A 72,089-nucleotide genomic window follows, 5' to 3' on the forward strand; every position below is an offset into this window, starting at 1 on the left:
ACTTGTCAGCACCACTTTTCACCCTCTCTTCATCCTTGTAGTACAGATATAGAGAGAAGAAAAGTGGGCAGTCGTAAGCATAAAATTGCTTAAAGTGAAAAGCCAAAAAGCAAGAAATCGAACTGCTAACTGGCTTGAACTGGCTACTTCACTTGAAAGTGCCTTCCCTTTACAGTCATAACATGTGTCTGGCAAGTTAAGAGTGCATTTTGGTCCCTCTACTCTTATTTCCCTTATTTTATCACCTTTTCTATTCATATCACTCTCTTTATTATTCTTTATTTTAGTCAACTTTAGCCTAGCAGTTAGACACCTCAATCCCAACCTACTTGTGTGGATTAGAACCCAAAGACTGCTTCGTTAAAGATTGAGATTTATTTAATCAACTATTGTACTATACTAGGCAATGACGTCGTTTAATACTAAACATTTTCAATAGGATGTTCTCTTATCCCACGCATAAGAAAAAAATAATGTTACGAGGGATTAATTGTTAAGGGGTTATATTGAAGAATAAAATAGTATAAGGATCAAATTAAGATAGAATGTATAGTGGAAGGATAAAAAAGACAGCATTAGCAAGGCGTGTGGCCATAACATGTCAAAGTCTAGTGGAGAAAGGCCAGTTTTGAGGCCAATAATATAGAAATCTCAAAAAAAACATCCTATCCATAAACCTAAATTTTGTCAAAGTTTTTTATGTGTTAATATAAAACTAAATTTTAAAAAATAAAAATATATTATTTTAATATATTTTTAAATAAAAATATTTTTAAAATAACAGTTAAAATAATAATAGATATCTGTTGGAATTTATGGAGGTTTATTATTATAAAAACTAAAAAAAAAAATATTTTAATATATTTTTAAATAAAATATATTTTTAAAAATAATTATTATTATAATATCAAACATGTATTTATATTGATATTGATCTTGTTCAATTTAAAATAATATTATTTCAAGATTTATTTTATAAAAAAAAGTTAAAGCATTATGAGCTTAATCGGACTGAGTTTAATATTTATAAGAAATTATTTTTAGTAAATTAGAGTAAGTCATAAAAATTTAGTCTAATGGTAGATGGAATAAACTGCACAAAAATTTATAATATGATTGATTTACTTCATGTAATTTAAATTAAAGAAAAAAACCACATATTTCCTCTGCCTCAAAATAAATGAAAACAAAAATCCAAACGAATTATTGAATTTCCAAGTGATTTTATTATTCCTATGTTCAAACTTGGAATGTAATAATTCCTCATCTAATTTTTTAATCGGGTGCAATAATTTATTATTTTATCTCTTAGTTTACAAAATAAAACAAAACATTTATTTCAAAGCGTAGATTTACAAATTAATTCAATTGTTTTCTACTGTGATCACTTTGATTCTGGGATTGAGAGTGATAAATTATCATCGAATTAATCTAAAAAGGGAATTACTTAGCGTGAGTATATTTTCTTATCAAGATTGATAGTTACGTGCATAAGGGGAACCCTCCCTTTCGTCGTAGCACAAATATCGTCCTTTCGTTCTTTTGCACCAATAAAGTCATCGAAAAATTATTCCAATACAAACACCACAGACGGCCACCCTCCCACCCTCCAAGAAGCCAACAATTTTGCTGAGAGGAATATGCAATAAATATCTCCGTCTAATTCAGTGGAAAATTATGTGCGCATTATTTGTACATTAAGCTATGTGCATGCATCAGAGTGGTTTGATTTGATTAACTACTTTACATAAATAAAATGAAGAGAGTTCTTTGGCATTTCTTAGAGAAAAAAAAATTACTTTGTTATGGGTCATAATTGTTTATGATATTTGTTTTTCTCTGATGCAAGTTTTGTGGATACGAAGCAGAGAAGATGTTGAAGTTACATCTAGACTGTAAAAATCAATTCCTTGGTTATTAAAACTCCAAAAAAAAAAAAGATCACAGGTTAAGTTCTATTAATTAAAATAATATTATTTTAATTTTTTTAAAAAAATTAACTTAGATTTTAACTGAATCAACTGAATTATGAACTAATTCATCAGGTCATTTAAATTATATTGGTTTAATTTCTACATAATTTTTTTTAAAAAAAAACCAACATGAACTAATCGAGAGTTTAATAGCTTGTTACTGATAAATTATGCCATTTTACATTTACTTATTTTTTGGGAGTAAGAACTCAATTTTGAAAGGGACGGTGAGTTTCAATTTTGCACTTTCTTTTCATCCATTGCACTTTATTTTTACATTTTATTGGAATTCAATATTGAAAGGGACGGTGAGTTTTAGTTTTAATTCTAGGTGGGCTCGATTGGATTCCTTTGTTAAAAAAAAAAATAACATGATCGATATCTTCAAAATCAACTTTAGTGATGTTCATATAACAATTTTTTTTTTTTTTGTACATTAGGATGTTTGGATAAGCTTTTGATTGCACTAAAAATATTACATCCATGTTCGGACTTATATATTTTTCAAGCAATTAATTATTTTATCGGAACAATTCGAGCATTAAAATATAAAAATATGGAGAATACTTAATATTTACCAACAAATTAAACTAAGCCTGTGAAAGTTCACTTTATACGAATATATATATATCTATGTTGACAAATTATTTGCCACTTGAGGTTGAAGATCATGTCGTTTAAAATGAAATTAACGCATTATAAGCTAATTATGTGGATTCCAACTCATAATTAGTTTCATGTTAAGAGCATGATTTCATGTTTTACTTAAAAAACATTGATTAGCACTTTGCAGCTTATTTTTTTTAAAATATTATAAGCTTTTTTTTAAAACAAAGAATGGTTGAGTGGAGTTGGAGTTGTGGAGGTAATGGAGAACCCTAATTCATCAATTATATGGTTACATGTAATGTAAAAAGTTTAAATTGATATAAATTGATATATATGCCACTTGAAGCTGAAGGCCTTTGCATTTAAAATTCGAGAATCAATTATATTGTGGATTAGTGAAAAAATTTAAAAGAAGGAGCATTCTTGTTTTAGTTTCTTTCATGTTAAAAGCATTAATTACATGTCGAAAAAACAAATCATGATTAATTTGCTATAGCATATTGTTGGGCGCGGAATCCGGTGACCGGTGATGAACTGATCTTTGCTCATCGGAGGAGCAAGCACACTGAGACACAATATTTTACGTGGTTCGGCAAAACCGCCTACATCCACGGGAGAGAGTCTATTTTATTAGAGTAGAGAAAGAATACAATAAATACATGGAGGAGGAGGATCACATCCACTCACTCAACTCACTCATTGCTGCAATGGCAGCAGGGCTGCTGCCCATGGCAGCAGCTCCTCTTTCTCTCTTCCTCTCTATACAATTCTCACACTCACTTTCACGTTTGCTCTCATGCCTCTTTTATAGGCAAATTATGGTCAAAGTTGAGGGGCCAATACTGCCTTGAATTATGGCATGAATTGTGGCACAATTCATGCTCCCACTTGTAGTGGGGTAGGTAGCTACCACAATAATAGCAACATACCTAACAATCACCCCCTTTGCCATTCATGTGGGCAATTGTCATCTTGCTTCTTCAGCACAAGCTTGCATCTTGCAGCTCTTCCAAGCTTACCATTCCGAGAGCGTCTGTGGCCAAGTTTACAGGTACTCGCCAAACCTTTCAATCACCAGAGTCACCAAAGCACACCCTTGCTTACACCAAAGGATCACTTCAACCAGATGGTCTCACACATCACATCTGAAGAGTGTTAACGCTTGTCTCTGGGACACAACATTCCCCTTCGAGCGTATCATCCATGCTCGGTCCGGAATGATTCATCAAGCCTCACACCAAGGCTTACAACACCCCCTCAAACGGATATTCCAAGTGCGACAGTCATTATTTGAGTATCTCAATATGATCACAAGCCCACCACTCTTCCAAGAGTCTACTCATCCAGGAGTTGCGCCTGCCCTCTGTTCCACCATAGGAACCACGCCTTACTTCTCCATGAGTCTCTCGCTCTTAGTCGTAAGAGTCCAGGTAGCTCTCCACCTTTAACCATGGGGGCAGCCCATTAAAGGTTGATCCATATCTATCTCCATACTCTGAGTATTACAATGCCATTACCGAGCTCACCACCTTGACAAGAGTCAACTCGTTCCCGGAACCTGCGCATGCCCTCTGCTCCTTCATAGCAGCCGCGTCTTAATGCTCCACAAGTTATCCACTTATTGTCCAAGGCAAATGTCTTCTAGCTCATTGATCTTTAGCATGGGGGCAATATCCATGAAAGTCAATCCTGCATTTGTCTTCATACTCATCATAGCCACTTCATTGGCTATCTTTCTGTCTACTTATATCTAGCCATCATATCGGCTCTGGGGCGTTCTGAACTGGGCTCATATCCTGGCCCTCACACCTTCTCATGAGGTGTCTCCGCTCGTCGTCATGCGGCTGTTTGAACTAGGCTCACATCGTGGCCCACACCTTCCATCTGAGGTGTCTACGCCCGTTGTCTTGGGCGACCTGATCTTGGGCTCATTTCATAGCCCTCACACCTTCTCTCTAAGGTGTCTCCGCCCGCTGTCATGGGGTGGTCTCATCCTCCTTCATTGGGGATGACTCCAGTGGCTCCAAGATTCTCTACCACCATATGGACTTGGGAGAGATTACTGCCACTAATTACATAGAAAGAGAAAGTTGAGGTATACTCCTCGCAATCCTCCACCTCGATTTCTATGTTTGGAGCTTCTGTGCCTTTCTGCTTGACAGCTCCAGCTACACCACTCTCTTTGGTGTCTTCGCCTTTTATCATAGGCATTTGCACCCCCTCAATTAGGTGCCTTTGCAACAGCTCTCTTTCCATCCTTGCATGCATTGAAAAGGTCTTCGCCTGTTGTCTTCATCAAGAGCATAAAAGACTTCCTGTTGTACAAACTTTAACAGTCTCTGCTCTGAGCTTCATCTGGGAACACTTCTTCTCCTTGCACCTGTTGTCTCATTATAGTACCTCATTGGATCCTACGGGTACTCCTGCACAATCTCCGTGTGCCCTCGTGCAATTTCTGTTCTCCAGATTTTTCTCCTTATTCCTTGCTTATGTTTGATAGCAGCTCATCCTGTCACAACACCTGGCCAAGTCAAAATAGGGTGCCAATCTTTATCCCCTTGCTGTATTTCTCTTCCATTATCAGGGTCTTCATCAATTCTCCCCTCGAGAAATCACAGTCACCGAATCTAACTTCTTTGGAGAAATCACCACTCCATCAGATCCTTGATCATACGGAACCCAACTGTTCCCCTTGTGTCGTCTTCCTGCTAGTCTTCAACCGTTTCATTACAAACTGCTATATATACGAAAATAGTACCGTATGGATAATCCTTCCACTAAGCAAGTTCCCAGGAAAGATTGGAGGGGTCACAACGGTCCCGCTTAAAACCCAATCTCCTAGACAGAACTTCTTAGGCTATATCTATCCATCGTACTGTCTCTCCGTATATACAACCATTTGCTAGCTTTGTTGCGGCTTTCCTTACAAGTGATATGGAATATACAGGTTTAATACATGATTTCTCAACATCTAGCGAGACTACTAGTGTTTAGATTCGTCAAGATTGGTCTTCATTAATTTCCACTCTACACCTCAAATCGTCCACATCTCGGGTGTCCTGAGTGTCCCAATTTTGCCTTCCATCAAGGCATTAAATTTTCCCACTTAATAGTTCAGCACACATAATTGGGCAAATGTGTGTACCTTCTTCTTCTTCATCTCCATCGACCACCATGATGACCTTCAGATGCCTCCTGATCGGGCAATCTCTCTTCAATAATTCATCACTGCCATTTTCGGTCTCGAATCTCAACGATCGGACCGTACCATTGCATCCGGAATGATCAAATTAGCTGGAAACATGTCTTGAATCGTCCAAATCGCACATCAGACGGCTAAGATTTGATCAAAACAATTCTGGCCTGATCAACGGCTCAGATTCAATCTCAGATCCGGTTGCACGTAGGATCAGCTACACTGGATCCTATACCTCGGCTCGCGGCTCGGCTCAGTTCCAATTCGGCTCGGCTCAACTCGGCTCGGCGTGGCTCGGCTCGCGGCTGATGACATGGCATGTGGGCCCCCCTATGCTGACATGGATGTTGACTAGTCAATTGCTTTTGCTGACTGTGTATGATGATGTCATCCTTGCATCATGCTGATGTCATGATATCGTCACTGTTCATGCATACTGTTCATAATGACACTGTTCATGTCTACTGTTCATATGGGTTGAGTTAGCTGGTCTTCGGGTCGGGTCAACTCATCCGGGTGAAGAAGACGCGTGGCACGCGTGGGCAGACACCTTGCCGGAGAGTGATGGAGAGTGCGGCCATGTCCGACGTCCGATTTTGACGCCGTTTTCACCAGTGGCTTCGTCTCGGCCTCCTCTATACAGTGGGATGGTCAAAACAACATTTTGACAACTTTCATTTTTGAGCAAAAAATCAAACACCACTTAAACCATATGCTCTGATACCAATTGTTGGGCGCGGAATCCGGTGACCGGTGATGAACTGATCTTTGCTCATCGGAGGAGCAAGCACACTGAGACACAATATCTTATGTGGTTCGGCAAAACCGCCTACATCCACGGGAGAGAGTCTATTTTATTAGAGTAGAGAAAGAATACAATAAATACATGGAGGAGGAGGATCACATCCACTCACTCAACTCACTCATTGCTGCAATGGCAGCAGCTCCTCTTTCTCTCTTCCTCTCTATACAATTCTCACACTCACTTTCACGTTTGCTCTCATGCCTCTTTTATAGGCAAATTATGGTCAAAGTTGAGGGGCCAATACTGCCTTGAATTATGGCATGAATTGTGGCACGATTCATGCTCCCACTTGTAGTGGGGTAGGTAGCTACCACAATAATGGCAACATACCTAACACATACTTGTTTTAACAAAAAAAAAAATAGAGTTAATCATGCATTGCATGCGTGAAAAAAAATATAACTATAGGTTCAAACCTATGTATCTCGTATCAATATGTTAAATAAAAAGTGTGGAATATATCTCATTTTGTCTATAACTAGATATGTTTCCGCATGTTGCTATTGCAGATTAAACAATTTTTTTAATGTAAAAAAAGTGATAGGTTAAAAAAAATCCAAATCCCAAGTCATTGATTAAATTGACAATTTAAATATTTATAAAAATAAAACAACAACAACAAATAAACTGATAAAAAAAAAAACATACTTGAGCCTATTTAAATTAACAAATAACCTAATGCTAATCTAATTGAAGGAAAATCCAAGAAACCAAAAAAAAAACAAAAAAAGGGCTTTAAAAAGAAAGATAAAAACCAAGCAAACCTAGATGAACCTTCTAAACCTAGTTTTATCTAAAAAGTTATAATTTTTTAAATCATGAACCCGAGTTCAATTAAAAAACTTAAATGTCATTCAATTTAATTTTGAAAGTTGCAATCGTTGAAAAAAACTATTAATAAAAAATCTTGAAAAAACAAAGAAGCAAGATTCTTAATCAAACAAACTTTGAAGGATGAAAATGAAAAACAAAATTAATAAAACAAAAATTGCAAAACAAAAAAAAAGCAATTAAAAGAATTATGACTAAATTTGACATAAAAATTAAATGAAATAAAATGTTTTGATAAAAATCAAATCAAATCAAATGTTTAGGGATGAAATTGTAAAAAAACAAATCCATTAAGAAAATAATTAAAAAAATAGCAATTAAAATAATTAAACCAGATTTGACATAAAAATTAAATGAAAATAAATACATAGGGGTGAAATTGTAAAAGAGTAAATCAATCAAGAAAATGATTAAAAAACAAATAGAAATTAAAATAATAAGGATCAAATTTGACAACAAAATTAAAAAACTCAAATGACCAGAAATAAAATAAAAAATAAAATCCAATTAGAAATAATCAATATAAATAAAATAATTACAAATAAGAGAAGAGGGACTGAATCAAAAGAAGAAATAAATTGAAGGACTGAAATGAATTTTTTTATTGCCAGCATGCAATCCGAGAAAGAAAAAAAGTAAAAGAAAAGAAAAGAAAGAAAAGTAATTTTAGTCAAATCACGTCGAACCACAATATACGCATCATTCAAAGAGAAAAAGAATGTCAAGATTAATCAAATGATGCTGCAAAATCACGGCTGCAATCACTCGAGTCAACCACAAGCACTGCTAGAAGTTGAAAATATTGAAAATGTCCTTTGGAATAAATAATATTAACAAATAAACCACGGTGAAATTACAACTAAATCCCTAAAGCCAAGGTTAAAAAATAAAAATTGTATGGACAATGGAGTAATTCAATTGTTCTATAAAAAAATAAAAATACAAAAACATCCTTGTGCAAAAAGCATTGAATTATTTTATTCAAGGGTTAAATAAGTAATTTTTATGTGCATTAAAAAATACAATTATCAAAATAACTCTGGGCAATTCTTAAATGATATTTATATCATGGTAAAAATACTACCTTACCCTTTGAAGTAAAGACGAAGGATAAAATAATCAAGGGATAATATAATAATTATATTATTGTAATGAATAATAATTTATGTCTCGAGAGTGTTTTGGATAATTATTAAATATTAAAGTATGTTTATTATATCTATATATATATAAAAAATAGAGATAGCGGGCAAATGAGATATGTTTCCATATACCTTTTTATTTTAAAACTACATAAAATTCATTATCAAATTATTTTTAGAAATTAATTTCTTTTTGTCCCGTTTCATCCCTACTGGCAGACTGTAAAAAAATTGTAACCAAAACTATAAAAAAAATGTTACATAAATGATAAATGGGTACATATATGTTTTTTCTCTTGAGATCAAGTTTGTTTAAAGAAAATTGATTACCAGAACCACATGGAAAGTCAATTGTAATTTTTATTATTTATAATATGATTTCTATGGAATTCTAGAAAATTTCCATACCATAAATGATATACATTGGGTTTGGTAAATATAGCTAGTTGATTAAAATTAAATTGGCCTTATATCATTTCTTTTTATAAAAGTATTATTATTATTATTATTATTATTACTATTACTAATTCATCACAAGGCTTTTAAGGAAACTTCATTAAGGCCTCATTTGTTTGCTGAAAACAGTTTTTTTTGGAAAGTAAATTCAGAGAAAGTGAATTATTTTATGATATTTAGTAGTTTAATGAAAAATAAGTTGAAAAAACACTTTCTAGTGTTTGATTATGTCATGGAAAATGAACTGAAAAATAACTTATTAATGTTTTATTTTTCTCAAGTTTATTAAAATAATGAGAAACAAATCTTACAAATTAAAAAGTTGAATGATAATGAAATTGAAAAAAAAAATATAATTTTATAAATTATCTCAAATAAAATAAAATATAATCAAAATAATAAAAATTAAATTTAAAAAATGAAAAAAATAAAAGATGAAGAAATTAAAATAATAATAATTAACATTTCATAAATTATTTCAAATAAAATAAGTAACAATAAAAATAATAAGGATTAAATTTGATAGATAAAAAATTTCAATAAAAAAAATGATAAGGGAAAGTAAATAACAATTATAAAAACGAGGATTAAAGTTAATATAAAAATTAAATTTTAATAGATGAAATTAAAAAATAAATATTCAAACAAAATATATATAGCTATTAAAAATTTGAGAACCAAATTTGATATAATCAGCAAATAATATGATATTTTTAAATTTTTCACAACTTCCAGAAAGTATTTTCCGCCCAAAATTTTCTTGAAAAACACTTTTCTAAAAACCAAGCTAAATTTTTTTTTGATTAAAAAGTGGTTTTCGTTAACCAACTTTACTAATGATAAATAAACAAAAAAAAAATTTAAAAATTAATTTTTAAAAATTAATTTAAAAAAATAAATATAGCCTAATCCTGGAAGTAAAAAGAGAGCTTGGCTTTAATGAGGATTCTCCCCAAAAATTCAGCTTGTCCTTTCCCAGCCCAACCCTAACCACCCAACATAGCTCAAACCCTAACCGCCACCACCAGGTCTACTAGCACATAAATTTACGACACAACCCTAACAAACCACCCAAAAAGAACTCCAACCCAAGGAGATTACTGTACTTTAAACACAAATACAAAATCAGAGGGGTTTCGTCAGAGTCTCAGAGACCATGTTTTTGCAAGAACCAGTGTATATGTAGCAAGTGCAGCTTTAAGGTGTTTGGTATTGTTTGCTGAGCTCCGGAAACCTGATTCGAATCGTGAAGCATCAAAGAAAGCCCTTGAACATAAGAAAGAAATCACTAAGCATTTGGGTCGTCCCTTTATCCAACAAACCCTTATGAGGTGTGTGGGGTGTCAAAGTTTCTATTTTTTGTAGAAAAGATTGGATTTTTTTGCATTTTTTGATTTGGGCTTCTTTTTTTGGGTTTTAGAGGATTATGTGAATCTTGGTTCTAGGGGTAATTAATGGAATTTAGGTTTGTTTTGGTTTATTGTTTTCTGGAGGATTCTGTGAATTTTGGTTATATGGTCAGATAATGAAACGAAGAATTTTGTGAATTTGGATTATAGGGTTAGTTAATGGCATATAGGCTTTGTTTTTATTATGTGCTATTGGTTTTATTATATGCTTGAATTGTCATTTATCTGCAAAAGTTTGAGTTTTGTTTGTGATAGTGGGGTTGAGGTTGATATTGCGATAAGGGATGTGGGTGGTTTATTGTAGGGAATAGGGATTGGGGGGGTCTGGGTGTTTTGATGTAGATAGGTGCTTTAATCGTTGTTTGGGATATGAGGGAGTGAATGCTTGTGCCAAATGGGAGGGATGGGATTAAGTTTCCAGTTTTGCTGTGATGAATGAAGTTGCTTTTTGGTAGTTGAAACTAAGTTCATTTCAGATTGAGTTATTTGTTGAACTTTTGAACTGATGGGTTGGAGCTTAGGCCTCTGGGTTGATGAAAAGTTCAAATTCTTGTGTGACAATGGAGATGGGGGCCATGAGATTAAGATTGCGACGAGGGATCTTGGTGGTTTAGTGGGTTATTGTAGGGATTAGGGGATTTGGGTGTTTTAGTGAAGATAGGTAATGTAATCAGTTTTTAGAACGGCAGGGAGTGACTCCTTGTGCTGAATTGGGTGTGTTTAAGTTTCCAGTTCTGCTGGGATGCATGAAGTTGTTTTGTGTTGGTAGAAACTAAGTTCAATTCTGATTGAGTTGTATATTGAGCTTTTGTACTGGAGCGCTGGAGTTTTGGCCTCTGGGTCGATGTTATAGCATGCTTGAATTGTCATTTATTTGCTAGAATTTTGAATTTTGTGTGATAATAGGATGAGGACCATAAGGGTAAGACTTCAATAAGGGATGTGTGTGGTTTGGTGGGTTATTGTAGGGAACATTGATTGGAGAATTAGGGTGTTTTGGTGAAGATAGGTGCTTCCATCAGTTTTGGGGATGTTGGGGAGTGATTGCTCATGCTGAATGGGATATGATTAAATTTCAAGTTTTGTTGGATGGATGGAGTTATTTTTGGTTGGTGGAAACTGGAGACCAAGTTCGTTTATGATATATTGGAACTTTTGTACTATTGTGTTGACCTTGGGTTGGTGCTATAGTACTGTTGTCATTGTTTATACAACCATAAACCGTTATAGTATTTCCTGGTGTCTTCAAACGTGCCATTTGTTTTCTAGGCTGTCTATACTTTGTTGGCTGCTACCATGCAACAAACAAAGTTTGTAACGTCAACTGAATACATGAAAATATCCATCAAATGGAGTACATTTGAGTCTCTTCTATATCATAAACTAATGGCACATGATTATTAGTTACATTTATATGAGTCCACCTTTTTTGAAAATGATACTATGTGAACGCCGATGGCTGCTATGTTCAGTAATAGCCTCCTGCGTGACTAACTTGACAGGTTCATAGTTGGAAGAAATTAAATTTGAAGACTTGGCCTTGAACCAATATGATTGCTATAACTGGGAAACATAGATATTAGTTCTTTCTATGCCTAATGAAATTTGGATGGAAAACCAAATTTTCAATTATGAAGCCTTCTGATGGCAATTGCTTTGTGGAAGATTTAAACTGCTTCGTAACAATCAAGCCTATCCTCTAAACACTATCCAATGTGGCCATGTTCTCATGTTGAAAATATAATTGATTGGAATAGAGGCTTTAAAATTTGTGGTCGGTTTAATGGTTTATCAATATGCTGTAATTGTATATTTTTATTTTTCAATTGGATGATTGGAATCTATCAAGCAAGCTTTGTATGAACTGGTGATTCTTCCTCTGCGGAAACCTGAGTTCTTCTCACATGAGAAACTTCTTGGTCCACAAAAGGGGGTATTGTTATATGGACCTCCAGGTACCGGGAAGACCATTCTTGCAAAAGCTATTATCAGAGAGTTTGGAGCTGTTTTTATAAATATGAGGATCTCTAATCTAATGAGCAAGTGGTTTGGCGATGCACAAAAGCTCGGTGAGTATAGATCGCATTTGAATTGCCTCATGTGCTTGAGCTTTGTCTTGCATTTAGCAAAACAATGATGATTTAAAATTATTGCCTTGTTATTCTAAAACTTGCTGTCACCCACCGACTATGTTGAGTGAAATTTAGTTTCACTTTGATAATGGAAGCAAGGTAGTACTTTGTGAACATTCTTAACTAAGATTGAACATTCCTAACTTGTCCTTTTTGAAGATCTTTATTAGCAGCAAGATTATTTTGAATGCTCTATTAGCTTTAATAAACAAGGCACTGTAGCTTGCTTATCTAATGGATCTTACTCCGATGAATGAGCTTGTGAAATTATCAAAATATTGGTATTTTTGTTGCTGTGTGGTATTTTTATATATCATCATTGTATACTGACGAAATCGAAGTCACTGACTGACCAAATCTCAAGTACAAGAGTGAGTAATACTCTTTGTGTGAGTACAAGAGTGACCAAATCTCAAAATAAACAGTTTTAAAAATTCGTGACAGCTTAATTTGAATGTTCAGAGATGTTTTTCCAAATTGTATTTAGCAATGAGGTTTATGCGAAGATTGCTTTGCCCACTAAAATATAATTTCCAAGAAATTCAAGCCACAAAATCCTCAATACATAGGAAGAAAACTTCTTGAAGATTTACACTCGTAGTTTACTCACAGCAGAGTTAAAGAGTCATCCTCACCTTCTTATGTCGACTTCAATCCAATCCAGTCAACACGTTCTGGCTATAGCTTTATTGAACCGTTGCTAGAAAACTGACAAACAATGGAGAATGGAGTTTGAAGGTTCTTGCACTCAAGATGCTGTGGGATCGGTCCTCCTAATAGGTCTCTTTCTTTCAGCATCAACAAGGGAGAAGCGATCTTCATTTGGTCTGTCCTTGGTCTCCAAGTCTTCGGAACTTGGATGTATAGATATTGTCCACTCTTCTTGTAGTGCTGAATATGGAACTGAAGGTTCACTTGCAAATATTTCCACACAAGAGTGAGCGTAGGAAACACGACAGTACTAATTTCCAAAATTGACATTTTTGCAGCAAGTCTTTGTGTTAACTGATACAGTTCATGCTCTAATTAGAACTTCCTTTGTAGCTCGTCTGATGGCAGCTGATCTCGGGGACATCTACCCCGCTATTATTCCTTGCTGGCTTATAAATTTAATACTAATTAGATTCCCCTTCGCATGTACTGATAGATTATTCTTGATATTATTAACAAGAATACGTGACTGTTTACTTGAAGGGTTAAGCAATTTATATGTTTCCCAGAAGAAGAAGAAGCATTTCATAGCTTAGAAAATAGCAAAGAATATGTGCTAATAGATACAGTTTGTGCTCTTCCTTTGCAGCTCGTCTGATGGGAAGTGTATGTTTCCGGGGACTTCTACCACTCGTCCTCGTCTTCTATGAAACTCCATGCCAACAAAAGGCAATAATGCAACCCTTGGTACAGATTTTGCTGGATATTTCCACGCAAGGAGAGCTCCCTTAACTAGTTGATGACTAAAAAAAGAGTATTGGACAGAGGGAAACAGGATCGTTCTCAGGTATCATTAGGAATTGTTTCAAGGAGGAAAAAGTATAAGGTTAGGTTTCTTAATGCCAGAGGCAGTTTGACAGAGATGGATAAGGAGGTTAGTGACAACTCTATGGACCCTACTCTTGCCAATGTCAATGGAAGGTTGGAAAATTTGGCAACTTGTACTGAACCCACAATAGTCTATAGCTCTGCACGAGAGGTGGCAGCTACACATCACCTTGGCAAGTTTTTAGGGATTCATAGAGATACAAATGATGGTTTGGTTGCTGAACATATTCGGAGTCAGATTGATACGAAATAGAAGGAATGGTTGGACTCCCTCTAAGTTCTTGCTCTGGTGCCCAGTTTATGAGTTTTGTTCTAATCTTAAGCAGATGCTACCATAGAATTATAGAGATTTAGGCAGTCTTTGTAGAAGGGGAGCTGCGCAAAAGTATGTTAGTTCCAATGATATTGAAGCTTTTTGTTTCTTGGAAACTAAAATTTCTAATTATACGAACACCTTAGTCAAAAGTATTTGGAGTGGGTCTAAATTGCTTTAGAACATTGTTTGTGCGTGTTGAGATGGTTTTATCACACTTTTTAATAGTTATTTCATGTCTTACAAGTTGCCAGAACTTACTATATTTTACTTGCAAATATTGTGTTAACAGAAATCTGTCAGTCAAGTGTTCTTTTAAATTTACAAGAGTTGCTTCAATCTGTTCATAACTCTATAACTTTCAAAATACTTCCAGAAACAGAGATTGAATTTAAGTGATTACGAATAAGGAAATGAAGACATAAAAAAGGGACCCAAAACATAAATGATTTTATAGTTAACACAAACTTGTTACATGCATGAATTCTTTTTCATAGAAGTAATGTACATTTAACCTTGAATTATGTAAACTACAAAAAAAAATAAAAATCCAATACTATGATTTTGCCACCCAATTGTTGATCCACTTGATATCTTGATTGTACTGCAAAATTAGACAGATAAGACTGATAAAATGAAATGGTAAAGAAAACATAGCCTAACATAAACTGTGAACATAAAATTTGAAAGCTCAAATGCTTGCAAAACTTACTTGAAAATATCAATTGCATTATTTAGTTTCTTCAAGCACCATATCTGCCAGCATTCTTCTTTGTTTTTTTGCTCTGGAGATTCCATTTATCTTCAACCATCCTAAAAAACCATGAAGGCTTTTTTGTTCTTAACACAAACGTATCCCATTGCAACTCCAAACACAAACCCGCATCCATACCCCATTGTCACAGCTTTCCATCCAAATCCTTCTCCAAACAATGTTGAATCATCTCCTTCATCAAAGCTTTGATGGCGGTAATGATGGTGCCTCGTCACCGTAACATTTTTTTAGTACTTGGGATCCACATAAACCCAAGTTTCCTTCAAATGAGCTTGCATCAAAGGTGTTGAATTGCTCTCCACTTGGTATGGCCCCTCGAGTTGGTTATGTGAAAGGTTTAGGATTGCCAAGAAATGTTAGACCCCCAGCTGCGTTGGAATTCCTCCGGTAAGCAAATTTGAAGATAGATCTAATGATTCCAAATTGGTCAAATTTTCGAGATGATGATTGAATATGACCTGTAAGGGAATTATGAGAAAGGTTGAGCTGTTGGAGTGCTTTAAGCTTTCCTATCACTTTTGAAATCCCTCCGGTGAAATTGTTATTTGACAAATCAAGTACTCTGATAGTACTTTCGAATCTTTGTAAACTCAATTTCTACACCTTTCCATGTCATCTCTATGAATAGACATAACTTATGGAATTGAAATATCTTCGTATGGTATTGCACTACCTCTTGATGCATTCATGTAAATCATGTTTTGATCTGAGACCATCATTGCTTCAAGCTTATTGAAATACCCAGTTGGCAATGGCCCATTAAAATTATTGTTAGAGATGTCAAAAATACATAATTTAGAGAAGGAATTGTATGCTGTCGAACCTTTCACAAAACCTTGGAGTTTATTGGATGTTTTAGGACAAGAATTTGCAGCTCTGGAAGCGTTTTCTAGAAAATAAGGGAAATATATCCTCAATCTTATTGTTGCCAAGATCAAGAACTTTCAACATTGTGCAGTTGATGATGGACGGTGGTATTTTCCCTTCCAATTCATTTCCATTGAGGTTGAGATATTCCAAGCTATTATCCTTTGAAAATGTTAAAGGGATAGAGCCTTGAAGATTGTTCATGCCGAGATGCAATACTGAGAGCATTCTGCTGAAGTTCCCCAAACATAATGGCATAGAACCACTCAAGCTGTTGTTGGACAAGTCCAGGACCTCAAGGTATCTCAGCTTGCAAATAGAAGAAGGAATCTCACCTGTCAATTTACTATTAGACGCAAGAATAAGGCCTCCCAAGTTCTCATGTTTGAAAATCGAACTTGGAATCGGACCATGCAAGTGGTTATTGCTCAAATCAAGGAATCTCAATGAATCATGTTGGAGTTCACTTATATTACCTATGAGATTATTGTTATGGAGATCAAGATAATGTAAAGAAGGAAGAAGAAACAAAAAGGATGGTATTGTGCCTACTAGTTGATTATTGGATAAATCTAAAGATGAAAGATTGACTAGGCTACCCAAAAAATCTGGAATTTGACCCCTAAATTTATTGGAATAGAGATTTGAGAGGTTTAAAGTGAAGAGCTGTGTGAGATTACCAAGTGATGATGAGATTTGACTGCTAAAACTGTTACTTGAGAGGTCTAAATTGATGAGCTGTACAAGGTTTCCAAGTGATGATGGGATCTCACAGTTTAAATTGTTAGATGAGAGGTCTAAAAAGGTGAGATGTGTGAGATTACCAAGTGATGATGGGATCTGACCGCTCAAATTGTTTCTTGAGAGATCTAAATCGATGAGCTGTACAAGGTTTTCAAGTGATGATGGGATCTCACAGTTCAAATTGTTTAGAGGAGAGGTCTAAAGAGGTGAGATGTGTGAGATTCTTTTTCCAAGTGATGATGTGATCTGACAGCTCAAATTGTTACTTGAGAGGTCTAAATCGGTGAACTGTACAAGGTTTTCAAGTGATGATGGGATCTCACAGTTCAAATTGTTAAATGAGAGGTATAAAGAGGTGAGATGTGTGAGATTACCAAGTGATGATGGGATCTGACCGCTCAAATTGTTACCTGAGAGGTCTAAATCGGTGAGCTGTACAAGGTTTTCAAGTGATGATGAGATCTCACAGTTCAAATTGTTAAATGAGAGGTCTAAAGAGGTGAGATGTGTGAGATTACCAAGTGATGATGGGATTTGACCGCTCAAATTGTTACTTGAGAGGTCTAAATCGGTGAGCTGTACAAGGTTTCCAAGTGATGATGAGATCTCACAGTTCAAATTGTTAAATGAGAGGTCTAAAGAGGTGAGATGTACAAGGTTTCCAAGTGATGATGGGATTTCACAGTTTAAATTATTATATGAGAGGTCTAAAGAGGTGAGATGTGTGAGATTACCAAGTGATGATGGGATCTGACCGCTCAAATTGTTACTTGAGAGGTCTAAAGAGGTGAGATGTGTGAGATTACCAAGTGATGATGGGATCTGACCGCTCAAATTGTTACTTGAGAGGTCTAAATCGGTGAGCTGTACAAGGTTTTCAAGTGATGATGGGATTTCACAGTTCAAATTGTTTAATGAGAGGTCTAAAGAGGTGAGATGTGTGAGATTACCAAGTGATGGTGGTTCTAGACTCATAATGTAATTGTCAGATAGATCAAGTGAAACCAATTTGGAGAGATGAAAGATTTCAGACGGAACTTGACCTGCAAAGCCTGAGAAATTTAGGTTAAGAAGTGTCAGGTTGGAGAACTGGCCAAATTGAGAAGAAATATGGGAGAAGTTGAAAATCATTGTCAGAGAGGTCGGAGCTTTTGAAAGATGATGTAGGGAGAAGAGGGTGCTATTGGGATGCAGGGTGCCATAAAGCATGCTGCAAGCAAGGTCCAGTCCAGTGACATGCCCTGTTTTCATGTCACAGGTGACGCCATCCCACAAGCAGCAGTCTGTACCCTCTTTCCACGACTCTGTCTTGGGATGCTGGCAACGCGCTGAAGCAGAGCTATTAATGGAAAAGGATTCTTTAAATTGGAGCAAAGAAAGGCTTTGGTGAGGAGCACAGAAATGAGAAGAAGAAATAGTTGAATGGAAATGGAAGAGAAACAGAAAGAAAGAGAGAGATGAAATAGGTGGAAACCCCATGTTTGGCTGGCCTTACAGGATTCAAAGTATATTTGGGAGAGATGAGGAATGAAGAAAGACATTCTTAGTAGTATTTATAGAGAAACAAAGTAATCTTAGATTGTATACTGACATAGGATGTGTAAAGACGAAATCAAATCTCAAGAAACAACAAGTGAGTGAGTGTTGGAAACGCGGCAAAGTATATTAAAACAAGATTCCTTGTTGACTTCAAATTGTGCAAACTGAATTGTTGTTTCTTGGCAAAGTAATAATTACGCAAAGCAATGACTTTGTTCAGAGATGTTTTTCCAAATTGTACTTAGCAATGAGATTTATGAGAGATTGCTTTGCCCACTAAAAATGTAATTTCCAAGAATTCAAAGCCACAAAATCGGAAGAAAACTTCTTTATAAGCCACAAGTGGGCTTGCAGAGTTATAGAATCATCCTCACCTATTATGAGCGTGATTTGGCAGTGTGGTAGCGGTTGCTTTTTCAAATAGCTTTTTCGTGCGAAATACATGCAAATGATGTTTTTTCATTTTTTAAAAATCATTTTTGACATCAGCACATCAAAAACGATCAAGTACAACCGTAACTCAATTTTAGTAAAAAAAAAAAAAAAAATTTGAAATTTGCTGCAAAACGCAGTCTACATTTTACAAACGCAGAAACAAACATTTCCTATGTCCACGTTCTGGCTAAATAGCTTGTTTGAATAAATTTGCTTCCTCTCATGGTAATTAATTTAATTTAATTAAAAAAAATTATTTTTAAAAAGTAAGATTCAATGAAGATCGAAATAAAAAAGTGTGAGTTAATCTTTGTCACATTCAAAACCATAGAAAAATTTCACAAAAAAAAATGAACAAAAAAATAATAAATATTAATGGATTTAAAATTAAAAAATTATAACTTTAAAAATTAATATTGATTTCCTAACTATGCTTAATTTAGTAATATGTTTGTTTTTTTAAAATATTTTCTTGCTTTTCATTCTTTCACTTATATATCTTGTTTTCAAATTTAAAGTGGCATAGTTAATTTTAATATTAGTATGCATGCTAGGTTTTTTTATTTTATATCAATTGCAAATTAAAATATATATTTTAATATGCATGTTATTCTATTATTATTTTTATTTTTTGTGTTGAAAGCAGAACTACTAATGGAAAATTTGAAGGAGAGAAAGACTTTTGGTATTTTAGTATCTGGAAATAATATTTTAGTTGATATGACTTACTATATTTAAAATATATATCTAATAATCCTTGTTGAATCTAAAATCTGATATGACTTATTATATTCGATGAAAACCAATCTATCTGAGTTTTTTAAAAAAAATATGTACTTCGATTTTATTTTATCCACGTCACTAGGTGTATCAAAAAATCCAGTGCACTGTAATCACACTGAAGCCAATATATGTCCATTAGAACCGTCTGATCAACTTTTAGGTCGAGCCAATTGTAGTTGGATTATCAATCCAGAAGTAATCAAGAGGGTTACAAGCTTCAGGTGCACCAACTTACCATACTAACATCCGCACTATAGCAAATCTCAAATCTCAAATATTCTCTCTCGTAAGAGGTAAAACCCATGGAAATGTGTAAGGTTCTATCAAATTGACTTCAAGTATTGCGCAAAACTAAATTGTTTATTGGCACCCTAATGAGTGCGCGCCTGTAATGTAAAGCGATGTTTTTTTTAATTAAAAAATATATTAATGTGATGATTTTTTAAATTTTTTTTTAATTTTTAATATTAATTTATTAAAATCATAAAAAATATTAAGAAAACTAATATTAATTTTTCTAAATAGATTAAATAGTGTTTTAGAGGTTGCTAATATTTCTTAAATTAATTAATCCTTTAGTTTTTTAAAATAAACTAAATAGTTATTTGACAAATCTTGATTATTAATATTTTTGTTTTTTTTTAAAACACTTTTTCTTGGTTATCATTCCTTGAATTGATATACTTTGATTTTTCCTTTTCTATTCTAAATAATAAATAATTTAAACTATGGGATTGTGTATACATAATTGAAAAAATAAATGATAAACAAAGTCATCTTCACCTTCTTATGTCCAATCCGTAAGCTGTACAACAAGATTAAGTAACAAATAAATTCATTCAGCTAATATTTTCACACGAGGAGAAGTTCCCTTAATTCACTAACACAAGTGCTAAATAATAAATAAGGTAGTTAACTGGTGAAATATTTATAGTAAGATAAAAAAAAAATTAAAAATCGTGACAGCCTTAATTTGAATGTTCAGAGATGTTTTTTCCAAATTGTTTTAAGCAATAAGATTTATGCGAAGATTGCTAATGGCTCACTAAAATATAATTTCCAAGAAATTCAAGCCACAAAATCGGAAGAAAACCTTGTTAATAATTTACGATCGTAGTTTACTCACAGCTTAAGCAAGGGGGCATGCAGAGTTAAAGAGTACTAATCCTCACCTTCTTATGTCCACTTCAATCTAGTCTCCAGTCAACACGTTCTGGCAATAGCTTTATTGAACAGTTACTATAAAACTGACAAACAATGGATCAGAATTAATGGAGTTTGAAGGTTCTTGCCCTCAAGAAACTGTGGGATTGGTCGTCCTAAAAGGTCTTTCTCTCTCAGCATCAACAAGGGAGAACTTGGATGTATAGATATTGTCCACTCTTCATGTGGTGCTGAAGGTTCACTTGCAAATATTTCCACACAAGGAGAGCTGTGAGCGTTGGAAACACGGCAGTACTAATTTCCAAAATTGACATTTTTGCAGCTAGTCTTTGTGCTAACAGATACAGTTCATGCTCTCATTAGAACTTTATTTGTAGCTCGTCTGATGATAGCTGTTCTCGGGGACATCTACCCTTCGCATGTACTGATAGATTATTATTGCTATTATTAACAAGAACAGGGGACTGTTTACTTGAAGGGTTAAACAATTTATATGTTTCTCAGAAAGTAGCAATGAACATGTGCTAATACATACAGTTTGTGCTCTTCCTTTGCAGCTCGTCTGATGGGAAGTGCACGTTGCTGGGGACTTCTACCACTCGTCCTCGTCTTCTATAAAATTCCATGCCAACAAAAGACAATAATGACTAAACAGAGGTGTTGGAAACACGGCAATATTAATTAATTTCCAAAATTAACATTTTTGTTGAGATCAAGTCTATGCGAGTGATGTGCAGCAAGTCTAAGAAAATCTGCTAAAAGAACAGCCATTCTTATGGATTTTAGACCCGCTCAAGATTCTTTAAGCAGGAAGGAATGTTTCTTTTCAAATAGTTAATAGAATTTTTATAGTGGTGGTTTTAGCATTGCGGGGGTTGTGGTGATGCATATATCCCTCAATAGTACATCTTAATATTAATAAAAAATTTAAACTTTCTTTTCACATACCTTTTGTTCCAAATTGGGTTAAAGAAATATTCAATTATGCGTATTAATTACCTTGCAAAACTGACATTTTTGTTGAGAGTAGATAAAATCCCCTACATGCAAGTCTATGTGCTTATAGGTACATTCTGTGCTCTTCCTTCGCAGCTCATCTGATTGGAACTGTACGTTCTTCGGGACTTCTACCCTTCTATGAAATCTGGTCTGTACAGGTTAATAATTAAGGATTTCCATAGAGCAGAGCTCGGAGAAGAAAGTCTCCATATCCATTTAAATAACAGAGCCCTGTTTTTTTTGACGTTAGGGAGCCTATGCCAAGACCTCCTTGCTTCTTATCACGCATTCCACACCATAAGAAACGTCTGATGGGTACGTTTGTTACGCTTTTTAATAGTTATTTATGACTTACAAGTCATCAGAATTACTTTATTTTGCTTGCAAATATTGCTGCTGTTGTGAGAATCAGTCGAGTGTTATTCTTTTAATTCATAAGAATTGTTTTAATTTGCTTGCACACTCGTAGATTTGTACATCAATCTGTTCATAACTCTATAAATCTTAAAATACTCCCAGAAAAGGAGATTGATTTAAGTGATCAAGAATAAAAAAAATGGACAAATAAAAAAAGAACCTAAAACATAAATGATTTCATAATTTCCAACAAGGGAGAATCAATCTTCTTTCAGATCAAGGAAGTCAAACCCATGAAACTCTTGAGCGATTGCCAAATCCAATTCTTTTTTACTTAGATGCATGCTAGATTCAAGAGTATATAGGTCTGACAAGATACTAAATCCAACTTTCTCAAGGAAAAATCAGCAAATCTTTATTTATTAATTACTAAAGACTCAATATATACAAAGTGGAATTCTATTCATGTCTAATCTTACATCAAGATGTTATAAGTTTAGTTAATACTCTATGTTATCCTTTATCTTTAATATAACATCGAGTATTCTATTATGATAATTCAAATTTATTGAAATAATATTACTTTGAGAATGTAATTTTCCAGAAAACATCGGAAGAAAACTTGTTAATAATTTACGATCGTAGTTTACTCACAGCTGAAGCAAGGGGGCATGCAGAGTTAAAGAGTCATCCTCACCTTCTTATGTCCACTTCAATCCAGTCTCCAGTCAACACGATTCTGGCAATAGCTTTATTGAACAGTTGCTAGAAAACTGACAAACAATGGAGAATTAATGGAGTTTGAAGGGAGAACCAATCTTCATTTGGTCTGTCCTTGACCTCCAAGTCTTCGGAACTGAAGGTTCACTTGCAAATATTTCCACACAAGAGTGAGCGTTGGAAACACGGCAGTACTAATTTCCAAAAATTGACATTTTGGCAGCAAGTCTTTGAGCTAACAGATACAATTCCTGCTCTAATTAGAACTTCCTTTGCAGCTTGTCCGATGGCAACTGTCTCAGGGACATCGATCTATCCCGCTATCATTCCTTGCTGGCTTATAAACTTTGTCACATGTTTGCGGCAGCGCGGTGATCGTCCACCTTCAAGGAAAAAAAATGAAATATGAATTATTCCTGGCAAATGTAGAGAGACAAGGAATTCTTGTCTCTTATCAGTAAAATATGGATTGGGAGTTGCCACCTAGTATTTTGGTCACTAGGAACCCTAACTGGTCTCAGAGATCGGGTATGGAGACTGCTCTGTTGCGTAAAAGGAAAGGTATTAGCTACTCCCAACTATGCCCTACCTAAGGTAAGCTGCATTGTTTTGTTTTGATAAAATCTAAGTCTTGTTGTGGTTTCTAATTGCCGGTCCGTTTACGGTTTAAGAAAAGTCATTCTCTGTAAAGGATGATCCTTATCTTATCGGATAAAAACCTAACTATTTCTAAGTCATCAAAAGAAAATGTCTTTTTTAATAAGATCGGGAATACGTTTTACATATAAAATTCATAATCCCTGATACTAAAATCAAACAAAATAAAATTTTTCTTGTTTTTGAAATTTTGGCCAATGTTTCTCTTAACTTTAATAAAAACTAGTTATTAAAGCCAAAATGTATGCTAAAACATTGTTTTTTGGTGTATGAAAAACACAATATGAGTTTTTAGCTTTTTGAGACACTTGGCCGTATGCAAAAAAATATTTTTTCTCTCTTTTTTCAAAATTTTTTGTATTTTTTGGAAGTTTTGAAAAATGAAAACCAGGTATTTTAATACCGGATTTTGAATTTTTATAACAAAAAATACTGCCCGATATTAATCAAAATGACATAAAAACTACACGGAAAAAATTATAAAATACAAACAAAATATTTTTGATATTTTTCTCTCTTGAAATGGGCCCGGTCAGGCCAAATACATGGGCTGGGCCAAACCTGGTCCAACTCTAAGCCCAACCCACATTAGTTGGTTACTGTGCATGAGCATAGTAACAACTTCTCCTGTGCACGTCTTGCATGGCGTGGGAAAAAAATAAAGGCAAATAAAAGGGTGGAGGGTTTACCTGGAGAAGCCTCAGTTTCGTCCAGCGGTGGCTGGGTTGGTGGCGCGGTGGTTCTAGCAGCGGGTCCTCCTTCTTCCCTTCTCTACGGTATGCTTTATTTCTTTTTCTTTCCTTTTTCTTCTCCTCTTCTCCCTCTTCTCTATTCTATTTTCTGCTTCTCTCTTCCTCCCCTCTCTCTCTCGTCGATCTGTTCTCCTAATTCGTGTCTTTCCTTCTCTCTCTTTCTCCCTCCCTCGGGTCCTCTTTTTTTGGTCCTCCTCCCCTGTTTTTATAACAAATACAAGGGGGACGTGGCTGGGGCGGCCACTGTGTTTGCCGCCCCTCCATTGCCCGTCCAACATATGGAAAGCTTTTGGGCAAGTAGGTTGTCCTTGGTCGACGTCTTTTTGAGAAAAAGCAGGAAGGGATGTCGGTTGAAAATGGGGAAGAAAAATCTTCTTCTTCCCCTGCATCGCGCGTCCTGGGGAAGAAGAAGACTCCACAGTGCCATCAAAACGGCACCGTTTCGGGCTTCTCTCTTCTTCCTTTTTTTTGGTGAACAGTATATGGAAACGCGCCGTTTTTTTTTCATTTAAATGGATTTTGGCGCCAAAAATGCGCTAGATTCAAAATTAGGCCTTCAATTTTTGCGCGCTGTTTTGCATTTTAATCCTTGGTTTTGGATTTCTTCAATTAAGTTCCCTTAATTGGCCATCCAAACTTCAATATTTATGCAATTAAGCCCCTTATTTGACCAAATTAACTTTTCAAAATTATAATTTGACCCCATAACTTTAATTTCTTCCAATTAAAGCCCAAATTTAACTCAAAAATCAACATTTTCTTGCAATTAAAACCTCTAATAAAAATATAATTGAGTCCATTAAACTTTTTGTTGAGATCTTTCTTTGTAGCTAGCTCCAGGTTAACTAAGTGTTATTTACTTTTCAACACATCAAAATGTTATTTGATTTTCAAAAACATATTATAGGAACATGAGAATATTGAAATTTTTTTTAATAAATAAATTTAAAAAAAACACAAAAATATTATTTTGATATATATATTTTCAAACAAAAAAAAGCATTTTCAAAAAACATGATAATCAGTTTGATTTCCTAAATGGAGTTAAATAGTGTTTTTAGGGTTTGCTAATTTTTATTAAATTTAACCAATCCTTTTAGTATTAAAAGTAATTAATAGTATATTTCACTGATTTTAATGCATTTAAATCTGCTTATTTTAGTAGTAGTGTACTTTTTTTTTAAAAAAAAAAAAACAATACTTCTCATTTCTTATCAATCTTTCAATTTATATACTGTTGAATTTTTCTTATTTCCCTTATTCTATTTTAAATAAAAAAATAACTTTTACATTATATATAAACAAATAATTAAAAAATATGTATTGCAATAAAAAAATAAAAGATTGGTAAACCTTTTACCAGGATGGTTTTAATGAGTATTTATAGCTAAACCTTATCATTTTGCTGGAGTGAATGACCATAAAGAGTCATTTTCTTTCTTAATATCAATAATAAAGGATAAATAATTCTTACTAATAACATAAGTGATAAATAAATATCTTTGCATGTTATTAATAAGTGATAAATATCTATTATAAAATATTAATGTGGTCGAGGAAAAAAATGTAAGCCTTTAGAATATTTTTTATACTCCTAGGAATAATGGAAGATGTTACTTGAAATTGATTAATTAATCCCATCTATTGAACAAGATTGATCATGATGTTGACATGAAAAAGTTTGATTTTCAAATCAAATTTATCAATGATTTGAAATTTATTTAAAAACATGAGATTTTGGCCAAATATTCTAGGAAGACTTCTTATATAATTGTTGGGACAAATATCACTTGCACAATATATTATTACCATTTTTATATCAAAAAGTCATAAAAATTCTAGAACAAAATAAAACTTTGATAACCCACATCATGGGGCCTTATAATGCTAACTTTTTTAGAACTTTTCTGTTTTTAGCTCGTCTAGTGGTAGCTGTAAAGCATCAAATTGATGTTTTTTTAATAACTGTGATTTTCAAATGTTTTTAATATGTCGATAGGCCATTTTTGTTTTTTGAAAACATATTATTTTTAATTGCATTTTTAATTTTTCTTTAAAAAATATTTTTGGCTCACTTGATTCCCTGTTGTCTAAGTTTTCAAAAAACTTCTGAATTGTTGCCGTTTTATTGTTGGCACCATTGACTTCGCCACCACTAACTCTTACGGTGGCAAAAAGTATTAATTTTAAAACTATGGAAATTTGCAAAATGTCAATAATCGAATAAAAAGTCCCTTAATTTTTTTCACTAATATTCAAAAGTGTTCATAAATTGATCGGTGCTGGACATATTTATTCAGTTAATGTTATAATTACTAAAAAAAATAATAAATTGTTAATTATGAAAATATTTATAATAACGAACAATAATGGTAAAAAAGATTTATGTGAAGATTGCTATTGCTCACTAAAATATAATTTCCAAGAAATTCAAGCCACAAAAGAGAGGAGGCAAAGAAAAACTTCTTAATAATTTACAATTTAGTCTACATTTCTAGTTGCACATCAGCTTAAAGGGCTATTATAAGAAACTAGGTAGGTTAGTCAATAAATAAATAAATAAAAATGGCTACCAATATTGATTTTATTTAATGAGAATGGCAAAACAGATATTTTATTAATGAGAGAATAAGAATAGGAACATACAATATTGATTTTTCTAAAACGGATAAATATCTTTTCAGGGGTTGTTTAATTTTTTTACTATAAAATTAATTAATCCTTTTACATTAAAAATCTTTGTGGGGGATAGAAAGTTGTTGGAAGGAAACGGGATAATTTTTTTACAAAGCTGAAATCAGTCCTCATGCATGTTAATGGTGAATTTTGCCTAGAAATGTTTTTGCATTGCGATTAGTTGTTCATTCTTAAATGCAAAACTAAGAGTCTTTCGCTAAAGTTTCCTAAATATGCTTATTTTTACAAGTTTCCTACATGTATATTGTGTAGAACCGCCTCAAAACTATTTATTTTACAAGTTTCCTAAATTATTTAGTGACAGAAGAGCACGGACAGCGGGAAAACAGAGCACAACGATGAACCAAGGAATGGAGTTTGAAGGTTCTTGCCCTCAAGATTGCTGATACATGGGATTTTGGTCGTCCTCAAAGGTCTTCTCTCTTTTCAGCACTATCAACAAGGAGAACCAATCTTCACTTGTTCTGTCCTTGACCCCCAAGTCTTCGGAACTTGGATGCATAATATTTCCACGTCATTCTTAAATGCAATACTAAGAGTCTTTCGCTGAAGTTTCCTAAATATGCAATATTTAGTGAATGTTTATGAATAAACATTTATACTGAACCAGTACAGCGAAAACAGAGCACAACGATGAAACCAAGGAGTGTTTATGAATATTTTAGTCGTACCCTCAAAGGCTCACTGTCCAAAGAAATTCTCATAAAATATAATTTAATTTTGCCACAAGGAAATTTCATTCAATTAAGCCTTCCATATCAATATATAGGATAGAAGAAAACTTGTTAATAATTTAGATCGTAGTTTACTCACAGCTGAAGCAAGTGGGGATGCCAGAGTTAAAGAGTCATCCACCTTTCTTATTGTCCACTTCAATCCAGTTTCCAGTTCTACACGTTCTGGCAATAGCTTTATTGAACAGAAATCTAGAGAAAACTGACAAACAATGGGATAATTAATGGAGTTTTGAAGCGGAGAGAACCAATCTTCATTTGGTCTGTCCTTGATCATCCAAGTCTTCGGAACTTGGATGTATAGATATTGTCCATCTTTGTAATGTGGTGCTGAATATATATGGAACTGAAGGTTTACTTGCAAATATATTTTCCTACACCACACAAGAGTGAGCGTAGGAAACACGGCCATTCACTAATTTCCAAAATCGACATTTTGGCAGCAAGGGTCTTTGGGGCTAACAGATACAAGTTCATGCTCTAATTAGAAACTCTTTGCAGCTTCGTTCTGATGGCAGCTGTTCTCGGGACCATTGATACCTACCCCTTCGCATGCACTGATAGATTATTATTGCTATTATTAACAAGAACTGGTGACTGTGTACTTGAAGGGTTAAGCAATTTATGTGTTTTCCCAGTGAGAAGAAGAAAGCATTCATAGCTTAGAAAATAGCAATGAATATATTATGTGCTAATAGATACAGTTTGTGCTCTTCCTTGCAGCTCGTCATATGGATCATACTTTTTTTTGTGTGCCAAACAAAAGACAACAAAAGCCAACCCTTGGTACAGATTTTGTGGATAAATCCACCTTCGTTTTGTTTTTTGTGTTAAATAATGCGAAGAAAAATCTGAAGGAGTGCAGTGCATAGCTGTTGTAGTGTACTAACCCGATCTTGCAGTAAAATTGGGAGTTGCGTGCAGTGTCAATTTTATATCTAAGGTCAGAAAAGCAATAGGTAATGGTCCAGAAAAAAGTCTTCGGACCTTTAGATATATAGATTGAAGTTATTCAATTGCGAAATAATATTTCCTTCGCAAGGATTGGTGACTAAACAGGAGCACTGAGTGTTGAAACACGGCAATTATTAATAATTTCAAAATTAACATTTTTGTTTTGAATGAAGTCTATGTGAGTGATGCGCCAGCCAAGTAATCTATGTGCTAATTAGAACTTTTTTTTGTAGCTCGACCTAAGCCTTGTAACTGTCGTGTTAACTTGGTATGTTTCTTGACACGTCCAATGTATTAAAACAGAATTGTAAAAAATGATGTTAGCAATACATAAGAAGTTTGATTTTTTGTCAAAAATAAATCTTAAAAAATAAATAAATAAATAACACAAAAATATTTATATTAATAATATAGTTTTAAAAAAAACACTTTAAAAAATAATTCTTCATCGTCCACCTACTAACATATTTTAAGGAATAAAAACAAAAACAATATTGATTTTTCTAAAATGATTAAATAGTGTTTTAGGAGTTTGCTATTTTTTCTTTAATTACTAATCCTTTTAGTATTAAAAGTAATTAAATAGTTATTTTGACCAATTTTAAAAATCATGCTTATTTCAGTTCCATATTTTTTTTAAAATACTTTCTTTTCCTTATCAATCTTTCAATTTTATATTGCTTTGATTTTTTTTCTTTTTCTTTTTTCCTTTTTCTATTTTAAATAAAAAAAATAAGTTTAACTATTAGATTATGTAAAACAAATAATTTAAAAAATATATATGCACATAAATGATGAAAATTATAAACCCTTTACTTTGATAGTTCAAGGAGATTTATAACCTTTGAACTTGTGTTATTTTTTGAAGGTGGAGCGGCCTGAAAAGTATTCTTTTTTAGTTAGTAATAATTAAAAAATAAAATATTTCTTACACCACAATATTTAAAATGAGAAATAAAATATTTATTGCAATAAATATTTAATAAAAAAATAAATATCCATTATAAAATATTAATGGTGACAAAAAATATAAACATATCTATTATTTTTACACGTTAGACTGAAGGAATTTCAGAGCAGCTCGTACCGACCGAAATTAAAGAAAATATTTAGTGAAAGTTTAGGAATAAACATTTACTGAACCATTTACCGGAAAACAGAGCAGCCTCCTAAAACTGACAAAATATTGGAGTTTCAAGGTTCTTGCCCTCAAGATTAACAAGTTAGTGTAGGCCTAAAAGATCTTTTCTTTCCAGCATCAACAAGGGAAAAAAACCAAATCTTCATCTGCCTCTTTCCTCCTTGACCTCCAAGTTCTTTCGCAACCCATACAATTATTTAATATGGAACTGCAGGTTGAATTATTCCAATGCAAATATTTCCATACCAATTAGGTCCCTTTGTTGACTATGCAAGAATTTTGGAAACACAGGCCAATTTTAATTTCCAAAAATTGACATCTTTCCAGCAAGTCTACGTGCGTGCACTTTGTCTCTAATTAATAACTTCCCTTGTGTCTCGTCTGATGACAACATGTTCTTGGGAGACTTCTACCCCTCTATGCCTGGTTTTTCTGGTTTCATTGCATCTTTGAAGTTTTCGGTTTTCTTACAATTACTTTATCTTCCATTAGATTTTCTCTACATTGTAAGAAAATATTTTTTAAGTGGATCATACGCCATTGTCAGTGTTTTCAAAATAATATTAATTGTGTATTATATTATAAAAATTTATAAATGATAATTAAATGCTTGGAGTCCATTGCTCTTCTACATGATGAACCAAGTACAATACATAAATGGATGAGAAGTGAAAAAAATCAGATTAATGAAAAGAATCCCTATGCAAAGCCATATTAAATATTACGTAATGTCATGTAACCTCCATCAAAATATAGAAAAATTTAAAGTTTGGTATTGACGTTTCAATCATAGTATGGGCTAAATCCACTCATTTGACATGTGTTGATCATAGTACAAATAAATAAAAAATAATTAAGTCATAAATACAATTAAAATTATAGAGATTAAATGTATGGTTTGCAAAACTACGTCCTAGATTAAGTTATAATTAACTCAATAAAAAAAAGAAATTTATGCAAAGGCTCGGGTTCCCTAGGTTTCAAGACGAAGAAGTGCTTTTAGGACCCAGTTGATAGAAAACAGTATAAAAAGTGATTACAATTACAGAGAAAAAAAAAGAGAGTAAGATTTTAGAAGAATGAGTGAATTAAAAAAGAAGAACGAGGAGGAGTGAGAAATGGTTGGATTTGTAATTTTAGAAGAATTAAATGCCAATAAACAGTTTTAATACCTCGGAACTAGGAGAGGATAATGCATTAATCGAGATTTAAGTTGTGTCTTTTTCCATCAAATAGCTAGTTCCGCTTGGCAAGAACACAAGTATTAAAAAGATTTGCCAAAACTTGTTCAAAATAATAAACAACAGACACTACGAGCACAAGTTTGAACTTTGGTTATTCTCTTGTCGGGTAAAGGGAGCGGTTAAATTCCCCTAACTGTAATCTGTTTAGCCATGAGCAATCCTCTGATATCCTCTGGCTCATCTCTAACTTCTTCCATGCCCTTCTCCCCTACCTTCTCAATCTCTTCATTTCTTCCATGTTCATATTCATCACAATCTTCTCACCAAATACAATCAACAAACCAAAAATTCATCATCTTGAATCCAATAGAATGATTTATTAGAAGCAAACCACACGTCAAGAGGAAATCTGAATAAAACGTTACAAAGAAATTAAAAAAATGAATAAAAAACAAAACGTCATGAATTATATTACCTGATGAAGCCTCCTCCTTTTTCTTGCTCCTCTTCTTCTTTTCGACCCACAGCTTCAAAATGCCCCGAAGAATCCAACTTCCTCAGTCAACTACTAAACAAGATCTCCATCAATCAATACAAGTAGATTGCTTAAGAGCATATAGCTTCCTTCAGAAAGAACAAACAAAACATTCAAATTCAACACACGGCAAGGGCCAGCCTCTAAGGTTGACTTAAGGAAACTCTCCAAAGAAAAAAAAACAGACGGCAGCAGACGAACTGTGATCGAGGCCTCAAGAAAGCCCAAAAAACCATAAATTATTGCTTCTTCCAAAGCAATAATCAAGAGCATTAAATGTCAGGCCAAGAGAACAAAACCCAAGCTTCTTAAAATATGGCAAAAAAACACAGCAATTGTTTTTCTTTATTTATACTAAATTCAAGCACCGACCCAGCCACCCACCAGCATTTTCTATGTAACTGCAAAAGCAGATAGTCAAGAGGCAAGGCTGCGTTTGTAGTACAACACTCATCAGAACTCCAACGATGGCTGCTATACATGTTGAAACCAGATGTTCAGGTTTCATAATTTGATCCTCGTCTCGTTTGACTTGTCAGCACCACTTTTCACTCTCTCTTCATCCTTGTAGTACAGATATAGAGAGAAGAAAAGTGGGCAATCGTAAGCATAAAATTGCTTAAATGAAAAGCGAAAAAGCAAGAAATGGAACTGCTAAGTGCTAACTAGCTTGAACTGGCTACTTCACTTGAAAGTGTCTTCCCTTTACAGTCATAACATGTTTATGGCAAGTTAAGAGTGCCTTTTGGTCCCTCTACTCTTATTTCCCTTATTTTATCACCTTTTATCTTGATATCGCTCTCTGTATTATATTCTTTATTTTAGTCAACTGTAGCCTGGTAGTTAGACACCTCAATCCCAACCTAACTTGTTTGGATTAGAACCCAAAGACTGCTTCGTTAAAGATTGAGATTTATTTAATCAACTATTGTACTATACTAGGCAATGACGTCGTTTAATACTAAACATTTTCAATAGGATGTTCTCTTATCCCACGCATGAGAAAAAAAAATGTTACGAGGGATTAATTGTTAAGGGTTATATTGAAGAATTAACGGAATAGTATAAGGATCAACATTTAAGATACGAATGTATAGTGGAAGGATAAAAAAGACAACAATAGCAAAGCGTGTGGCCAAAAACATGTCAAAGTCTTAGTTAACCAGAGGATAAATAAAGGCCAATAATATAGAAATCTCAAAAAAACAGGATTGATGTAACGAGAGAGATATCATATGGATGGTGGGGATGGTATTCATCGAATGCTGATTCTATCAACCTTTAGATGCGATCATTGTTTCTGACCATTAAATTTCTAATTTATCAAATGATGTGATAAGAATATGTTATTTTTAAAAAAATTATGTTTTTGAATTTTTTTTTTTTTTAAATAAGTTTTTATGTTAATATAAATTTTTTTTTAAATAAAAATATATTATTTTAATATATTTTTAAAATAAAAAAATATTTTTTTTTTAAAATAATTGTTAAAATAATAATAGACAGAGTTTGTTAAATATGATTCCTTTTCATGGTACCTTGAAATTTATGGAGGTTTATTATTATAAAAAATAAAAAAAAAATATTATTTTTAATATATTTTTTAAATAAAATATTATTTTTAAAAAAATAATTATTATTACAAATATCAAACATGTATTTATATTGATATTGATCTTGCTCAATTTAAAATAATATTATTTCAAGATTTGTTTTTTATAAAAAAAAGTTAAAAATCAAACTTAAATCGAGACTGAGTTTAATATCTATAAGAAATTATTTTTAGTAAATTTAGAGTAGATCATAAAAAATTTAGTCTACTGGGTGGGATGGAATAAAACTACACAAGAATTTATATTATGATTGATTTACTTCATGTAATTTAAATTAAAGAAAAAAACACACATTTCCTCTGCCTCAAAATAAATGACAAACAAACAAAAATCCAAACGAATTATTGAATTTCCAAGTGATTTTATTATTCCTTATTTCAAACTGTGGAATGTAATAATTCCTCATCTAAATTTTAAAAATGCGGTGCAATATAATTTATTATTGTATCTTCTAGTTTAAAAAATAAAATAAACCATTTATTTCACTCAAAAGCGTAGATTTACTTAATTAAATTCCAATTCATTTTCTACTGTGATCACTTTGTTCCTGGGATTAGAGTGATAAAATTATCATCGAATTAATTTTTGAAAATTAACATCGAATTAATCTAAAAAGGGAATTACTTAGCGTGAGTTATATTTTCTTATCAAAGATTGATAGTTACGTGCATAAGGGGAACCCTCCCATTTCGTCGCAGCACAATCGTCCTTTCGTTCTTTTGCACCAAAAAAAGTCATCAAAAAATTATTCCAAAAACAAACACCACCAGACACCCACCCTCCAAGAAGCCAACAATTTTGCTGAGAGGAATAGCAATAAATATCTCCCGTTTTAAATCACCTTAAATTCAGTGGGAAACAAAATTATCGTCGAGCGCACTTATTCACCGTACATAATTCTTAGAATCTTCTCACTCCTATAACTCCCAGCATGCATCAGGAGTGTGTTCTGGATAGTCGCTAATGTACTCTCCTGATTAAAGAACTATCTTGGACATAAATAAAATGAAAGGAGTTCTTTTGGCATTTTTTAGAGCGTGTGAAGAAAAAATCGGAAAATTTACTTTGTAATATTATGGGAGCTAGAAAAAAATGTCTCCTACTTTAGAGACCGTGATATTTATGTGTTTTCTTTCTTCAGTTTCTAACATAAGTTTTGTAGCATGTCCATCGCACAGACAAATAAGAAGTAAGTACTAGAACTGGACAAGTGTCTTTGAAGTTACATGCCATGGAGCTAGATGCAAAAGCAAAATCAACTCCTGGTTATTCGTAGAAAAAAGCTGTTTCAGTGTGCGTTGATATATATGAAAAAAATTTAGATCAATTATGGGTTACCAAAGTTTCAAATATAACTAATTCAAAAAATAATGTTAGCTTTTTTAATGTTTTTTTTAAAATTAACTTTTAATTTTTAACTATCGCAAAGCGTCAAACTTATTGTAGATAACGGTTGAACACATGAACAATTAATTTCATAAAATCTACTCCTGTATTTGAATTAAGTGAATATGAGAATTTAATTTTCACTTTCCTTGATTTTTTTTTTTCAAAAAAAACCAAACATGAAACTAATCGACCAGTCTGCCCGTCAAATAGCTTGTATATACTAAGATAAAAAGAAATTCACACACTGCCATCTATCTTACAAGGATCAGTTACTTATTTTTTGGGAGGTAGGAACTCAATTTTTTGAAAGGGACGGTGAGTTTTCAATTTTGCACTTTACGAAACCTAATAGATATCTGAGATTTTTGTTGACAGGAAGAAATTATCCATTAGCCAGCCTCTTGTAGAGAGGCGTTGAAGGGGATCATGTCGTGCGATTACGCAAATGAACCGAAAATAACGAGGAGTAGGGATATCTATAAGCTAATTATTGGTGTGTGAGGGATTGGCCAACTACCACATGAAATAATAGTTAGTTATCAACATGATATACGCAGGCGGGACTACAACAAAAGTGCGAGTGGTGAGATGATTTCAAAGCTCGCCGTATTATAATTACAGCTGAGAGAAAGAACTTAGCGAAGTAAGATGTTTGGCGCAGCTTACATTGATAAGCACTTAGCATGCTAGATTATATTATTTAAAAAAAAGAATATTATAATGCTCTTTTAAATACAAAACCAAAAGAAAACCACTTTCTCCTAAGAATGGTTTACAGAGTGAACTGTATACTTCATGAGTTGGAGTTGTATTGTCTGTCTGATTGGGTCATAAAAAAAAAAAATTTGAGAGAGAGGAGAACCCTAAATTCTGAGTTCAATCTTACATGTGACAAAAAAGTTTAACTTTTGATATGAATATGATGAGAAATAGGGATATAGCCACTTGAAAGCTGAAGGTCTTTTGACATTTCTTAAAGTGAGAAAATATAGGATTATAGAAGCTAAGAGCACGGTTGATCCTCTCATAAGATGGTGATGCCTTATTAGCTAGTATTAATTAATTTATTGTGCGTTTCAAAACTTCATTGGAAATTCAAAGTAAGAAATCAATCCACCGTATATCTTCTACGGTGGATTAGTGATTACATACAAAATTTTTTAAAACGCTAGAAGGAAGTATAAACGCGCATTCTGTTGTTGTTTTACTCTTGGTCCCTATTTCTTTTCAGTGGTTGTTTAAATTCCCCATTCAATTTAGCATAACAGTATCCTTCATATTTTCATGCTATTTTCATTCTGTCAAATCTTTTAATTCCAAGGAAGAAGACGAAAAGGAAATGAAACTCTCGAAATGCGCATACTTGTTTTAACAAACAAAAAAGAAATAGAGGGATTAAACTAATCCAAACGTGTGTGAGAGGAATATATCTCCATTTTGTCCTATAACGTATAGATCAGATGTTACAAATATCTTCGTTTTGCGTTTGCTGTGAAAGAGATTAAACATTTTTTTTAACTTTGAACCGTTGTATACAAAAAAGTGATAAGTGTTACAAAAGCAAAATAAAATGTATGTTGTATTCAACCTTATCCTCCAATATATTTAAATTAAGTCATTTATCATGACTTTTAAATCTTCAAGGCAATTAAAAATAATTAAACATATTTCGAAAAAAAATAATATACGACCCAAGAATCAAACAACAACACAGGATTACTAACCAAAAAGGCACAATCTCCCGAGATTGTGTTAAACTGATAAAAAAAAATTCATACTTGAGCCAATTTTAATTTATTATCAAATAACCTAATGCTAACCTAACGGAAGGAAATTCCAAAGAAAAAAAAGTCATACAAAAAAAAAACAAAAAAAACATTGACTTAAAAAAGAAAGATAAAAAACTAAGCAAACCTAGATGAACCTTCTAAACCTAGTCTTATCTAAAAAGTTATAATTTATTAAATCATGAACTTGAGTTCAATTAAAAAAAATTTAAATATTATCCCAATTTAATTTTGAAAATGCAAATAGTTGGAAAAACTATTAATAAAAAATCTTACATAAAAATAAAAGGAGCAAACTAAAAAAAAAGTATAGAGCTAAAATCTAACAAGAAAAAAAACTAAATGAGGATGGAAAACTAAAAAGACATTATCGCAAAACAAAAAAAAATTTCAATTTAAAATAATTATGATTCAAAATTGAAAGATTAAAAAAATCATAGAGGGTGAAATTAAAAAATCATTTATAGATTTAAAAATGGCGGGGTTAAAATATAAAAAACAATTTGATTGACGGCTAACTAAATAGAATCAAAAATAAAAAAAAGTTAAAAATAGAGAATTAAACCAAAAAAATATATTAAAAAAAGGATAAAAATAAGACAACATTCAATTTAAAAAAAAAAAAAAAACAAGGCAAAATCTTTCTTAAACTTGATCTAATTTCTAAAAATTGCATCGCATTACAATTTTTATCCTAATTCAATTAAGAATTGAATTTTCAAACTAATTTGATTCTGAAGGATGAGATCAGTAGAAAAGTATTAATAAAAAAAACTTGCAAATAAAACATAAAAAAATAAGGATAAAATTTGATAGAAAAAATCCAAGGGAAAAAATTGCAATTTAATGAAAAAAATAAAAAATTAATCCCAAATATAATAAGTATCAATTAAAAATAATTAGGAACCATGTTTTAAAGATTAAAAATATAATAGGTGATCTAAAAATTGTAAACATCTATAAAAGCCAAGTAAATTCGGACAAGCATCTTTAATATGGTCAAATTCTTAAGAAGCTCGCCAACCTATTAAACTCCGGATTAGGGTTCTATTAAAAAGTTTATTATAAGTCAATTTCAAAAAACTATGCTTCAAAGAAAAAAAAAAATAAAAAAAAACCTAGAGCAAGCTCGACAAATCAACTCGAGTCAACAAATCAAACACATGGTTTAGGACATGAAATTAGAATGACCAGTATGAACAAACAAATAGAAAGCTGAAAAAAAACACCATAAAAAAGATATTAAAAATTATTTTTTTAAAAAATAAAATGAATCAAAGCAATTCTTTTATATCTATTACCTGGGTTATGGAGACTAAAGTAACCCCATCAAAGCAAAATTTGAAAAAAACAAAGAAACAGAACTTAATCAAACAAAACTTTTGAACGTGAAAATGAAGAAAGAAAAATTCAAGAAAAAAAAATTACGAAATAAATAAAATAAAAAAAGCAAGTAAAAGAATTATGACATAAATTTGACATAAACAAATTAAATGAAATAAAATATTTTTAAAATCAAATCCAAATCAAATGTTTAGGGATTAAATTATATATAAAAAAATCCATTAAGGAAGAATAATTAAACCAAAACTGACATAAAAATTAAATGAAACAAATGCATAGGCGTGAAATTGTAAAAGAGTTAAATCAATCAAGAAAATGATTAGAAAAACAAATAGAAATAAAATAAGAAGGATCGAATTGGGGACAAAAAAAAAAAAATTTTAAAATCAAATGACTGAGAACATAAATAAAAAAAATAAAACCCAATTAGAAAATTAATCAATGTAAATTAAAACAATTATAAATAAGAAAGAGGAATTGAATCAAAAGAAGAAAATAAGAATGAATGACTAGAATGAATTTTTTCATTGCCAACATGTAATTTGAGAAAGAAAGAAAAGTAACTACAAGTCAAATCCACGCTAACCCATTTATAACATGCGCCACCCAAAAAAAAAGAGGATGTTAGGATGAATCAAATGATGCTGCAGAATCACGGCTACAACCGCTCGAGTCAACCACAAGCACTGTTAGAAGTTTTGAAAATATTGAAAATTGTTCTTTGACTAAAACAATAGTAACAAATAAACCATGGTGAAAATACAAACTAAGCCCCTAAAGCTAAGGTTTAAAAAGTAAAAAATGTATGACAATTAGCAAATTCAATTGTTTTATAAAAAATAAAAATACAAACAACATCTTGTGCAGAAAGCTCATTAAATTTATTTTATTCAAGTGAAATTAGTAATTTTTTTATACATTAAAAAACAAATTATCAAAATAACCTTGGCATAATTCTCCAAATGACATTTATATACGTTTGGTGTAAATACCCACCTTACCTTGAAGCAAAGGACAAAAGGATAGAAATAACCAAGAGACAATAAATAATTACATTATTCTAATGGATAATAATTTTATGTCTCAGGAGTGTTTTAGATTATAAATCTTCAAATATGTATATTATATCTATTAAGAAAAAGTTGTAGAGATAGCGAGGCCAAATGAGATATGTTTTCATATACCTTTTTATTTTAAAACTACATAAATTCATTTCAAATTATTCTAGAGATTAATTTCTTTTGTCCCGTTTCATCCCTCCTGAAAGACTATGTTAAAAAAAATAGTAACCAAAATTATCAAAAAATGTTAAATAAATGATAAAGGGCACATATTTTGTTTTTTCTCTTGAGATCAAGTTGTTCAAAGAAAAATTGATTACCAGAACCTCATGGAAAGTCAATTATAATTTTTATTATTTTTATTATTGATTTCTATAGAATTCAAGAAAAATTTTCCGTACCATAAATAATATATATTTAACTGTGTTTGAAAAATAAAGCCTCGTTGATTAAAATTAAATTTGCCTTAAATTTTTTTCATAAAAGTATTATTATTATTATTATTATTATTGTTATTACTATTTCATCATATAGCTTTTAAGAAACTTCATTATAAATAGCTCAAAAGAGCTCAATCTTTTACCGTGGACTGCACAGTGCAGTCCACAGTAAAAGCTGAGCTGACATTTTTTTTTGCCTTTCTTTTTAGTTGTTTTTTTCTTATTTTTCTTTATTTTCTGACTCCTTAAACACTGATTCTTTAGATGGTTTTTTTAGCTATTTTTTATGTCTTTGGGATTTTTTTGCTTCTTCTTCGTTTGTTTTTCTTTTAACAAAATATTTTGATTAATTTAGTTTATTAATGTTAAATTTTTTATTTAGTTATCAGACTTTCATGACATGTTTTTCCCGGATTCAACGGTTAACCTGGTTTGACAAGTTAACTTAGAATTTTTTTTATTCTTTTTAATTAATTTTTTTTGTTAAATTTCTTTTATTTAGCTATTTAGTTTCACGAGCTTAACCTGGGTTTCACGGGTAAAACCCCAAACCCAGTTTAATTCTGGGTTGACCTGTTCAATTTTTTATTTTTTTTTCATAAATTTTTTTGTTTAATTTAGTTTGTTAATGTTAAATTTTGTTTATTTAATTATCAGACTTTCATGACACAATCTAGGTTTAATGGGTTAATATGGTTTGATGAGTTAACCCAGAATTTTTTTTCTTTTTTAATTAATTTTTTTATTTAGTTCAGTTTGTTAATGTTCACTTTTTTTTTATTTAGTTACCAGACATTCATGACACGAATCCCGGGTTTAACAGGTTAACTTGATTTGACGAGTTAACCTGAATTTTTTTTTTGTTTTTTTTTGTTTTTAATTATTTTTTTCCGTTTAGTTTGGTTTGTTAATGTTAAATTTCTTTCTATTTAGTTTTTTTTTCTTCTTAGTGGTTTTTTTTTTCTTTTTACTTAATTTTATTTAATTAATTTAGTTTATTTAATATTAAATTTTTTTCTAAGTAGTTCTCGGTTGATACCTTTAGTTTTTCTTTTTGTTTTTATTGCCTTTTGATTGTGGACTGCACAGTGCAGTCCCACAAGGAAAAAAGGGGGGGCTGATGCCTTTTATTTTTTTTTTAATTTATTTTTTTTGCTTTAATTTAAATTATTAATGTTAAATTTTTCTATGTAGTTATCAAACTTTCATGACACGAATTCTAGGTTTGACAGGTTAAACCTGATTTTGACGAGTTAGCCTAGTTAATTCGGGTTAACCCATTAATTTGTATGACAATGTGAATTCAAAGTATGACGGGTTAACTTGATTTGAAAGGGTTAACCCAATTAATTCACATTTTTTTCTTTTTCTTCATTAGTTTTCTTTTTTTTTTTCTTCCTGTTGGTTTTTTTTTTTCTTTTTAACTAATTTATTTAATTTATCACACTTATGACACTGGGACCTTGCAACCAGACCCATATCCAATGCTATTAGTCTAGTATTGCAGTCCAGACACTTTTATGCTAAGGGTTCACCCAAGTTAATGTTATATTATTAATATTACAAATATTATTCTTGGGATCAGGCATTGCAACCAAACATAAGACTTTTGGGTATAACTTTGCAAAAAAACCTAACACTTTTAGATCTTGGTTTTTTTTTAAATGCAAAAAATAATTGACCCGCGGCATCGCGCGGGGCATGTAACTAGTAAATAGCTAAAAGAGCTCAGTCTTTTACTGTGGACTGCACTGTGCAGTCCACAGTAAAAGCTGAGCTGTCCATTTTTTTTTAGGTTGTTTTTTTTCTTCATTTTTCTTTATTTTGTTTAATGGATAGTTTTTTAAAAAAGTTTTTTTTGTTAATGTTAAATTTTTTTCTATCTCAAACTTTTATAACACGTATTCCGGGTTAACGGGTTAACTCAAGATTTTTTTTTTTTCTGGTTTTTGTTTTTTAGTTAATTTTTTTCGTTTTAATTTATTTTGTTAAATTAATTATGGGTTAACCTAGTTTCATGGGTTAACCAAAATTAATTATGGGTTAACCTGTCAATTTTTTTCTATGCAGTTATCAAATTTCATGACGCGAATCTCGGGTTTGACAAGTTAGCTTGGTTTGAGGGGTAACCTAATTAATTCAGATTTTTTTTTTTCTTTTCTTCAGTAAAACACTATCCCTGTTGCTTTATTTTTTTTTAAGTTGTCTTTTTTTTAGCTGTTTTTTTATGCCTTTTGAGAAATATTTTTTTTGCTTCTTTCTTTGTTTTTTTTTTCTTTTAACAAAATTATTTGTTTATTAATGTTAAATTATTTTATTTAGTTATCAGATTTTCATGACATGTTTTCCGGATTTAACGGGTTAACCTAAATTTTTTTTCTTTTTTTTCTTTTTAATTAATTTTTTTCGTTTAGTTAGTTTGTTAATGTTAAATTTCTTTCTATTTAGTTATTAGACTTTTCATGACACACATTTTTCAGATTTAACGATTAACCTGGTTTGACAAGTTAACCTAGATTTTTTTTTTGCTTTTATTCTTTTTAATTAATTTTTTTTCGTTTAGTTTAGTTTGTTAATGTTAAATTTCTTTTCTATTTAGTTATTAGACTTTCAAAAAACACATATCCCAAGTTTCACGGGTAAACCCAGTTAATTCCGGGTTGACCCGTCAATTTTTTTATTTTCATAATTTTTTTTGTTTAATTTAGTTTGTTAATGTTTAATTTTTTTTTTATTTAGTTATCTGATTTTCATGACACAGATCCTGAGTTTAACGAGTTAACTTGGTTTGATGAGTTAACCTGTAATTTTTTTTTTTGCTTTTTTTTTATCCTTTAAATTAATTCTTTTCATTTAATTTAAATTGTTGATATTAATTTTTTATTTATTTAGGTATCAAACTTTCATGACACGGATTTCGGGTTTTACAGGTTAACCTGATTTGACGAGTTAGCCTAGTTAATTCTAGGTTAACCCATTAATTTGTTTTTCCTTTTTAATTATCAAACTTTCACGATGCGAATTCAAGGTATGGTGGGTTAACCTGATTTGAAGGGTTAACCCAATTAATTCATTTTTTTTTTCATTAGTTTTTTTCCTATTGGTTTTTTTTTTTTTTAACTAATCTATTTAATTATCACACTTTTATGACATGATCTTGCAGCCAAATCCACGTCCAATGCTATTGGGTCTGGTATTATAGTCCAGACACTTTTTATGCTAAGAGTTAACCTAAGTTTAATGTTATTATTAATATTATAAATATTACTTTTGAGTCAGATTGCAACCAAACCTAAGACTCTTTGGGTATAATTTTGCAAAGAAACCTAACACTTTTAGATCTTAATTATTTTTAAAATATAAAAAAATAATTGATCCGCGGCATCGCGCGGGGCATGTAACTAGTTAAGCCTAGAAGTAGAAAGAGAGCTCGGCTTTAATGAGGCTTCTCCCAAAAAATTCAGCCTGTCCTTTCCCAGCCCAACCCTAACTACCCAACATAGCTCAAACCCGAACTGCCACCACCAGGTCTACTAGCACATAAATTTACAACACAACCCCAACAAACCACCCAACAAGAACTCCAACCCAAGGAGATTACTGTTCTTTAAACACAAATACAAAATCAGAGGGGGTTTCGTCAGAGACCATGTTTTTGCAAGAACCAGTGTTATATGTAGCAAGTGCAGCTTTAAGGTGTTTGGTATTGTTTGATGAGCTCCGGAAACCTGATCCGAATCGTGAAGCATCAAAGAAAGCCCTTGAACATAAGAAAGAAATTACTAAGCATTTGGGTCGTCCCTTTATCCAAACAAACCCTTATGAGGTGTGTGTGTGTGCGCGCGCGTGTGCAAAGTTTATATTTTTGCTGAAAAGATTGGATTTTTTTTTGCATATTTTGTTTTGGGCTTTTTTTTTGGGTTTTAGAGGATTATGTGAATCTTGGTTCTAGGTGTAATTAATGGAATTTAGGTTTGTTTTGGTTTATTGTTTTCTGGAGGATTCTGTGAATTTTCGTTATATGGTCAGATAATGAAACGAAGAATTTTATGAATTTGGATTATAGGGTTAGTTAATGGCATATAGACTTTGTTTTTATTATGTGCTATTGGTTTTATTATATGCTTGAATTGTCATTTATCTGCAAAAGTTTGAGTTTTGTTTGTGATAGTGGGGTTGAGGTTGATATTGCAATAAGGGATGTGAGTGGTTTATTGTAGGGAATAGGGATTGGGGGGGTCTGGGTGTTTTGATGTAGATAGGTGCTTTAATCGTTGTTTAGGATATGAGGGAGTGAATGCTTGTGCCAAATGGGATGGGATTAAGTTTCCAGTTTTGCTGTGATGAATGAAATTGCTTTTTAGTAGTTGAAACTAAGTTCATTTCAGATTGAGTTATTTGTTGAACTTTTGAACTGATGGGTTGGAGCTTAGGCCTCTGGGTTGATGAAAAGTTCAAATTCTTGTGTGACAACGGAGATGGGGGCCATGAGATTAAGATTGCGATGAGGGATCTTGGTGGTTTAGTGGGTTATTGTAGGGATTTGGGTGTTTTAGTGAAGATAGGTAAGTTAATCAGTTTTTAGAACGGCAGGGAGTGATTCCTTTTGCTGAATTGGGTGTGTTTAAGTTTCCAGTTCTGCTGGGATGCATGAAGTTGTTTTGTGTTGGTAGAAACTAAGTTCAATTCTGATTGAGCTGTATATTGAGCTTTTGTACTGGAGCGCTGGAGTTTTGGCCTCTGGGTTGATGTTATAGCATGCTTGAATTGTCATTTATTTGCTAGAATTTTGAATTTTGTGTGATAATAGGATGAGGACCATAAGGGTAAGACTTCAATAAGGGATGTGTGTGGTTTGGTGGGTTATTGTAGGGAACATTGATTGGAGAATTAGGGTGTTTTGGTGAAGATAGGTGCTTCCATCAGTTTTGGGGATGTTGGGGAGTGATTGCTCATGCTGAATGGGATATGATTAAATTTCAAGTTTTGTTGGATGGATGGAGTTATTTTTGGTTGGTGGAAACTGGAGACCAAGTTCGTGTCTGATATATTGGAACTTTTGTACTATTGTGTTGACCTTGGGTTGGTGCTATAGTACTGTTGTCATTGTTTATACAACCATAAACCATTATAATATTTCCTGGTGTCTTCAAACGTGCCATTTGTTTTCTAGGCTGTCTATACTTTGTTGGCTGCTACCATGCAACAAATACTCAAAGTTTCTAACGTCAACTGAAAACATGAAAATATCCATCAAATGGAGTACATTTGAGTCTCTTCTATATCATAAACTAATGGCACATGATTATTAGTTACATTTATATGAGTCCACCTTTTTTGAAAATGATACTATGTGAACGCCGATGGCTGCTATGTTCAGTAATAGCCTCCTGCGTGACTAACTTGACAGGTTCATAGTTGGAAGAAATTAAATTTGAAGATTTGGCCTTGAACCAATATGATTGCTATAACTGGGAAACATAGATATTAGTTATTTCTATGCCTAATGAAATTTGGATCGAAAACCAAATTTTCAATTATGAAGCCTTCTGATGGCAATTGCTTTGTGGAAGATTTAAACTGCTTCGTAACAATCATGCCTATCCTCTAAACACTATCCAATATGGCCATGTTCTCATGTTGAAAATATAATTGATTGGAAGAGAGGCTTTAAAATTTGTGGCCGGTTTAATGGTTTATCAATATGCTGTAATTGTATATTTTTATTTTTCAATTGGATGATTGGAATCTATCAAGCAAGCTTTGTATGAACTGGTGATTCTTCCTCTGCGGAAACCTGAGCTCTTCTCACATGAGAAACTTCTTGGTCCACAAAGGGGGGTATTGTTATATGGACCTCCAGGCACCGGGAAGACCATGCTTGCAAAAGCTATTATCAGAGAGTCTGGAGCTTTTTTTATAAATATGAGGATCTCTAATCTGATGAGCAAGTGGTTCGGCTATGCACAAAAGCTCGGTGAGTATAGATCACATTTGAATTGCCTCTCATGTGCTTGAGCTTTGTCTTGCATTTAGCAAAACAATGATGATTTAAAATTATTGCCTTGTTATTCTAAAACTTGCTGTCACCCACCGACTCTGTTGAGTGAAATTTAGTTTCACTTTGATAATGGAAGCAAGGTAGTACTTTTTGAACATTCCTGACTTGTCCTTTTTGAAGATCTTTATTAGCAGCAACATAATTTTGAATGCTCTATTAGCTTTAATAAACAGGACACTGTAGCTTGCTTATCTAATGGATCTTACTCCGATGAATGAGCTTGTGAAATGATCAAAATATTGGTATTTTTGTTGCTGTGTGGTATTTTTATATATCCTGCATCAGGGATATAACAGAAGTAACTGAATGGCATACACTCTTGCAATTGTGAAAGTGGTCATTACTGTATTTTGCAACTACATCTTTGTGTTGAAACCATCCCTCATTACATTCTTTTCTGCACCTGAATCCAAGCAAGGTTAAGCCCAGTTACATGACCGGTTTTCATTCCACAGGTCACCCCATCCCACAAGCAGCAATCTGTACCCTCTTTTCACGACTCTGTCTTGGGATGCTGGCAATTCCATGAAGCAGAGCTATCAATGGAAAAGGAGTCTTTGAATTGGAGCAAAGAAAGACTTTGGTCATGAGCACAAAAATGAGATGAAGAAATTGTTGAAAGGAAATGGAAGAGAAACAGAATGAAAGAGAGGGACAGTGGTGAAAACCCCATGTTTGGCCTTACAGGATTTAGTAGTAAATTTGGGAGAGATGAGGAATAAAGAAAGGCATTGTTTGTATATGTAGTAGTATATTTATAGACAAAGCAATCTTAGATTGTATCATAACGAAATCGAAGTCACTGACCGACCAAATCTCAAGTACAAGAGTGAGTAATACGTGCGCCAAAGCAATGGGGGCACTAAAGACTTTGCACTTATATATCGTTTATTGTGACCCAAAAGTACTCTTTGTGTGCGCTCGGTAATGTATAACAATTTATATGAAACTCCATGCCAACAAAAGGCAATAATGCAACCCTGGGTACAGATTTTTGCTGGATATTTCTGGGGACTTCTACCACTCATCCTCGTTCTCAGGTATCATTAGGAATTGTTTCAAGGAGGAAAAAGTATAAGGTTAGGTTTCTTAATGCCAGAGGCAGTTTGACAGAGATGGATAAGGAGGTTAGTGACAACTCAATGGACTCTACTCTTGTCAATGTCAATGGAAGGTTGGAAAATTTGGCAACTTGTACTGAACCCACAATAGTCTATAGCTCTGCACGAGAGGTGGCAGCTACACATCACCTTGGCACTTCTTGGTCCACAAAAAGGGGTAATGTTATATGGACCTCCAGGCACAGGGAAGACCATGCTTGCAAAAGCTATTGTCAGAGACTCTGGAGCTGTTTTTATAAATGTGAGGATCTCTAATCTGATGAGCAAGTGGTTTGGCTATGCACGAAAGCTCGGTGAGTATAGATCGCATTTAGATCGCATTTGAATTGCCTCTCTTGTGCTTGAGCTTTGTCATGCATTAGCAAAACAATGATGGTTTAAAATTATTGCATTGTTATTCTAAAACTTGCTGTCACCCACCGATTATGTTGAGTGAAATTTAGTTTCACTCTGATAATGAACGCAAGGTAGTACTTTGTGAACATTCCTAACTTTCTTATTGAAGGATCTTTATTAACAGCAATATTTTGTTGGATGCTCTATTAACTTTACAAGAATTGCTTCAATCCGTTTATAACTCTATAACTTTCAAAATACTCCCAGAAACAGAGATTTATTTAAGTGATTTTATAGTTAACACAAACTTGTTACATGCATGAATTCTTTTTCATAGAAGTATTAGGAAAGCTACAAAAAAAAAATAATAATAAAAAATTCCAATACTATGAATTCGCCACCCTATTGTTGATCCACTTGATATCTTGTTTGTACTGCAAAATTAGAAAGGTAAGACTGATCAAATGAAATAGTAAAGAAAAGATAGCCTAACATAAACTGTGAACATAAAATTTGAAAACTCAAATGCTTGCAAAACTTACTTTAAAATATCAATTGCATTATTTAGTTTCTTCTAGCAACATATCTGCCAACATTCTTCTTTGTTTTTTTGCTTTGGAGATTCCATTTATCTTCAACCATCCTAAGAAACCATGCAGGTTTTTTTGTTCTAAACACGACGTATCCCATTGCAACTCCAAACACAAACCCACATCCATACCCCACTATCACAGCTTTCCATCCAAATCCTTCTCCAAACAATGTTGAATCATCTCCTTCATCAAAGCTTGATGGCGATAATGATGGTGCCTCATCACCGTAACATTTTTTTAGTACTTGAGATCCACACAAACCCAAGTTTCCTTCAAATGAGCTTGCATCAAAGGTGTTGAATTGCTCTCCACTTGGTATGGGCCCCTCCAGTTGGTTATGTGAAAGGTTTAGGATTGCAAGAAATGTTAGACCCCCCAGCTGCGTTGGAATCCTTCCGGTAAGCAAATTTGAAGATAGATCTAATGATTCCAAATTGGTCAAATTTCCTAATGATGATTGGATATGACCTGTAAGGGAATTATGAGAAAGGTTGAGCTGTTGGAGTCCTTTAAGCTTTCCCATCACTTTTGGAATCTCTCCGGTGAAATTGTTATTTGACAAATCAAGTACTCTGATAGTATTTCGGATCTTCGTAAACTCAATTTCGACACCTTTCCATGTCATTTCTATGGAATAAGCATAGCTAGAGTAATTTGTTGCATTCATGTAAATCATGTTCTGATCCGAGGCCATCATTGCTTCAAGACTATTGAAATACCCGGTTGGCAATGGCCCACTAAAATTGTTGTGAGAGATGTCAAAAATCCGTAATTTAGAGAAGGAATTATATGCAGTTGGACCCTTCACAAAACCTTGGAGTTTATTGGATTTTAGGACAAGAATTTGGAGCTCTGAAAGCCTTTCTAGAAAGGAAGGAAATGTATCCTCAATCTTATTGTTGCCAAGATCAATAACTTCCAATATTGTGCAGTTGATGATAGATGGTGGTATTTTCCCTTCTAATTCATTTCCATTGAGGTTGAGATATTCCAAGCTATTATCCTTTGAAAATGTTAAAGGGATAGTGCCTTGAAGATTGTTCATGCCTAGATGCAATACTAAGAGCATGTTGCTGCCCAAACATAGTGGTATAGAACCACTCAAGCTATTGTTGGACAAGTCAAGGACCCGAAGGAATCTCAGCTTGCAAATAGAAGAAGAAATCTCACCTGTCAATTTACTATTGGACGCAAGAATAAGGGTTGTCAAGTTCTCTTGTTTGAAAATCGAACTTGGGATTGGACCAAGCAAGTGGTTATTGCTCAAATCAAGGAATCTTAAAGAATCATGTTGGATTTCACTTATATTACCTATGAAATTATTGTTATGAAGGTCAAGAGATTGTAAGGAAGGAAGAGCGAACAAAAAGGATGGTATTGTTCCATTGAACAAGTTATTGGATAAATATAGATTCCTTAGATTTGAAAGGGTATTTAATTGAGAATGTATAGGACCTACTAGTTGATTATTGGATAAATCTAAATATGAAAGATTAACTAGGTTTCCAAATGATGATGGGATCTGACTGCTAAAATTGTTATTTGAGAGGTCTAAATAAGTGAGGTTTGTGAGGTTACCAAGCAGGGTTAGATCTGACCTTATAATGTTACAATTACGAAGAAACATATATTCTAATGACTTTAAATTACTGATTAAATTGTTTTCTAAATAAACTGAAATTCTTGTATTAGAAAGACTCAAGTCAGAGAGGACATTACTCAAATTGGATGAAGGAAAAGAGCCAGTGAGGCCTTCGTTGTATGACAGATCCAGTGATTCAAGGTTTGGGAGGAGAAAGATGTTACCCGGGAATTTCCCTTGCAATCCACAATACTGAAGGGAAAGAGATGACAAAGAAGAGGACAGATTCATCAAGGAATTAGGTGCAACCAAAGACATATTTACACACTCCAAATCGAGTTCTCTAAGATTGGTTAGGTTTCGAACAATCTTGTTAAAACAAATTGGTTCTAGACTCAGATCGTCATTGTCAGAGAGATCAAGTGAAACCAATTTGGAGAGGTGAGTTATTTCCGAAGGAACTTGTCCTGCAAAGACTGAGAAATTTAGGTTAAGAAGTGTCAGATTGGAGAACTGGCCAAATCGAGAAGAAATATGGGAGAAGTTGAAATCATTGTCAGAGAGGTGGAGCTTTTGAAGATGATGTAGGGAGAAGAGGGTGCTATTGGAATGGAGGGTGCCATAAAGCATGCTGCAAGCAAGGTCCAGTCCAGTGACATGCCCTGTTTTCAGGTCACAAGTGACTCCATCCCACAAGCAGCAGTCTGTACCCTCTTTCCACGACTCTGTCTTGGGATGGTGGCAATTCCATGAAGCAGAGCTATTAATGGAAAAGGATTCTTTGAATTGGAGCAAAGAAAGGCTTTGGTGAGGAGCACAGAAATGAGAAGAAGAAATAGTTGAATGGAAATGGAAGAGAAACAGAATGAAAGAGAGAGATGAAATAGGTGGAAACCCCATGTTTGGCTGGCCTTACAGGATTCAAAGTATATTTGGGAGAGATGAGGAATGAAGAAAGACATTCTTAGTAGTATTTATACACAAACTAATCTTAGATTGTATACTGACTGACATAGGATGTGTAAAACATGTAAAGACGAAATCAAATCTCAAGTACAAGAGTGAGTGAGTGCGTGTTGGAAACGCGGCAATATTAATTAATTAATGGAAACGCGGCAAAGTATATTAAAACAAGATTCCTTATTGACTTGGCAAAGTATTAATTACGCAAAGCAATGACTTTGTTCAGAGATGTTTTTCCAATTGTATTTAGCAATGATATTTATGAGAATATTGCTTTGCCCACTAAAATGTAATTTCCAATAAATTCAAAGCCACAAAATCGGATGAAAACTTCTTAATAACCTTCTTATGTCCACGTTCTGGCAATAACTTGTTTGAATAAAATTTGCTTCCTCTCATGTAATTAATTTAATTTAATTAAAAAAAATTATTTTTAAAAGTAAGATTCAATGAAGATCGAAATAAAAAAGTGTGAGTTAATCTTTGTCACTTTCAAAACCATAGAAAAATTTCACAAAGAAGAAATACAAAAAAATAATAAAATATTAATGGATAAAATAAAAAAAATAAACTTAAAAAAAATTAATATTGATTTCCTAACTATGCTTAATTTAGTAACATGTTGTTTTTAAAAATAATTTTCTTGCTTGTCATTCTTTCAATTTATATACTTGTTTTAATTTAAGCATAGTTAATTTTAATATTAGTATGCATGCTAGTTTTTTTTGATTTTTATATCAATTGCAAATTTAAATATATATTTAATATGCATGTTATTCTATTATTTTTATTTTTTTATGTTGAAAGCAGAACTACTAATGAAAAATTCGAAGGAGAGAAAGACTTTGGTATTTTAGTATCTAATAGTATTTTAGTTCTGGATCCTTGATTGGATCTAATCTGATATGACTTACCATATTCGATGAAAACTCAAATTTATCTCAAGTTTTTTAAAAATATACACTTCAATTTTATTTTACCATGTCACTAGATGTACCAAAAATCCAGTTCACTGTATCACACTGAAGCTAATATATGTCCATCAGGATTATCCGATTAACTTTTAGGTCAAGCCAACCGTAGTTGGATGATCAATCCAGAAGTAATCAAGAGGGTTACAAGCTTCAGGTGCACCAACTCACCATACTAACATCCGCACTATAGCAAATCTCAAATCTCAAATATTCTCTCTCTCGTAAGAGTAAAACTGTAAAACCCATTGAAATATGTAAGGTTCTATCAAATTGACTTCAAATTGCGCAAACTAAATTGTTTATTGGCAAAGTAATAATTACGCAAAGCAATGGGGGCAACTAATGAGTGCGCGCCTGATAATGTAAAGCGATGTTTTTTAATTAAAAAATATATTAATGTGATGATCTTTAAAATTTATTTTTAATTTTTAATATTAATTTATTAAAATCATAAAAAAATATTAAAAAACTATATATTAATTTTCTAAATAGATTTAAATAGTGTTTTAGAGGTTGCTAATATTTCTTAAATTAATCAATCCTTTTAGTATTAAAATAACTAAATAGTTATTTGACAAATCTTGATTAGTAATATTTTGTTTTTTTTAAAATACTTTTCTTGCTTATCATTCCTTGAATTGATATACTTTGATTTTTCCTTTTTTCTATTCTAAATAATAAATAATTTAAGCTATGGGATTATGTATACATAATTGAAAAAATAAATGATAAACAAAGTCATCTTCACCTTCTTATGTCCAATCCGCAGCTGTACAACAAGATTAAGTAACCAATAAATTCATTCAGCTAATATTTTCACACGAGGAGAAGTCCTTTAATTCACTAACACAAGTGCTAATAAATAAGGTAGTTAATTGTGAAATTTTTATAGTAAGATAAAAAAAATTAAAAATCGTGACAGCTTAATTTGAATGTTCAGAGATGTTTTTCCAAATTGTATTTAGCAAAAAGATTTATGCGAAGATTGCTATAATTTTCACTAAAATATAATTTCCAAGAAATTCAAGCCACAAAATCCGAAGAAAACTTCTTAATAATTTACGATCGTAGTTTACTCACCTTCTTATGTCCACTTCATTCCAGTCTCCAGTCAACACGTTCTGGCAATAGCTTTATTGAACATTTGCTATAAAACTGACAATCAATGGAGAATTAATGGAGTTTGAAGGTTCTTGCCCTCAAGATACTCTGGGATTGATCCTCCTAAAAGGTCTTTCTCTTAATTTCAGCATCAACAAGGGAGAACGAATCTGCCTTTTGTGATATGTCCTTGACCTCCAAGTCTTCGGAACTTGGATGTATAGATACTGTCCACTCTTCATGGAACTGAACGTTCACTTGCAAATAATTCCACACAAGAGTGAGCGTTCGAAACACGGCAGTACTAATTTCCAAAATTGACATTTTTTCAGCTAGTCGTTGTGCTAACTGATACAGTTCATGCTCTAATTAGGACTTCCTTTGTAGCTCGTCTGATGGCAGCTGTTCTCGGGGACATCTACCCTTCGCATGTACTGATAGATTATTATTGCTATTATTAACAAGAACAGGGGACTGTTTACTTGAAGGGTTAAACAATTTATATGTTTCTCAGAAAATAGCAATGAACATGTGCTAATTAATAGATACAGTTTGTGCTCTTCCTTTGCAGCTCGTCTTATGGGAACTGTACGTTGCTGGGGACTTCTACCACTCGTCCTCGTCTTCTATAAAATTCCATGCCAACAAAAGACAATAATGACTAAACAGAGGTGTTGGAAACACGGTAATATTAATTAATTTCCAAAATTAACATTTTTGTTGAGATCAAGTCTATGCGAGTGATGTGCAGCAAGTCTATGAAAATCTGCTAAAAGAACAGCCATTCATATGGATTTTAGACCCGCTCAAGATTCTTTAAGCAGGAAGGAATGTTTCTTTTCAAATAGTTAATAGAATTTTTATAGTGGTGGTTTTAGCATTGCGGGGGTTGGGGTGATGCATATATCCCTCAATAGTACATCTTAATATTAATAAAAAATTTAAACTTTCTTTTCACGTACCTTTTGTTCCAAATTGGGTTAAAGAACTATTCAATTATGCATATTAATTACCTTCCAAAACTGACATTTTTGTGAGAGTAGATAAAATCCCCTACATGCAAGTCTATGTGCTTATAGGTACACTCTGTGCTCTTCCTTCGCAGCTCGTCTGATTGGAATTGTACGTTCTTCGGGACTTCTACCCTTCTATGAAATCTGGTCTGTACAGGTTAATAATTAAGGATTTCCATAGAGCAGAGCTCGGAGAAGAAAGTCTCCATATCCATTTTAAATAACAGAGCCCTGTTTTTTGACATTAGGGAGCCTATGCCAAGACCTCCTTGCTTCTTATCACGCATTCCACACCATAAGAATCGTCTGATGGGTACGTTTGTTTACACTTTTTAATAGTTATTTATGACTTACAAGTCATCAGAATTACTTTATTTTGCTTGCAAATATTGCTGCTGTTGTGAGAATCAGTCGAGTGTTATTCTTTTAATTCATAAGAATTGTTTTTAATTTGCTTGCACACTCGTAGATTTGTACAGCAATCTGTTCATAACTCTATAAATCTTAAAATACTCCCAGAAAAGGAGATTGATTTAAGTGATCAAGAATAAAAAAAATGGACAAATAAAAAAAGAACCCAAAACATAATGATTTTATAATTTCCAACAAGGGAGAATCAATCTTCTTTCAGATCAAGGAAGTCAAACCCATGAAACTCTTGAGCGATGCCAAATCCAATTTCTTTTTTACTTAGATGCATGCTAGATTCAAGAGTATATAGGTCCGACAAGATACTAAATCCAACTTTCTCAAGGAAAAATCAGCAAATCTTTATTTATTAATTACTAAAGACTCAATATACAAAGTGGAATTCTATTCATGTCTAATCTTAATTACATCATAATATTATAAGTTTTGTTAATACTCTATGTTATTCCTTTATCTTTAATATAACACGGAGTATTCTATTTTGATAATTCAAATTTATTGAAATAATATTACTTTGCGAATGTTAGAAATCAAACTCTCTTTTTCCCCCTGTATATCCAGGATAAATATTTTATTATTATTTTAAATATATTAAAATGATATTATTTTTTTTACATTAACACATCACAATTATAAAAAAATCATTTAAAAAAATTAACTTAATATTTTGGCAATAGCTTTATTGAACAGTTGCTGGAAAACTGACAAACAATGGAGAATTAATGGAGTTCGAAGGTTCTTGCACTCAATTAGATGCTGTGGGATTGGTCGTCCTTAAAAGGTCTTTCTCTTTCAGCATCAACAAGGGATAACCAATCTTCATTCTTCGAATGCCTTCGCGTATATATCCTTTTCCCATGACCCTAAAGTCTTCATTGATGAGACTAGTATAGGAACACGGCTGTATTTGATTTCCAAAACAGTTTACGGGTTGCTTATTTTTTCTTAAATTAATTCATTCTTTTAGTGTTAAAAATAATTAAAATGGACTAGATATCATGCTCTATAGAGATTACATATTAATAATTTCCTGAACCAAAACTTGTCTCCTAGTATTGTTAGTATATATATGTTTGATCTTTGTCACTGGGAGAAGCATCAAACAAGTTTCCTTGGCTAGGTCCCTTCGTTGACTAAATCAAGAGTGAGGGAGTGTTGGAAACGCGTCAATATTAATTCATTAATGGAAATTAAACATGGATATATATAGACTATGAAGTTAGAGACTCAAATTTTCAGATAAAACCTTAATTAATGAAGTTAAGTTAGATCTTAAATCTACGATGTGCCTTTTAATCGGAGCAAAGAAAGACTAATTTGTACATCAGCACATAATTGTTAGTATTAAAAATGCAACAGAAAACATAAATGAATAATAAAAAATAAAGTAAAAATAAAATTGTGCAGAATAATGTCCCACTAATTAATTGTTGTTTCGAGACGGATGGAAACCAAGGCAAAGTAATAATTACGCCAAGCAATGACTTTGCACATTTAAATATTACATAAGTCATGTAACCTTCATGGCAAAGCAATATGGAGCACTAATGACTTTGCACACACACATATATATATATTGTTTTTTACGACCCAAAAAGTCTTTTTTAATTATCCAAAAGTTCCTATCAACTTTTCCTGTGTAACTTGGGTTGGTAATGTGAATGATCAGTGTATTTTTCTTAAATATTTTTTTTTATTATAAATATATTCAAATGATATTATTATTAAGAAAAACTCCATAATAATTTACACTCACAGCTGAAGCAAGGGGGCATGCAGAGTTAAAGAGTCATCCTCACCTTCTTATGTCCCCTTCAATCCAGTCTACAGTCAACACGTTCCGGCAATAGTTTTGTTGAAACTAGAAAACTGATAAACAATGGAGAATTAATGGAGTTTGAAGGTTCTTTACCTCCAAGTCTTCGATCTGGCAATAGCTTTATTGAACAGTGGCTAGAAAAGTACAGACAAACAATGGAGAATTAATGGAGTTTGAAGGTTCTTGCACTCAGTTAGATGCTGTGGGATTGGTCGTCCTTAAAGGTCTTTCTCTTTCACCATCAACAAGGGAGAACTGTCAAAGAACCATCTCAACCCAATAACTTAAGCTGTTAGGTGAGGTCCTAGGATATGATTTATATTATTCTCTAACACACCCTCTCAAGTGAAAGCTATTTGGGCTTAAAACTTGCACAGACCCACATTACTTTGTACATAATTTTTATCAAATAAATGAGGATGGTAAGATTCGAACTCGTGATCGCTTGGTCATTAAAGCTTTGATACCATGTCAAAAAATCATCTCAACCCAATAGCTTAATTAAATTATTAGGTGAAGTTTCAGAATATGATTTATATTATTTTCTAACCAGAATCAATCTGCATTTTGTGATCTGTCATTGACCTCCAAGTCTTCGATCGGAACTTGGAAGGAAACCAAGGCAGAGTAATAATTATGCCAAGCAAATGGAGCACTAATGGCTTAGCACACATATATATTGTTTTTCACGACCCAAAAAGTCTTTTTTAATAACCAAAAGTTCCTATCAACTTTTCCTGTGTACTTGGTTGGTAATGTGAATTATCAGTGTATTTTTTAAAAAATATTTTTTTTATTAAAATATAATAAACAATATACTTTTTTACATTTAAGAGAGAGCATGGTTACCTATTGAGACGAATCCAAGCTCACTGCGGCGTAACACAGACAAACACATCTAATAGAAATTATTAAAAAAACTAAAATAAACAACAAAAACAACAATGATTTGTGTAAACAACATGTAAAATAATAGCTTATTAGAACTGTATCTACTTAGGCTATGCTTTTAAAGGGCATAGAGCTTGGAAAATGAGCTAAACTCATATTATCTGGAATTTATCTGGAATTTATATTTTTATCAAGCCTAGAATAATTTGGATATGAACATAAACTTCACTCATACTCAAACATTAAATTATCCACCTACTTTTAAACCTTCTAAAATATATATATATACTTGGGCTCAAAATTATTTTTCAAAAATATGATGTGCAGCAAGTCTATGTGTTATAGATATAGTCTGTGCTCCTCCTTCGCAGCTCGTCTGATGGAAACTGTATGTTATTGGGGACTTTTACCCTTCTATGCCTTGTTGGCTTATAAATCTTAATACTTAATAAGAATTTCTAATTATACTCCAGGATCAATCTGGGAATTTTATGTATAATTCATTTTTTAATTCTGTGTTTGAGGTACTAATTGTAATTTTTTTTAAAGTTCAGGGACTAAATTATATTAAAGGACGCTAAAGGAAACTGACTTCTTTAATTTTTCTTCACTGCTGGGAGAAGCACCAAGGAAGCTTTATGCATGGGAGGGTGAAACATCCTTAGCTGAATGCTGACCGACCACATTTTAAACATAAGACCATAGGTCATTAATTTGGTGTTTTATATGTAGAAATTAATTTTTAAAGTATTTTTTATTTAAAAATATATCAGATATATATATATTTTTATTTTTAAAATTTTTAACACCAATAATTTAAAACAATTTAAAAATATCAAAAAAAATAATTTAAAACAAAAAATATTTTAAAAATTTTTTAAAACACGATTGTACTGAAATATCAAATAGACTAATAAATAAGAGTGAGCGGTGAAAATACAGCAAAATTAATTTGTGGAAATCATTGATATACTGATAAATTGAGTGAGAATAATACCTCTTTCAGGATTTAAAAATAAAAACAAAAAAGCAAAAATAAAAAACTGCAATATGTATTCCCATCACTATTTACAGAAAGGTAAGGCTCCATGACCCGAAAGTCTTCATTGCCGAGACTATATGTACAGGAACGACAGTATTTGATTTCCTAATTACTGTTTACGGGTTGCTGATTTTTCTTAAATTAATTCATTCTTGTAGTGTTAAAAAAATAATTAAATAGTTATTCGACAAATCTTGATCATGTTTAATCTAGTAATATTTTGTTTTTTTTTTTAAATACTTCTCTTTCTTATCAGTCTTTCAATTTATATACTTTAATTTAGTAATATTTTGTTTTTTTTTTAAATACTTCTCTTTCTATCAATCTTTCAATTTATATACTTTGATTTTTTATTTTTTCTATTTTAAATAAAAAAAAATAGATAAAATTATAGTATGAAATATATAAAAATTATAAGTTATAAATCCAATTAAAAATATAGAGATTTAAATGTTTAGTTTATAAAACCATTAGGACTAAGTTATCATTAACCCAAAATAAAAAGAAATGCATGCAGATGTCAATTGCAACTCACATGTCGGAGATAATATTTACGACTTTTCTAAACATAGAAAGACTTTTATGCCATCAATTTCATGCAAAAAAAAAAAAAAAAAAACATCAATTTGCACAATCACAAATAACTAGTTTTTCAACATCAAACACAATTCACATAAACAACATATAACATATTCAATCGTAAATAAAAAATTTGGACTGACGATTAACACAACATAAAATTTTATAAAAAAATTAAACTAACAATACATCTATTCAAAATTTTCATAGCATATAATAACATGTAACTATATCTAATAATCTATCTAGCTCATAGAAGGGTATGGAGCACTCGTGTACAGATCTGGAGCATCAGCTTAACTCTTCTAACTTGAGGACATGTTTGTCATATCTGTGTAGGTGTGACATCTTCCAACTTGAGGACATGTTTGTCATCATCCTCCTATTCCCCCATTAACTACAACTCTATCAATATGATGCTTATCTTCATCATCACTTGGTTCAGATCTTCCATAGCAATATGGAGGGAGATGCCATGCCCAATAGAGGTTCCATATTAATGATTTCCTACATCCAACCTTGTCTATTTAACATTACCACCTAACCTAGATGGACTGGCTGTTTGTGATGACCGTGTTGTTCTATGGGAGTTACTTGAAAATCATGTCAACTCCATACTAGAAGAGCTTCCTCATCTATGTCTATTATTCAAGTAGAGCTCTAGCATATTAATCCCATTGATCCTCGCAAAACCAAACATTGATTTCACACTTTTATCACTACAGATTGGTTATACCGATTATAACGAGCTTGACTAACCCTGATTTGCAACGTCTTCCAAGTAATTTCAACTTCTATTTTAAACATATTTCAGCCAAGTCGATCACATAACATTCTTGATAATTCATTAAGGGATATGTTTGATGTAGTAGTTAGGAATTCATGACTTCCTCTATTATAAGTGATACAATTGTCAGTATTGATAGTGATACTACCATAAAAGTATAATATTTCTAAATTATAAATATTCTTTCAAACAACACAACAAAATATAATTATAATTTATTAATATCTTAAGGTTAATCAAAGTTCATCAATTATCAACTAAAAATATAACAAAAAAAAAGAAAGAGATGAGTGATGTAGAGAGAGATGCGTGTGGTGAGGGAAAGAGGGTGGTTTTGAGAACTTAAAATTCAAAATGAGTCGAGGTTAGTTTTTTAATTATTTTTTAAGCCGTGTTACTTTACCCTTTATTTTAATGTGTAAAAAAACAAAAAAAAAAACTCCAATAATTGAACTTTAGTTTTCGTATAATGACCGGCTGTAATTTGGTCAAAAAGAATTAAAGAAAAACAGCCTTTTCCTCGACGTTTGAATTGGAGCAGCGAAAGATCGTGTTCATGAGCTCATAATTGAGTTGAAGAGGAGAAATTTGAGGAGAAGATCGATGATTAAATTGTTGGATTAAAGTGCAAGGGAAACATAATGGAAATGAGAAATATTTGAGTGAGGGATAATGAATAAAAAATAAAGTGGTTCGTAGACTTAGCTTTCTTGACTCAAAACTCAGCAAGACCACAAATTATATGCATGAAAAATAATGCAGCACTAATGACTTTGCCCACATATATATATATATATATTTTCATGATCCAAAAGTTTTCATTGACTAGGAATGGGAACACCACTGTATTGATTTACATTATAGTTAATTGGTGTTTCTTATCATGAAGAAAATTAATTAATCATATTAAAAATAATTATATATATAATCATTTGACAAGTGTTGATCAGAGTACAAATAATCGAGAATAATTAAGTCATAAATACAGTTAAAATTATATAGATTTAATGTATAGTTTGCAAAACTACGTACGTACCAGGGTTAACTTATAAAGAACTCAAATAAAAAAGAAATTTATGCAAAGGCGCTGGTCCCCTAGCTAGGTTTCAAGGATGAAGAAGTGCTTCTTAGGACCCGTTGATAGAAAACTGTATAAAAGTGATTGCAATTACAGAGAAACAAGATATTAAGATTTTAGACGAAAGAGTGAATTAAAAGAGAAGGAGGAGGGGTGAGAAATGGTGGATTGGTATTTTAGAAGAATTAAATGCATTAATCGAGATTAAGTCTCGTCTTTGGATGATATGAGGATGCAAAACCCCTATTGGTCTGGTGTATTTAGAGAAATTGACATGGATGAATCTAATCAAATTCGAATTTGAAGATAATGGAAGATATAATTTATAAAAGGGTCTAAAACACTAATCATGTTTTATTACTAATAATTTACTCTACATTGTTTAAAAGGATTACAATTCTTTTTAAACAATGTATTCATGTAGTAGAATACATTACATGTTTTAAGATAATATGACTCTTAATCTTAATATTGTATTTAAGTAGCCTAAATGTATATATGTAGTTAGTTAGCATTTATTACTTTTTAGTGATGATTTTTTTTTATTTTTAGATTGTTTTAGCAATACTTTTATGTTGACTTATTAATTTATATTATGAGACTTGAATATATTGGTAAGTATAAATATTGAGATATTGTTTGATGAATGACATGTGATCCAGGATGATTGGATCAAAATGAAAGTTGGAATGATATATAATAGAAGTGTTGTCGATAACTTTGGTACCAACAAAAATAGAAAAAACTCTGTAAATTTTTTTTTATACAAAAATCTCATAATTTTAGACATATTATTCAATACTTGACATTAATAAAGAAATGTTTGAAATTTCATGATATTATAATTTGAGGATGTTACATCATGACTTTCTCTATTATAAGTGATACAATTATCAGTATTGACAATGATATCACTATGAAAGTATAATATTCTTAAATTATAGATATTTTATCAAACAATACAATAAAAATAAAATTCTAATTTATTAATATCTTGAGGTTAATTAAAGTGCATCAATTATCAACTAAAAATATAACAAAAAGGAGAAAAAGATAGGTGATGTAGAGAGAGATGAGTGTTTTAGAGCTATTTAGGGTATTTTTGAGGGTGAGAAGAGAAAGTACGAGAACTTAAAAATAAGTTTCAGATGGCATTTGTGATATGTGAAAGTGTGTTAGTTTTTTAATTATTTTTTTTTAACTGTGTTACTTTATCTTTTATTTAACTGTTTTAAAAAACAAAAAAATCTCCAATAATAGAACTCTAGTTTTCGTATAATGACCGGCTGTAATTTAGTCAACATGATTTAAAGAAAAACAGCCTTTTTCCTCGACGTTTGAATTGGAGCAGCGAAGGGCTTTGAAATTAATAATTTCCTGAACCAAAACTTGTCTCCTGGGAGAAGCATGAAACAAGTTTCCTTAGCTGGGCGACCGACCAAATTTCAAATACAAGACTATCAAGTTTCTTTAGCTGGTCCCTTCGTTAACTATCAAGAGTGAGCGAGTGTTGGAAACGCGGCAATATTAATTCATTAATGGAAATTAAAATATATATATATAATATATATATATATATATAATGAAAATGAAGTTAGAGAATCAAATCTTCAGATAAAGCCTTAATTAATGAAATCTTCTGATCCAATGTGTAGCTAACAATTGAACTTTTCTTCATGTGCCTTTTCCTCAACTTTTGAATCGGAGCAATGAAGGACTCATTTGTTCATGAGCACATAATTGAGAGTTGAAATTGTTAGTATTAAAAATGCAACAAAAACATAAAGAAGAATACCTCATGTTTCTTTTTCAGGACTTAAAAAAAAAATCAAAATGAGTTGAAGATGGAAAAAAATTCAAAATGAGTTACAGATGGTATTGCGACTCGTGAAAATATATTAGTTTTTTTAATTATATTACTTTACTTTTTTTTTTAATTATATTAAAAACTAAAAACACTCCAATAATTGAACCTTAGTTTTCGTATAATAACAGGCTGTAATTTCGTCAAAAAGATAAAAAGAAATCAGCCTTTCCTCGACGTTTGAATTGGAGCAGAGAAATTTGAGGAGAAGGATCGACGGTTAAATTTTTTGGATTCAAGTGCAAGGGAAACAAAATGGAAATGAGAAATTGAGTGAGGGATAATGAATAAAAAATAAAGCAGTTCGTAGACTTAGCTTTCTTGACTCAAAATTCAGAAGACCACAAATTATATATATACATGCAAAATAATGTATAGTTTGCCAAACTACGTAATAATTTACTCTACATTGTTTAAAAAGGATTAGAAGTAGAGCTCTAGCACATTAATCACATTGATCCTCGCAAGACCAAACATTGAGTTCACACTTTTAGCATTACAAATTGATATACCGACAAAAAAAGCTTGACTAACCCTGATTTGCAATGTCCTTCAAGTAATTTCAACTTATATTTTAAATATATTCTAACCAAGTCGATCACATAACATTTTTGATAATTCGTTAAGGAACATGTTTGATGTAGTAGTTAGGAATTCATGGCTTCCTCTATTATAAGTGATATAATTATCAGTATTGATAATGATACTACCATGAAAGTATAATATTTATAAATTATAAATATTCTTTCAAACAACACAATAAAACATAATTATAATTTATTAATATCTTATGATTAATCAAAATCCATAAATTATTATTTAAAAATATCACAAGAAAGGAGAAAGAGATGGGTGATGTAGAGAGAGATGCGTGTGGCGGGGGAGGGGGGGGAGGGTGGTTTTGAGAACTTAAAATTCAAAATGAGTGGAGGCTAGTTTTTTAATTATTTTTTTAGCCGTGTTACTTTGCCCTTTACTTTAATGTGTCAAAAAACAAAAAATCTCCAATAATTGAACTTTAGTTTTCGTATAATGACCGGCTGTAATTTGGTCAAAAAGAATTAAAGAAAAACAGCCTTTTCCTCGACGTTTGAATTGGAGCAGCGAAAGACTTTGTTCATGAGCTCATAATTGAGTTGAAGAGGAGAAATTTGAGGAGACTTTGGATTAAATTGTTGGATTAAAGTGCAACGGAAACATAATGGAAATGAGAAATTGAGTGAGGGATAATGAATAAAAAATAAAGTAGTTCGTAGACTTAGCTTTCTTGACTCAAAACTCAGCAAGACCACAAATTATATGTATGCAAAATTGTTGCAACGCATTTTGGCCCCCCTACAAAAAAGAAAAAATACAAAAATAAATCAAAAATAAAAAAATATACAAGAAATAATAACAGTAAAAAGAGAATGTTAGAACACTCAAACTATGGTCAAAAATTGGTTGAGGAGGTTTAAAAATACAAAGATTAAAATTTGATGATATATCGTTGATCGATGAAAGTCTTGTTGATGATGAAAATTTAATTTAAGGAAGAAAAGTTCAAAATTAAATATATATAGACTCAATTAAATTTTATTGAAACAATATAACTTTGAGATTGTTAGAAATCAAACTCTCTTTTTTCCCCTATATATCCAGGATAAGTTTACAAGATTTGTGATTAGATAAGTGCATCAGATTAGATTCCATGCAAGCACTTCAGCATTGGCAATAACAGCCACTAATTATTATCAGTCCTAGCATGAGAAAATTGAAGATATCTAGCAGGATCAAACCTTATATTTCAATGCCAGATAGGTAATGCCATGTCTATTCTTCCTTGTATAACAAGAGGATGAGAGAAGGGAAGAGGTTCATAAACAAATGCCAGAGGATCTTAGCCAAGTCCCCAAAAGGAGGCAAGTACACTTGCAAGCCTTGTGCTGCTTCTCATAAATTCTCACATTGCCCGATGCTTGAATTCACTTGAGAGATGCATTTTTTCTCTCTCTGAATGCGTTGCTGGTTTCATTTTTCCAGATCACCCGAGAAATCTAAAAAGAGTGGCTCATCTGTTATTCTTATAATAGTTATACCTAGTAGCAACAAAAGTGGGAAGAATATTACCAGAAATGGATTTGTTCTAAAGTCCTGAATTGATAGCTGCAAGTTGTCTGCAAGATCAAATCCCTTACATTTGTCTACAATGCCTCCAGCACCTGAATTCGTTTGTCACTTGCTCCCCTTTGAAAAAGGTAACAGCATTTGGTGTTTCGAATTCAAGCTCCCAATTACCAGCTCAAACCCTGATTCTAACCCTTGATTGATTGAACATGGAGCATGATCATTATAAATTGTATTGGTAAAATCCTGCCCCAGTGGTGTTTATCCATTGTTGAACCTCTTGTGGACACAACCACAGCCATGAGACCTCATGTACTGGTCTTCATCACGCCTTTCAACATTCTCCAGATGATGGAATATAAAGTGCATTATCTGATATAAACATGAGTTTTTTATCCTGAAAAATGTAGTTTTAGCAAATGAAAAGTTTAGGCACCTACTGATTTGTTTTTTTAAGATTTTTGATGGTTGGGGGTTCGATTTAGTCATGGAAAAGTTTTGGTAATTGTTGCCTGTTGTGTTCTATCCAAATCCAATGACTTCCATCGCAATGGATAGAAGATAGTATGGTTCCTCAAGAGAACTAGAAGAAATTAAACAAAGTGTCTTTATGGACTACAAAAATATTATCCGGAGGATTTTATTTGTTTGAGCTTGCTGTGGATTTTTTAACCCTTTACAAGGCACCTAGGGCATTGTCCCAGTCAGACTTGCAGAGAGTTCTTGGCACAACAACTAAGACTAGGGTTGCTGTAAATGGGTACAGTAAGCCAATGCTAGAATAGTCTGTTACGTGATTTACCCAACTTGATGTTGTTGGATTTATTGTTACTGATTTGTTATAACTGCCTAGCTCTAGAATCTGTTCATAGTCATGACAGCTGGTTTCCCCTTCTTCTTTAACCGTCTTCTAAGAAACAATATATATATGATTTACTCTCTGACCTTAGAGATAAGGAGAACAGAGATTCACATTCTCAAATTCTATCTTTTTGAAATGATTGTCAGAGAGGTCGAGCTTTTGAAGATGATGCAGGGAGAAAAAGGGTGCTATTGGAATGGAGGGTGCCATAAGGAATGCTGCAAGAGAGGTCCAGTCCAGTGACATGCCCGGTTTTCGTGTCACAAGTGACCCCATCCCACGAGCAGCAGTCTGTACTATCTATCCATGACTCTGTTTTTGGAAAAGGATATTGACAATACTCCAATGAGGCAGATCTATTAATGGAGAAGGATTGTTTGAATTGAAGGAGAGAAAGAGATTGGTGATGAGCACACAAATGAGAAGAAGAGGAGGAGGAGGAGGAGGAGTGATTTGAGGAGAGTGGAGATGAAATTGTTGAATGGAAATGGAAGAGAGACAGAATGAAAGAGAGAGATTGAGAGAGGCACAGTTGTGAAAACCCCATTACAGGATTCGAAGTATAATTAAGAGAGATGAGAAATAAAGAAAGGCATTATTAGTAGTATTTAATTATTAGTAGTGTTACTTCAACACTATGAATCTGCCACTTTAGTGTTGTTCCAAAGCCAACTCCACTCGGTATCACTTGAGGCACAACCTTTATTGAAATAACACTGCAATAAAAACAATATATAACTGTAGTTATGATTACTTATAAAAAATCAGAAAGGAAACAATTTACAGAACGAACTTTGAAGATACTGACTGCATTGTTTAGTTTCTTCTTGCACCATTTCTACTAGCATTCTTCTTTGTTCTGATTGCATTAAGACTCCATTGATCTTCAACCGTTTTCAGAAACCATGCAGGTCTTCTTGTTTTAAACACAACATATCCCATTATGACTCCAAACATAAACCCACATCCATACCCAATTGCCACAGCTTTCCATCCAAACCCTTCTTCAAACAATGTTGAATCATCTCCTGCAATAAGGTTTGATGGCGGTAATGGTGGTTTGGTTGCTGAACATATTCGAAGGCAGATTGATATGAAATATATAGAAGGAATGGTTGGACTTTTATTCTAATCTTAAGCAGATGCTACCATGGAATTATAGAGATTTAGGCAGTCTTTGTAGAAGGGGGGCTGCCTGCACAAAAGTATGTTAGTTCCAATGATATTGAAGTTTTTTGTTTCTTGGAAACTAAAATTTATAATTATACGAACACCTTAGTAAGCAGTATTTGGATTCTGTTTTGCTTTGCGATCGAATTCGGTTGAAATATACCTGAGAACGTGGGAGGCTGCTAGCGCGTGGGAGACGCCAGTACTGGACTTTGTTCAGACGCCTGCAACGTGGTGCTCATTGTATTTTATGTGTTGAAGTTCTTGATGTGTTTTCTGACAAATGGAAAACAAACTAATAAAGTTGTTTAATATATTCAAATTTTGAGAATAATATTAAAAACATTATTAAATTACTTTGAATACATCAAATTGATTGTAATTGGGTTATTATGAAGAAATTAGGATTCGAAAACCAACTTTTCAAGTTCACTTATAAATTCACTCTACAAATTGATTTATTTTATGTTTTTTTTATCCCTCCAATGAAAAACATTTTTATCCGTACTGAAAAAATAGTAACCAGACAATAATTAATGTTAATGAAAATAAGTTAAATGAATGATAAATATGTCATTGAACATAAAAAGGAAATCGCTAAGTGTTTCCCTTATCCAAACAAACCCTTATGAGGGGTGTGGGTGTCAAAGTTTCTGTTTTTGTTGAAAAGTTTGGATTTTATTTTGCATTTTCTGATTTGGTTTTTCTTTTGGGGGAGTTTTGAAGGATTTTGTGAATCTTGGTTATGTGGTCAGATAATGGAACGAAGAATTTTGTGAATTTGAATTATAGGGTTAATTAATGGTATATAGACTTTGTTTTTATTATGTGCTATTGGTTTTATTAAATGCTTAAATTGTCATTTATCTGCAAAAGTTTGAATTTTGTGTGTGATAGCGGGGTTGAGGTTGATATTGCAATGAGGAATAGCAATTGGGTGGTTTTGGGTGCTTTAATCGGTGTTTGGGATATGGAGGAGTGATTGCTTGTGCCGGATGGGATGAGATTAAGTTTCCAGTTTTGCTGGGATGAATGGAGTTGAAACAGATTGAGTTGTTCGTTGAACTTTTGAACCCAATTATGTCCATTCAATTAAGTGATCAAGAATAAGCAAATGTTCATAACTCAATAAAACATAAATGATTTTATAGTTAACACAAGCTATTGCTTGCTTGACCTATTACATACATGGAATCTTTTTTGCATAAGTAACACCCAAACCATTTGATATCTTGTTTGTAAAGGGAATCCAATACCATGAATCTGCCACTCTAGTGTTGTTTTAATGTCAAATCCACTTGATATCTTGTTTATACTGTAAAATCAGAAAGGTAAGACTGAGCAAATAAATTGTAGAGAAAAGATAGCCTACAGAAAACATAAAATTTGAAACTCAAATGCTCGCAAAACTTACTTGAAAATATCAATTGCATTATCTAGTTTCTTCTATCACCATATCTGTCAACGTTCTTCTTTGTTTTCTTGCTCTTGAGATTCCATATATCTTCAACCATCCTAAAAAACCATGAAGGTTTTTTTGTTCTAAACACGATGTATCCCATTGCAACTCCAAACACAAACCCACATCCATACCCCATTGTCATAGCTTTCCATCCAAATCCATCTGCAATAATGTTGAATCATCTCCTTCATCAAAGCTTGATGGCAGCAATGATGGTGCCTCATCACCGTAGCATTTTTTTAGTACTTGAGATCCACATAAACCCAAGTTTCCTTCAAATGAGCTTGCATCAAAGGTGTTGAACTGCTCTCCGCTTGGTATGGGCCCCTCGAGTTGGTTATGTGAAAGGTTTAGGATTGCAAGAAATGTTAGACCCCTAGTTGCATTGGAATCCTTCCGGTAAGCAAATTTGAAGATAGATCTAATGATTCCAAATTGGTCAAATTTCCTAATGATGATTGGATTTGACCCGTAAGGGAATTATGAGAAAGGTTGAGTTGCTGGAGTGCTTTTAGCTTTCCGATCACCTTTGGAATCTCTCCAGTGAAATTGTTTTTTGACAAATCGAGTATTCTGATGGTACTTTGTATCTTTGGAAACTCAATTTCTACACCTTTCCATGTCATTTCTATGGAATAGACATAACTAGAGTAATTTGTTGCATTCATGTAAATCATGTTTTGATCCGAGGTCATCATTGCTTCAAAACTATTGAAATACCCAGTTGGAAATGACCCACTAAAATCATTGTCAGAGATGTCAAGAATCTGTAATTTAGAGAAGGAATTATGTGCAGTTGGACCCTTCACAAAACCTTGGAGTTTATTCGATTTTAGAATAAGAATTTGCAGCTTTGGAAGCGTTTCTAAAAAGTAAGGAAACCCATCCTCAATCTTGTTGTTGCCAAGATCAAGAACTTCCAACATTGTGCACCTGACGATAGATGGTGGCACTTTCCCTTCTAATTCATTTCCATTGAGGTTGAGATATTCCAAGCTATTAACCTTTGAAAATGTTGAAGGGATAGTGCCTTGAAGATTGTTCATGCCTAGATGCAATACCGAGAGCATACCGCTGAAGTTCCCCAAACATTGTGGTGTAGAACCACTCAAGCTGTTGTTGGACAAGTCTAGGACCACAAGGAATCTCAGCTTGCAAATAGAAGAAGAAATCTCACCTGTCAATTTACTATTGGACGCAAGAATAAGGGTTGTCAAGTTCTCTTGTTTGAAAATCGAACTTGAGATTGTACCATGCAAGCAGTTATTGCTCAAATCAAGGAATGACAATGAATCATGTTGGAGTTCACTTATATTGCCTGTGAGATTATTGTTATGAAGATCAAGAGTGTTTAAAGAAGGAAGAGCAAACAAAAAGGATGGTATTGTTCCATTAAACAAGTTACCATATAAACTTAGACGCTCTAGATTTGAGAGGCTACCCAAAGAATCTGGAATCTGACCCATAAATTTATTGGAATTGAGTTCCAAGTATCGGAGATGTACAAGGTTTCCGAGTGATGATGGGATAGTGAGATAACCAAGAAGGGCTAGATCTGAACTTATAAGGTTACAATTACCAAGATACATATATTTTAATGAGTTTAGATTATTGATTAAGTCGTTTTCCAAATAAACTGAAATTCTTGTATTAGACAGCCACAATAAAGAGAGGACATTACTCAAATTGGACGAAGGAAAAGAGCCTGTGAGGCCTTCATTGTATGACAGATCCAGTGATTCAAGGTTTGGGAGGAGAAAGATGTTACCTGGAAATTTCCCCTGCAATCCACAACCCCAAAGGGAAAGAGATGACAAAGAAGAGGACAGATTTGTCAAGGAATTGGGTGCAATCAGAGACATATTTACATGATTCAAAACGAAATCTCTCAGCTTGGTTAGGTTTTGAACAAGCTTGTCAAAAGAAATTGGTTCTGGACTTAGATATTGGTTGAAAGAGAGATAAAGGGAAACCAACTCACTGAGTTGCTCAAAATCATAAGGAATTGGACCAGTAAAATCGTTCCATCCAAGATCCAAGTACTGCAGGTGCTTAAATTTCCCCATTGAGGATGGGAGTTTTCCTTGCAATCCACATTCATCGAGTTTGAGTGATGACAGAGAAGAAGACAGATTCATCAAGGAATCGGGAACAACTAGTGACATGTTTACCCAACTCAAATCGAGTTCTCTAAGCTTGGTTAGGTTTCGAACAAGCTTGTCAAAACAAATTGGTTCTAGACTTAGATCGTAGTTCCAAGAGAGATCAAGTGAAACCAATTTGGAGAGGTGAGAGATTTCTGACGGGACTTGGCCTGCAAGATCTGAACCACTCAGGTTAAGATGTGTTAGATTGGAGAACTGGCCAAATCGAGAAGAAATATGGGAGGAGTTGAAATCATTGAAGGATAGTTCGAGCTGTTGAAGATGATGGAGAGAGAAGAGAGAATTATTGGGAAGGAGGGTGCCGTAAAGCATGCTGCAAGAGAGGTCCAGTGCAGTGACATGCCCGGTTTTCAGGTCACAAGTGACCCCATCCCACAAGCAGCAGTCTGCACCCTCTTTCCATGACTCTGTCTTGGGATATTGATCATATTGATAGTTTCTAGCAAACCAAAAAGGAGAACTCTGAATTGAGAAGGATTGTTTGAATTGAAGGAGAGAAAGAGATTGGCGATGAGCACACAAATGAGAAGAAGAGGAGGAGGAGGAGGAGTAATTTGAGGAGAGTGGAGATGAAATTGTTGAGTGGAAATGGAAGAGAAACAGAATGAAGGAGAGAGATTGAGAGAGGGACAGTGGTGAAAACCCCATGTTGGCTGGCCTTACAGGATTCAAAGTATAATTAACTGGGAATTTAAGATGAGAAGTAAAGAAAGGCATTATTAGTAGTATTTATAGACGAAATCAAAGTCACTGGTTGAAGCATTAAACAAGTTTCCTTAGCTGAAAGAGAATCGGAGCAAAGAAAGACTAATTTGTTCATGAGCACATAATTGTTAGTATTAAAATACCTTTTTCAGGATTTAATAATTAAAAAAATAAAGTAAGAATAAAAACCGATGGAAATATGCAATATGTAAGGTTCCTATCAACTTGATTCCCTGTTGACTTCAAATTGTGCAAACTGAATTGTTGTTTCTTGGCACCAATGACTTCGCACTAATATATATAACGTTTCTCATGATCCAAAAGTCTTTTCAGAATTGATATACTTTGATTTTTCCTTTTTCAATTCTAAATAAAAATTAATTTAAACTATGGAATTATGTATACATAATTGAAATAAAAATGATAATCAAAGTCAGTGAATATTTCTCGCGAGGAGAAGTCCCTTAATTCACTAATACAAGTGTTAATAAATTGAGGTGCCGACATTCATGTTAATTAAAAAAATAAGATAGTTAATTATGAAATATTTATAATAAGATATATAAGACTTATGCGAAGATTGCTTTGCCCACTAAAATATAATTTCCGAGAAATTCAAGCCACAAAATCGGACGAAAACTTGTTAATAATTTACACTCGTAGTTTACTCACAGCTGAAGCAAGGGGGCATGCAGAGTTAAAGAGTCATCCTCACCTTCTTATGTCCACCTCACTCCAGTCTACAGTCAACACACGTTCTGGCAATAGCTTTATTGAACAGTTAACCAACTCAATTAGATGCTGTGGGATTGGTCGTCAACACTTTATTTTGTGATTGATTCATTACACGGTGCTTAAGACATGTCAACTGGGAAATGTCATAATGTGGTGCAATATATTTTTTTAAATGTATTTTTTAATTAAAAATATATTTATTTTTTTAATTTTAATATAAACAAATCAAAATCATTATACTGAACAATGAATGAAGCTTGAGAAAGTTTTAAACCAAAACCTTTTAATTACTACGGAGAATTTTGCGTAGGATTGTTTTTCATGTGATCGTTCATTCTTAAATGGAAAACTAAGAGTCTGTCGCTGAAGTTTCCTAAATAGTTTGCTACGCAAACTATTATTTTACAAGTTAGACTTGAAGGAATTTCAGAGCAGCGTACCGGAAATTAAAACAATATTTAAGTGAATGTTTAGGAATAACATTATACTGAACCATTACAGGAAAACAGAGCAGCCTACTAAAACTGACAAAGATTGGAGGAGTTTCAAGGTTCTTGCCCTCTAGATTACCAAGTAAGTGTGGGATTGGAAAGATCTTTCTTTCTCAGCATCAACAAGGGAAAACCAATCGTCACCTGGTCTGTCCTTTTCCTCCTTGACCTCCAAGTCTTCGGAACCAGTGAGTGGTTCTGAAAAAAAATTGTGTAAGAAATGAAATTTCTTGAGCACTAACAACTTAGTGCAGAGATGTTTTTCTATACTGCATTTAGCAATGAAATTTCTGCGAAGCTTGCCTTGACCATCAACAAGGAAAACGAAAGTTCAGGATATATTGTATATGAAACTGAATTCAATTGCAAATATTTCCACACAAAGTACGTCCCTTAGTTGACTGAACCATTACCGGAAAACAGAGCAGCGTGGTAAAACTGTCAAAGATTGGAGTTTCGAGGTTCTTGCCCTCAAGATTACCAAGTTAGTGTGGGATTGGTGGGCCTAAAAGATTGGAGGAGTTTCAGGGTTCTTGCCCTCAAGATTGCCAAGTAAGTGTGGGATTGGAAAGATTTTTGTTTTCCAGCATCAACAAGGGAAAACCAATCTTCATCTGCTCTGTCTTTTCCTCCTTGACCTCCAAGTCTTCGCAACCATACAATTATTCAATATGGAACTTCAGGTTGAATTATTCAATTGCAAATATTTCCATACAATTAGCTCCCTTTTTTTTACTATGCAAGAATGTTGGAAACACGGCAATTTTAATTTCCAAAATTGACATTTTTCCAGCAAGTCTACGTGCGTGCAATTTGTGCTCTAATTATAACTCCCTTTGTGTCTCGTCTGATGACAACTGTTCTTGGAGACTTCTGCCCCTCTATGCCTGGGTTTTCATGGTATCATTGCATCTTTGAAGTTTGGTTTTCCTTACAATTTATTTTATCTTTCATTAGTTTTCTCTACATTGTAAGAAATATTTTTTAAGTGGATCATATGCCATGTCATGTTTTAAAAATAATATTAATGTGTGTGTGTGTTTGTGTGTGTGTGTGTATTTATAAAATTTATAAATGATAATTA

General features: G+C 32.7%; 2 protein-coding genes and 1 pseudogene across 2 annotated transcripts in view; all 3 read right to left on the reverse strand.

Annotated features, from left to right (window-relative positions):
- Positions 1-46,852: 46,852 nt before the first annotated feature.
- LOC118036855 (receptor-like protein 9DC3) lies at positions 46,853-50,221 on the reverse strand. Its single transcript, XM_073412843.1, has 2 exons — positions 47,137-50,221; positions 46,853-47,028 (listed from the first exon to the last, which is right to left on the reverse strand). Exon 1 carries the CDS (start codon positions 49,667-49,669, stop codon positions 47,159-47,161), a length of 2,511 nt encoding a protein of 836 aa, XP_073268944.1. The 5' UTR covers positions 49,670-50,221; the 3' UTR covers positions 46,853-47,028; positions 47,137-47,158.
- A 14,872-nt stretch (positions 50,222-65,093) lies between these two features.
- On the reverse strand, positions 65,094-67,658 carry LOC118036854 (receptor-like protein 9DC3; annotated as a pseudogene).
- Positions 67,612-72,089, reverse strand: part of LOC118036856 (uncharacterized) — a 15,750-nt gene continuing 11,272 nt past the window's right edge. The window contains exons 2-3 of the mRNA XM_073403669.1: positions 67,704-69,513; positions 67,612-67,617 (exon numbers count right to left, since the gene is read on the reverse strand). Of these exons, the coding sequence (XP_073259770.1) occupies positions 67,612-67,617; positions 67,704-69,513 (1,816 nt within the window). The remainder of the gene's footprint in view (positions 67,618-67,703; positions 69,514-72,089) is intronic.

The sequence above is a fragment of the Populus alba genome, chromosome 12 (assembly GCF_005239225.2).
Source record: "Populus alba chromosome 12, ASM523922v2, whole genome shotgun sequence".
In the NCBI taxonomy this organism is placed as follows: Eukaryota; Viridiplantae; Streptophyta; class Magnoliopsida; order Malpighiales; family Salicaceae; genus Populus; species Populus alba.

Coding starts and splice junctions, on each gene's coding strand:
- LOC118036855 (XM_073412843.1), bottom strand. CDS start 49,669: ATGGGGTTTCCACCTATTTCATCTCTCTCTTTCATTCTGTTTCTCTTC.